Source organism: Dasypus novemcinctus, chromosome 3, assembly GCF_030445035.2.
Source record: "Dasypus novemcinctus isolate mDasNov1 chromosome 3, mDasNov1.1.hap2, whole genome shotgun sequence".
Taxonomy (NCBI): domain Eukaryota; kingdom Metazoa; phylum Chordata; class Mammalia; order Cingulata; family Dasypodidae; genus Dasypus; species Dasypus novemcinctus.
The window spans coordinates 102582623-102654711 of NC_080675.1; the positions used below are offsets into that span (position 1 = coordinate 102582623).

Sequence of the window (72089 nt, forward strand, 5' to 3'; positions counted from 1 at the left end):
AGATTCCAGTGCTGCTGACAACAGAAGCAGACAAAGAAGAACATGCAGCAAATAGACACAGAGAACAGACAACTGGGGGGAAAGGGGGAGAGAAATAAGATTAGAAAAATTAAAAAAAAGAATCCACCACCTACCACCAGACCTTGAAAATATTTGCCAATAATTTCTTCTAGAAGTTTTATTGTTCTTGCTTTTAGTTTTAGTTTTTTGATCCATTTTGAGGTAGATTTTGGAAAAGATGTGAGATAGGGGTCCTCTTTTCTTCTTTCAGCTATGGATGTCCAATTCTTTCAGTACCATTTGCAGAATGCATTGTTCTGTCCGAGCTGTGTGAGTTTGACAGGCTAGTCAAAAATCACTTAACCATACCTGTGAGGGTCTGTTTCTGAACCATAAATTGGGTTCCACTGGTCTATTGTGTCTGACTTTAGGCCAGTACCATGTTGTTTTTACCACTATAGGTAGATATGATTTAAAGTCTGGAGATGAGGGTTCACTTTTCCTTTTTATGATGTTTCTGGCTATTCGGGACTCCTTATAACCTTCCAATAAATTAAATGATAGTGTTTTCAATTTTTTCTTCAATGCTGGTGTTATTTTTATCAGGATTGCATTAAATCTGTATATTAATTTGAGTAGAATTGACATCTTAATAATATTTAGTCTTCCAATCCATGAGCATGGAATGTTCTTTTGGTTATTTAGGGGGTTAGGTGTTGTTGTTTTTTGATTTGTTTTAACACTGAGTTGCAGTTTTCTGAGCACAAGTGCTTTACATCATTGGTTAAGTTTATTCCTGACTATTTGAGTTTTATCTGTCATATTTTATTTTCACCACTCTTTTGACACATTTAGTTACTTTTATTGATATAATCTTAATTTCTAGACTCTCTTCCAGGCCCCTCTCTCCTGTCTTTTCTTTTCAGGCTGTAGCACACCTTTAGTGTTTCCAGAAAATCTGGTCTCTTCCTTTGAAATTCTCTCAGTTTCTTTTGATCTGTGAATATTCTAATTTCCCCTTCATTTTCGAAAGACAGTCTTGCTCGATATAAGATTCTTGGCTGGAAGTTTTTCTCTAGTAGTATCTTAAATATATCAGACCACTGTCTTATTGCCTCCATGGTTTCAGGTGAGAAATCAGCACTTAATCTTATTGGATATCCCTTATATGTTATGTATTGCTTTTCTCTGGCTGCTTTCAGAATTCTCTTTGTCTTTGGCCATTGACATTCTGATGAGTACATGGCCTCGAGTTGGTCTATTTGGATTTTTTCTAATGGGACTACATTATGCTTCTTGGACAGGGATATTTGTGTCCTTCTATAGGTTTGGCAAATTTTCTACCATTATTTTTTAAATATTCCTTCTGCCCTTTATCCTTCTCTTCTCCTTCTGGACACCCATGACATGTATGTTTGCACATCTTTTGCTGTCATTTAGTTCTCTGAGACCTTGTTCAATTTTTTCCATTCTTTTCTTCTGTTGTATGTTCACTTTCAGAGGCCATTTCTTCAAACTCACCAATCCTTTCTTCTGCCTCCTCAAATCTGCTATTATATGATTCTAATATTTTTAAATTTCATTGATTGCACCTTTCATTCCTGTAAGATCCGCTAATTTTCTATGTACGCTTTCAAATTCTTCTTTGTGCTCATCCAATGTCTTCTTATATCCTTAATCTCTTTAGCCATCTCATTGATTTTATTAAGTAGATTTGTTTGAACATCTATAATTAGTTGTCTCAACTCCTTTATGTTATCTGGAGGCTTATCTTATTCCTTTACCTGGGTCATAGCTTCCTGTTTCTTGGTGTGGGTTGTAATTTTCTGTTGGTGTCTTCGCATTCATATTACTAGAGTATTTATACTGTGTGCAGTTTTTCTCTTTGGTTTAGGGCTTCCTATCATTTCTCCCTTGCTGGTTTTACAGTAGGAGCCAAGCATGTAGTTGGTGCTGTAAGCTATAGAGGCTCAAACTGCTCTCATTGCACCAGGGACCAATGAAGCTTCTTCCAACTTTCTCCTGTGACAGAGTCACAGCTATGTGGAATAATCCATGTGCAGGCCTAAACTGTAGTTGCCCAGAGAGATTGATGAAGCTTCACATCCCTTTCTCCCCTACCTGGGCAGCGATGGAGCTGCAGGTGTGGGCAGCAACCTATGTAGTATGGGTCCTAAGATGACTGTAGTTGCCCTGGTAAACTTCTGATTTTCAATCTATGGCAGCCAAAGATCCCTGCAGTTACCTGTACAGGCTGGTGCAAGGGTCCTCAGCCTCCTCCCTACCAGAGGTGGGGTTGAAGCCTAGGCAGACTGCAGACTGACCTGCGTAGAAGAAACTGTCAGCCTGACTTGTGATCAGGCTAGGGGTAGAGTCAGAATGGTGGCTACTGGCCTTTTTCTGACTTGGGCTGGTTCTCACCCCAGCGGTTCCCAGGGTTATAGCTGAAATCGGCAGCCAACCGTCTCCTCCTCCCCTGTTTCTGGGAAATGGAACTTCCAATTCCCATCACAGAGCAGCACCTGGGGAAGCTTGTACCACCCAAGTAGGATAATCACCAGCTTCTGAGGCTTGGCTGGTAATTTCCTGGAGAAGCTGGAGCAGTTCCCCACAGCTTCCTCCCTGCTGGAGGTGGCATTGGGGCTTAGGCTAGAACTGCCATATGATCTGGAGGGGAAAAAGCCAGTCCCCACCAGCACTGGGATTTTCAGTCTGCCCCTCTTCCCCTCATGCCAGGTGCAGAGTTAAGATGGCAGCTCCCAGCCTCTTTCTGACCTGGACAGGCTCAAACCTTAGCTGTTCTCAGGATCATTCTGTAGCCCACAGAATTTCCTCATCATAGCTGCAATTGGTGCTAAAGCATCTTGTCCTCCCCCAATTTGGGGAAGTGGAGCTTTCAATTTCAGCTGTGGAACAACTCCCGAGGTGGCTGTGCCTCCAATAGAGAATGGGCACTGGCATCCATGGTGTGGAGCACTCTACTTATGAGTCTTCTCTGCAGGTGGGCAGTCTTCTCCTTCCACTCCCCCAAGGACATTGCAATGTGCTCTTCTGGCCTCCTGGAGACCCCAGACAGGGGTTTCAGCTAGCTCCTGAGAGCTCTGGGTGTTTGCTAACTGCCCTGTAGCAGGAGGTGACTCTAGGAGCTCCTTACTCTGCCGCCATGTTGCTTGTTTTCCGGGCACCAGATTTTTAAGGATTCTTAAAGGTTATCACCAAAATTTGACTGTTCAAGGAGCAAACAAGCTTGCCTTCAGCACCAAATCATCTTAATAGTAAGGATACTATTGTCCTGGGGAGGTGACACTATAAACCTAAGGACAAAAGGAAAATGAGTGTGTATTTAACATTAACATATAAATCCATTGTGCTTTCATGTTTCTCAATTACTGGCCATGGAAAATTCATAACTTCCCCTTCTTATTTTGGTCAAGTCTGTATATATAATAAATTACACAACTAAATATTCACATAGCCTCTCCTTTGCTTAGAGTTTATATTGCCAAGGGAGGAAGAACAGGTAGTCAGTAGGAATAGGAACTGTTTGTATCCTTAGCACTGAGCCCTGTATCTGGCATTCATACCCAAGTATGCATGTACACACACATACATTTTTAATAAATATAAAATAAATATTTGTGGAATGAATTAATGATCCTTATTATCTATTCCTTTCAGGATCTATGATTAGACCTGGTAAGAAATAATAAATATATATGGGTTCAATTTTTCAAAAAACAGATCATTATGCTTTCATATATTGTTTCTGCACCTTATTCTAGTCTTGCTTTTCTCTTCTACACACTGCACACTTCATACATTGTATATATTTTCTGTATTCTCTCACTGAGTATATTCTCCTTTCATAATCCACTACTTTTCTTTTCTAGGATCATAAAACTTGTTTGCGCAGATGGGTACAAATATGAGTTTGCTGCCAAAGTGGACTCATGACCATAGGCACCTTCTTCTTGCTGATCCTTTCCTATTTCTTCATTTTGGTCACTGTATGGAAACATTCTTCAGGAGACTTATTCAAGGCATTTGTCACATTGTCAGTTCACATCACTGTGGTTGTTCTTTACTTTACTCCATATGTGTTTCTCTATTTATGGCCTTTCCCCACATCATCACATGATAATACCAGTTTATTGTTGATTTTTCTATTACCCCTCTCTCGAATCCTGCCATGTATACATTAAAGAATAAAAAAGACTGAAGAAATAGGGATATTATGCTAAATTTTGCTGAATAAATCTCTCTTAAGAGTTCTAAAACTGCACATCCAGCTGCCTGTGGTTATCTTCAGTTAGACATCCTAAATTTAATAAGTCCAAAACTGAACATATCCTTTATCTCCTTAAACCTATTTTTACTACTTCTGTGAAGTACTACTTCATTATGTTTATTACCATGGGAAATGTGAATCCATTGTGCCAAGAGATGCTATGTTAGGAGTCAGCAGAAATATCTATTAAATATTGTTTTATGATTAAAATTTTGATATTTTGCCAATAATATAGGATAAAATGATATCCCTTCTGCCTCCCATAAGGTTTGAAAACAATTTGCAATCTTTTTTGGTGAATGTCAAGTATCATTACATAGTATGATAATATATGTTGGAACAAAGGCTCTTCTTAATTCCTTATTTGATTGCCCCTAAAACCCAAAAACAAAATTGGATTGAAGGTAGTTTCTGTGGAAACTGGTTACTGGAAGCTTGAATTAGGAGACAGGGAAATGAGACAGGAAAGGAAGGATGCTCATCTTCCTAAGCACAACAGGGATGCAAGCTTACTATGGTCCAAGGAGAGAGTCTATAGAGTCTGTGACATAGAATTTTCCCAACTGAAAGGGAGAAAGCTGGGATATTTCTTAATATTTAAATCCCTGGTCTGGAGCATTAACTCCTTGGCTCATTCAGCCTGTTCCACATGAAAGCTTGCCGTGTTAGAAAACTGGAGAAAAACCATGAGATAAACACTCAGATCCTGGCCCAGAGACTATGTCTTTTTTAGAAACAATAAATGCAGAGGCTTATGGGTGAGGTTACATGGGTAATAAGTGAAAGTTCTTCAAACTCTTTAAGCCACTTAGGCCCTGGTTAATTTCATTTCATGCTATCACATATTCTTTAAAGTAATGTCTGTTCACAATTTCAGTGAAGAAAGTCAGAAAAAAGAGGTCAAGGGAGAAAACCTACAGACACATGTTTTTACCTAATCCTGAACACGTAGTTGATACCACTCAGATACTTCAATACTACCCCTCATCATCAAACAACACATTCGCTTGTGCTATGTTTCATACTCATAGAGGCGTCCCAGTTTTTCAAACATGATCAGTAGAAGTCCCTGGTTAAAATGTTTATTCCAGTCTCTCATTGCCTTCCTTGTACTATATCTTCATTTATGGGTCCATTGTGAAGCACGAGGTTGGTTGAGTTGCAGTTATCAACAATCTACCCTTTCTGTTTCCTTTAATCACTCCATACCTAATTAGTGATTCTTTGTAATAAAATTTCATGATTTAAATAAATGGATTGATTTCTTTCCCTGGTTGAAACCTGTCTGACACCCCCCTCCCCCCCCCCCAAAAAAAGAAATAAAATTAAGACTTAAATGGATGTGGAAGGATAAGAACACTTATTCACTCTTGGTGGGACTGTAGACTGGTACAGCCAATGTGGAGGACTGTTTGGCAGCTCCTAAGGAAGTTGGAAAGAGACCTGCCATGTAATCCTGAGATACTACTACTGAGTATATACCCAGAAGAACTGAGAGCAGTGACATGAACAGACATCTGCACACTGATGTTCATAGTGGCATTATTCCTAATTGCCAAAGTTGGAAACCACCCAAGTGTCCATCAACTGATGAATGGACAAGCAAACTGTGGTGTATTCACATGATGGAATATTATGAAGCTATAAGAAGAAATGAAGTCATAAAGCATATGACAACATGGATGAACCTGGAGGTCATTATGTGAGTGAAGCAAGTCAGACACTAAAGGACAAACACTGTATGACTGCACTATTATGAACTAAATATAGTGTGTAACATATTGTATGATTCCTTTTATATAAAATGCAAATAGAAATCAATTTATAAAGGTGAAGTTTTTTAGATTAGCTGAGGAAGGCATGTTAATGGGCATGGAGTTTTTCCTTTTGGAGTAATGAAATAGTTTTAAATTTTTTAAATTGTATTGTGAAGATGAATGCACAACATTGTGATTATACTAAAAGCCATTGGTTATACACTTTGGATGGCTTGTTTAGTATGTGACTATATCTCAATAAAACTGCTTAGTAAATAAATAATTGTCCAACAATAGCCAGAAATAACTTCTATGTTCAGCAGAAGAAACATACAGAGATTGAGAGGTGAGAATTTTCTTGTTTGTCTATTTTTTATTATTATTATTGTCATAATGAAAATGCTTTAATAATGATTGAAGTGATGAAGGCAGATGTATGTGATTATACCAAATACCATGGATGAATTGTACGCTTTATTAACATGTATCAATAAAATTGATTTTTTTAAAATTAAGACTTAAATGGTACACTGGGGAGTTATTCCATACATTTCAAGGGGAAAGAAGTCTTAAATAAACTCATCTAGAATAGTAGAAAAAGAATGAAAAAGTTATAAAGCTGAGTTAAAATAAAGGATCTGATTGTCAAATCAAGCACAGAAGAAATAGAGTTCTTACTCAAATTCAAACTTTTCTAATTTAAAAGATAAAAGAAATTGCACATGACAAGTGAATGGCCGATTTAATTCCCCAGGAACTTCTTCATTGCATTAGGATGTGCTCTGATCTGGATATAAGATGTGAGGCTCTCTAATAATGCATGAAATGATTCAGTTCCACAAAAGGGTGCAGTTTGGGGTAGAAAATATCTCCATTTTATAGTCCAGGAATAAGGGAGGCAGACACTGGTATTTTTCAGATGGTGTCCATTAACCATAACCCTAGATTCATTTACTATAAACAAACTAAGAGGATCAAATAAACTTTATAATTAGCATTTCATAGATAAGGATACTACATTATAGATCTTCTAATAAATATAATGTGGAAGATGATCAGTGATGACAGTTTCATAGAGATTTAGCCAGGTAATTTTCAAGTTGTTCTTATTTATTTATCTCTCCCTTCTGCTACTTCTCTCTCTTTCTTTGTTTAATATAATGCAATTCTTTTTATTTTCTGCTATAACTTACATTTAACATTTATGATTTTCTGCCTTTGTGGCCCCCCAATTTGATTACAAAATTGGAATGTAACTGTTGATATTATTTCTAAGTTTCTGTAAAATGCATTCTGCTAGCCATATAGTATTTCTGATTTCTTTTTCCTTCAGCTTTGTGTATGTATAAAACATACCATAATGGAATTGTCTGTTGAATGCCAGCACATTCATTTGTACCTCTTAGTGATAAAATACATCCTCCAGTGTTTTTCCCCCATTGCCATCACCTAAGGCATCAAACAAAGGCTTGTAAGCTCTGTAATGGTACACTACTCTTCAAAGTCATATAGGGGTGGAAGATGGGCTCCCAAATGATCTTTGCTCAATTCAATGCCAAAGGAGTTAAGATTGATGATAAATGCAACATTATCAGCTTCAAACTCAAGAACGGGACACATAATTTCTGTTGTGACATCATCATGATTCTTGCAGAATTTATAGGATTTCTCAAGGTAAGATTTGTACAACTTATTGTTCATTACTTCAATATTCAGTGCATATAAATATTTTTAGACATGCTGTGTTGAAATAATGGAGCTAATGGTGTTTCAACCAGAATGGCATTAAAGAGATCTGAGGACATCTCTGCAATGTTGACTGCTTCCATTTCCGTGACATTGCCCAATGGGTGGTCCTTCACCAAAATTTCTTCCACAGATTTTTTTTTCTTTTTGCAATGCACCATTCATTAGTAGAATCACATTGTCATCATGTAACTACACATCATATAGGTGAAAACTCTCTCTCTAATCAGGAAAGAAAGATTGAGTTTCAGACCAGCTATTTATTAATTTCTTCAAATGACCAGAATACATTTGATGGAAAAAGATTCTAAAAATTAATAAAATAATATTGTAAGCCCATTTCCCTCTTGGATATATATTTTAAAAATCTAAAAAAGGATAACAAGCCAAGTCTTGTGATATATAAAGAAGATGATAGATCATGATAAGGTGATATTTTTGCCAGAAGGCAAGGTTTCTTAACATTTGAATATCAAGAATTTGAAGAAAATCTTATAAATATTTTGATATAGAAAAATAATTTGATAAATTTGAGCACCTATTCATCATACATTTCTTTGCAAGGTAGGCACATAAGGAAATTCAGTCTGGTAAAGAGTATTTACACAATACTTACATTTTTTAAATGTAAAAATTAGGTACACATTTTTACATTTTAATGAAGAGCCAAGTTAGTAAAGTAAGGCAAGAAAACTAAGTAAAAAGTATAAAGATAGGAATTAAGAAATATAACACATTCTTCCTAAACAAGGTAATCACAAGCAGTTAGTTTCTTTTGACACAAGTTCTGATAACACACTCTACCTTCTCATATTAGTACCTAGCATACAATATTACCTGTTTCATTTATGCTTGCCTTAAAACCTGGTAAAATAAGTGAGTACAGAGCTCTTGGGGAATAATGGTTGCCACAGAATTTATAAGCCTAAACCATTTGACTTGTCAAAGCAAAACCAAAAGTACAAGGACCAAGAAAAACCATACTATGAAGCTTGAAATAAACTGAAAACCTCTATGTACCAGGAAAGAATTATCCAACACATTTTTTAACACAAAGTTTTATGATTTTAAAAACAATAGGAAGTATAACAACTAAGACTTAAGATGGGGTTTTTCAACCCCAGCATTATTGTTATTTGGGGTTAAATAATCCTTTGCTATGGAGACTATCTTGCATATTGTAGAAATTTAAGCATCATCCTTGGTCTTACCCAATGGATGTGAGTAGCAGCAACCACCCCACAACACCTTATCCCTAGTTAGGAACAACCAAAAATATCTCCAGATGTTGCAAAATGTCTCCCATTTGGCAAAATAGCCAAATTGAGAACCACTGTTTGGGGTCTTTATGGATTGTCATTCAGTTTAAGAAATGTACCTCAGGTTACATTCTAATGTGCTGGTCTACCAAGTTTTCTAAAGCATAGGAATAAGTCAGAAATTGTTTCTTATAATAAGAAACTTTTTTTTTTCTATAGAAGATGTAATCCTAAAGTTTTACATTGTCATTCAGCTAAAGGAGTGTGACAAATTCTCCACAAAAATAAAGATGTTTGTCTCAGAAACTTCAAGTATCACAATTTACCCAAGATCCTGGTCTAGCAATTCTCTCAGCTAGATAGATTTGTGAATTTAAGGGGGATTTATTTCCTGCTATATATTATGAATGTGTCTTACAAACATGTCTACAGTTTTGCTACTTTCTACTTACCAGGTCCAAAGATTATTATATCATTAATATAATTAATCTGAAAATATGGAATGAATAACTAGAGTTTTGACAGACAACTCAAAATCCAAAGTATCTGGAGATTAAAAAATACACTTCTAAGTAAAACATGGGTCAAAGAAAAATCTCAATGAAAACTAAAAATATGTTTATATGAAAATTAAAATACAACTTATTAAAATTTGTGAAATGCATCATATGCAATCAGTGCTTAAAGGGAAATTTATAACATTGATTGTACATACTGGTAAAGAAGAAAAATCTAAAATCAATAATATAAGCTTCCAAAATAGGACATTAGAAAATAAAAGCAATTTAAATCCGAAACAAGCTGATAAAAAGAAATAATAAAAATTAGAATATAAGTAAATGAAATAGAAAACAAGAAAATTTATCAAAAAATAAATGAAATGAGTAGCTGTTCCTTGGGGAAAAAATAATAAAATTGATAAACCTTTGGCCAGGCTATGTATGGAAAAAAGAGAGAAAGTACAAATGATTAATACACAAAAGATAGAGGGGCCATCATTATAATCTCAAAAAGAATATTAGGAATAACTCTAAGCCCAAAATTTAGGTTACTTGGATTAAACAGATAAATTTCTTTAAAGATACAATCTATCAAAACTCACAAGAGGAAAAGTAAATATTTTAAAAATTGAATCAACAATTAATAACGTTCTAAAACAGAAATTTCCATGTCCACATTGTTTAATGGGCAAGTTAACCATAAACACTTAAAGAAGAAATGATGGTGACTTACTTAGGAAGGTTATGGAAAGACGGCAGATTAAGAAGCAGAAGGAGGCAGTCTTCCACTAGAACAACCATTAAACAGGCAGGAACTGACTGAAACGACTATTCTGAAACTATGGAGGCTAACAGAACACTTTAGAACATCCAGCTAAGAGTAGGAGGAAGAAGCTGAAAATTACTCTATAGACAGTAAATTGTTCTCTCCACATGGCAGTTACTAGAGTTTATCCCCCATGTTTGCTGCAGGCCACTACACAGTATGGCCCCTGGGTAGCTCAATGGTGACTGAAAGGGACATAAAAATCCAGCTCCCCCACACCAGGCCAATTGTTAATCACAGTTTTGCTTGTTGACTTTAGATGGCAGGGGCCCAGCTACAACGGGGGTGGGGGCTATTGTTCCAATCAACCTGGGAGAAAGGGAGCAACAGAAGAGATTAAAGATATTACACCTCCTCAAGAATGTAGGGGAAAAGTTCAAGGGTTGCCAATTGGGTAGGTCAATAAAGCTCAGATGTAGGGAGCTGTGGTAAAAACTCCAAGTGTCCTTCCTGATTGCCACCCAAGGGAAGTTTGGAACCTGTCTGCAATGCCTTCATTGGTCAGTAGCTTTGTTTCAGCTAGGAAAGACTGACTCTGGAAATTCCTGACTTGAATGAGCCCTCACTCACACAATTTGCCATCCGCCCAGAGAACAACATAAAAGGTTAAACAAGAAGGAAAATATACCTCATCATATATTGATCATACTATCAAATGTAAAGGACAGAGAGTTCTAGAAACTATAATAGAAAAGCAAGTTGTCATATACAAGAGAGTACCAGTTACACCAAGTGTCTATTTCTCATCAGAAACCAGGGGGCAAGAAGGCAGTGTGGGTTGCAATATTTACGGTGCTGAAAAAAAACACAGCCAAACAAAAATTTTACATCCAGAGAGACTTCCTTTCAAAAAATGAGGGAGAAATTGAGACATTCCAAGATAAATAAAAGCCGAGGCAGTTCATGACCGCTAGAGCTGTCCTACAAGCAATACTAAAGGGAGTTTTTCAGACTGAAAGCAAATGACAGCAGATGGTGGTTCAAAGCAGCATAAAGAAATAAGGATCTCCCATAAAGGTAACCATTTGGGTCATTATAAATGACAGTATTATTGTGTTGTATTGTTTGGTATAAAACTCCATTTCTCTCTTCCTATCAGTGCTAAAATGCAAAGGCATAAAAAGTAATGATAAATTTATGGTTTGAGACATATAATGTACAAAGACATGAGTAGTAACAAGTAAAAAATGGTGAGAGTGCAGAGGGGTATAGGTAAAGTATATCTGTATCAAAACCACTTGGTATCAAATCAAAGTTTACTGTTATATATTTATGATATTAAATTTTAATCCCATGGAAATCACAATGACAATAGATGAAAAATAGTTCTAGATAGAAAAGGCATTCAACATGGTACAATAAAAAAAATCAAATAAACATAAAAGTATGTAGTAACAGAAAAATTGAGGGCCATTAAAAAAAAAAAGATATACAAAGGCAAAATGGCTGAGAGGATCCCAGATTATCAGTAGTGATTTAAATGTAAATGAATTAAACTCTCTAGTCAAGAGGTAGAGATTAGCAGAATGGATAAAATAGTATCACCCAACTTCATGTTGGCTGTAAGAGACACAGCTTAAATTCAAAGCATAAATAGTTTGAAAGTGAAAGAATGGGGAAAAAATACACGATGCAAGCAGCTATTAAAAGAGCGCTGGAGTAGCTATATTAATATCAGATAAAATAAACTTTAAGTAAAAAAACAGTTATGAGAGAAAAAGATAGTCATTACATATTAATGAAAGGGTCAGTTCAACAAGAACATATAACAGTTATAAATATATATGCACCTAACATAAAGCCCCAAATTATATGAAGCAAATATTGGCAATTTTGAAGGGGAATTTGATTGTTTTACATTAATAGTAGGAGAATTTAATATACCAGTTTCAGTAATGGAGAGAATGTCTAATCAGATGGTCAGTAAGGAAATAAAGGATTTGAATGATATTCTAAACAAACTAGACCTGGCAGACATATATAGAACACTTCACCCAAGAATAAAAAGAATGCACATTCTTCTTGAGTACAAATAAATCATCTTTCAGGACAAACCATATCTTAGGTCACAAAACCAGTTTCAATAAATTGTAAGGCATTCGATTCATATAATGTATCTTCCCCAACCACAAAAGAATGAAACTAGAAATCAATAACAGTGGGAGAAATGGAAAATTCACATATGAGGAAATTAAACAACATATTCCTGAACAACCAATAAGTTAGAGGAAATCACAAGAGAAATTAGTCAACTTACCAGGCAGGGGAGATATCATGATTACGAAGGTTGTTGGCCCAGGGTGAAGTTTATCCATTGCACACCGGAGGTGCTGACCCCTGTGATTTCCCCCAATGGTGGAAACTCAACTGCACAATTTGTGGAAGTAGGGTACAGCGTTCGTGCTGTCCCCTAAAAACAAACAAACAAACAAACAAAAAAGCCACAAAAAAAATAGAGTAATTAGAAAATAACTTCTTGCAAATGGAAGTAAAGATACAACATACCAAAACTTGTGAGATGCAGCAAAGGCAGTGCCGAGAAGCAAATTTACAGCTCTAAATGCTTACATTAAAATAGATGACCTCAAATCAGAGACCTAACCTCAAAATTGGAAGAAATAGAAAAAGAAGAGCAAACTAAACCCAAAGAAAAAGGAATGAAGGAGATAGCAAAGATAAGAGTGGAGATAAATGAAATAGAAAACAAAAATAATAGAAGCAACAAAAACAAAAGTTACTACTGACCACAATAAAATAAAAAGGCCTATAATATAACAATAAATTGGACAGCCTAGATGAAGTGGACAAATTCCTAGAAGCACACGAACTACTTACACTGAATCTATAAGAAATAGAAGATTTCAAGAAACCAATTAGCAGTAAAGAAATTTATTAAAGCCATGGTAAACAAAACAGAATGGTAGTGGCACAAGGATAGACATAAGACCAATGTAATTGAGTTGAGAGATGTGCAACCAATCCCCACATTATGGTCAACTAATTTTGACAAGGTGACAAAGACCATCAATAGGGAAAGAATAGTCTTTTCAACAAATTGTGCTGGAATCATGGATCTCCATTTGAAAAATAAAGTAAAGGAGGACCCCTACCTGCACCTTATTCAAAAATCAACTCAAAATTATTCAAAGACTTAAATATTAGAGCCAGAATTATCAAACTCCTAGAATTAAATATAAGGAAGCGTCTTCAAGATCTTTTTGACCGTGAGGTGCAGAGATGCCCAGAGATGTACTTACCACATGCAATGAATGTTATCATGATGATGGGAGTGAGTGTTACTGGGCGGGGAGTGGTGGGGTGGGGGTGGTAGGGTTGAATGGGACCTCATATTGTTTTTTTAATGTAATATTTTTACAAAATCAATTTAAAAATAAATAAATAAATAAAAAAGATCTTTTGTTAGGCAATGGCTTCTTAGATTTTATACACAAAGCACAATCAATGACAGAAAAAAATAGATGAATGGCACCTTATTAAAATTAAAAACTTTTGAGCTTCAAAGGAGTATATCTTGGAAGTAAAATGACAACATTCACAATGGAAGAAAATATTTGGAAACTACATATCATAAAAAGTTTAATATCCAGAATATATATAGAAATTTTCAACTTAACAAAATATAAACAACCGATTAAAAAATGGGAATTGAATAGACATCTTTCCAACGAAGATATACAAATGGCCAGAGAGCACATTAAAAGATGTTTAAATCATTTGCCATCAGGGAAATGAAGATCAAAATCACAATGTGATATTAGAATGGTTGTTATTAACAAATCAGAAAATAACAAGTGTTAGAGAGGGTGCAGAGAAATAGGAACACTCCTTCATTGCTCATGGCAATGTACAAGTGTGCAGCCACTGTGGAAGACAGTTTGAAAGATTCTCAGAAAGCTAAGTACAAAACACATGACCTAGTGATCCCACTACAATGTATATATGCCAAATAATTGAAAGCAGAGACTAAAAGAAATATTTGCACATATTGTGCACATATCGTGAATACTGGCCTTATTCACAGTTAGCAAATGACAGAAGAAACCCAAGTGTCCATCAAACAATGAATGGATAAATAAAATGTGGCATTTACATACAATGGAATATTATTCAGCTGTAAAAAGGAATGAAGTCCTGATATATGAGACAACATGGATGAACATTGAAGTCATCAAGTTGCATGACATAAGCCAGACACAAAAGGATAAACATGGTATTATCGTTGTGATTTGAAAACAAATAGAATAAGCAAACTTTCTGAGTCAGAATCCAGAATATAGATTACTAGGAGATGGGGTAGAATAGGGAATGGGAAGTTATGGCTTAAAATGTAGAGTTCCTATATGGAGTGATAGAAAATGTTTTGTGAATGGATGTAGGTGCTAGTAGCACAACATTGTGACAATAATTAGCAGCATTAAAATGTATGTCTGAATGTGGTTAAAAGGGAAAATTTTAGGTTGTATTAATATATGCTAATAGAATAAATAGCTTTTTAAAAATCCATAAAAATGTGGTACACAAACTTATCTGTGGGTTATAGTTAATAACACAATTATAAAAATGTGCTTTCATCAATTGCAACAAATGTATCACACCAATGAGAAGTGTTAATAATAGGGTGGTATATGGGAATTCCATATTTTATGCATGATTTTTCTGTAATTCCACAACTTCTCTAATAAAATGAAAAAGAAGAAATGATATCAACTCTCTGCAATTCTACATAAAAGAGAAACAGAAGGAACACTTCCAAATTCAATGTATGAGGTCAGCATTTTAAAAATATAAAAACAAGACAAGTATATCTCTAGGAAGAAAAATTATAGACTAAAACTTTCATGAACATACGTGCAAGATTGGGGGAAAGGGAAAAAAAAAAACCTGACTTTGTTCACAGATGATAAGATTGCCTATGTAGAAAATCTCAAAGAATGGAGAAAAAAATTCCTGAGACTAGTAACTAATACTAAATATAACAAAACATGGACAAGAAGTATATGAGCAAAGTGTATGAAACTGACTAAAGAAATCAAAGATCTAAATATATGGAAAGATATTACGTGTTCTTGATTAGGAAAACTCAATATAATTAAAATATCAATTCTTCCCACTGAACCGTACATTCAATGAAATTCCAATGAAAATACCAACAAGTGATTTGTATATTTCAACAAACTCATTCTAAAGTTTATATGGAAAAGCAAAAGACTCAGAATAGCAACAAAATAGAAAAGAAGAATAAATTTGAAGGACTAACATTATCTGACTTCAAAACTTAAAGCTACAGTAATCAAAAGAGAATGATATTGGCCAAAAAAATGGCAAATGCTATTTGGACAAAATAGAGCACAGAAATAGACCGGCACAATTTGATCAAATGATCTTTGATAATGGCATAAAACAATTCAATGGAGAAAGGAAAGTCATTTCAATAAACAATGTTGAGACAATTGGATATTAACACACACTCACACCCACACAAATGATAATTAGACACGGACTTTAACCTCTCACAAAAATTAGCTATAATTGGATCACAGACCTTAAATGTAAAATGCAATACTATAAAACCACTGGAAAAACTAGAAGAAAATCTAGGTAATCTTCCATTTAGTGGTAAGTTTTTAGATACAACATTGACAGTATGAACCATGAATGAAGCAATTGATAATTCAGACTTCATTAAATTTAAAATCTTCTGCTCTGTGAAAGATATTGTTAAGAGAATGAAAACACAAACTACAGGCTGGGCAAAAACATTTGCAAAAATATATCTGAAAAAAATTGTAACTAAAATGCACAAAAAACTTAAAATTTAATAATAAGAAAACGACTCCATTTAAAAACAGGAAAAAGATTTGCATTAACCCCTCAACAACAACAAAAAAGACATACAGATGACAAATAAGCATACGAAAAGGTGCTCAATATCATATGTCATTGGGCAATTGTAAATTAAAACAGTGAGATACCACTGCACACCTGCTAGAATGGCTAAAATCCAAAACACTAATAATGCAACATTCTGGTGAGGATGTAGAGTTATAGGGACTCTCATGCATTGTGAGTGGGAATGTAAAATAGCACAGCCACTTTGGAAAGCAATTTGGCAATGTCTTACAAAGCTAAACATAATCTTATCATGTGATCCAGCAATCACACTCCTAGGTCTTTACCCAATTGAGTTGAAAACATATATTCACACAAAAACCTGCTTGCAAAAGTCGTTCATAATTGACAAAACTTAGAAGCAAACAAGATTTCTTCAATAGGTGAATGGGTAAATAAACTGTGGAACATTCACATAATGACATATTCAGCAATAAAAAGAAATAAGCTTCTGGTCATGGAAAGACATGGAGGAACCTTGTATGTATATGGTTAAGTATAAGAAGCCAGTCTGAAAAGACTACATACTATATGAAACTCTGGAAAAGACAAAACTACAGAGATTAAGAAAACATCAGTGGTTTCAAGTGGTTCAGGGAAAGGAAAGTAGGAATGAATAGGTGGAGAAAAGGACAATAGTAAGGCATTGAAACTATTCTGTAAGATATTATGAGAGTGAACAATGATATCATGCCTTTGTCAAGAACCCATAGAACTGTACAACACAAAGACTAAACCATAAAATAAACTATGGACTTTAATCAATAACAGGTACCAATATTAGTTAACCACATGTTATAAATGTACCATAATAATTCAAGATGTTAATAAGAGAAGAAACAATTAGTGGGCAAAATTGGGGTATACAGAAATGTCCTGTACACTGTGCACAATTTTTATTTAAAACTGAAAATACTCCTAAAAATATTCTAATTTTAAATGGCAGTGCAAAATGTCCTTTCTCAAGAGGATACAGCCTTCCCTACATTCAAAGGGACTTTTTGGTTTATAAACTGGATCAAGTGTGAGAATAGTTTGAGAGGCCACAACTTCTATTGTGGTGATTCAAGTCAAACTTCTTATCAGGCCTAAGGCTGTTCTGCTTGTATAAATCAATTAAACTTTAGTAATCAGCTCATCCATTTCAGGTTTAGGAACACACTGATCATCTAGCCCAAGCCAAAGATCTCAGTGTCTCAGACCATTCTGATTACTAGTTAATCTGTAAAGTCTATTAGAGGAAGCATGTCTGCCTTTCCTTCATAGTTAAGTATCACCCCTTGGACCTTGCCACCTTGAAATCCTATTTGATTCAAGGAGACCAGTGAAATTGCACTATTTCCCACTGTAATTTCTGGCAGTGTAAGAATTTTCACAGATGCCAGGGCTTTTCTCAATAATGAATTTCTCAATGTTCTGTTCTTAACCCTGCTTTTTCTTGAAAATGTCAGGGTATTTAGTCCGAGAAAAGTCTTGCCTCTCTTAGACTTTTATGATGATCTGTGTGGGAAAAGATTTCCACAAAGACTCCTGATCTTACCAATCCCCAGATTTTTTTAGTTCTAAGGTTCATTATTTTAGGCTCTGGATTTCTAACATAATAAAGAATGTATTTCTCAAAATTCTGGTGAAGGGAATGCTTTCTAGACTCTCCAACGGGGCATGGTAAAGTATTGGGTGAATAGGTGTTACATGGTAAATCCATTCTAACATTCCAATATTTGTAAGCCTTTCAATACTTTCCTTAAGAATAACAAGAAAGTTCTAAATTTCAGTTTAATTTCATGTAGTCTACTGTTGGATCCAGGTTTCTGTAAATCAGCCAAGTAAATCAAGTCAGTCAATCCCAGCTCTTTGAAACAAGGCATGGAATCTAGGACCTCTGTTAGTGAGTCCATGTGAAAATTTTTGTTTAATAGAACTTTGTATTCCTTCCATCCTGGTACCACATCTTTAGAATTCACGAGTCCTATGTAAACAATTTGCCATAAAGTTCCTGATTGAGTGCCTCAATATATGGTACCATATAAAAGGTTTAGTGTCCATTTTACAGATGACAAGTCAAACATTCAACAGTGGCAGTATTTAGCACTGCCTAGCTGATTGGGAGACCATGCACAGACTTTACCTTTGCTGTCAAAACTGCTTCATTCATGGGTCCATTGTGTGAGATGGGAGTGGCTGAGCCAGCTTACCATCTTTGCTATTTAACAGTATTCTTGGAGTACAGTAAGATATAAAATTTAAATCAGAAGTTTATGTCTTCCTTCCTACATTCTTCTTGTTAAAGGAGCAGTTGCATCACATCTCTAACTGGCCTACGTGTACTTAATCGTATTCCTTTAGATAAACAATCACACAGTTGCATACAAGTTATAAAGCTAACTGTCATATAGAAAATAGTTATGAAGACAACATCACTAAAGAGAGTGATCTGACAACTCCCAAAAAAGCACAACTCTCCGATTACCTTTTTATGGTTTACACATGGTCAGATATCCCAGTAAACTGAATGAGCAGCTGTGGCAAAAGATAAAATTCCTGATAAGGTCTGATGAAACTTCAAAATCATTGTAACTTTGCATTTGGCAAATATGCTTTGTATTCCTGTTGTAAACAATATTTGTGATGAAAATAAAAAATCTCTTTAGATTAACAGGCAAGTGTTAAATGTTGTTTGTTACTTTTGCTTTCCTCAAACACATAAAATAGAAAAGTTAATCTGTATGCTATACAGAAGAGAAAATAACTCAAATACCAGCTTCATAAACTAATCAATTAGCATTTAGGAAGGAGTTGAAGTAGGAAGCCTGTGCTTCTGAATGTAGACTAAAAGTACAATGACTAGAATAGTAAAGAAATTCCAGAAAGAAACGTACATTTTGCCTACGCGGTTTCTCAAAGCAGTAGTATAATAATCCCTACATTGTAATTAAATAATTAAGCATTTGAACAAACAAACAAAAAGTTGGATTCTTCAAACACACTAGTATAATATACATATATGTTCCAAATAAATTAAATTGAATCAAAATATTTTAGAATTGCACCCTAAAATAACTGTAAAATATATCAGATGAATTGTATTAAATCTTGGAACAAAGTATGATTTTTATGCACAGCAACAAAAGAAGAAATCATAAAAAAGAGAATGATTAACTTTAAATTTGTGAAAAACAAAAATAAAGGTGTGGCACATTGAGTTATGTACTTCAGAAAAAACATGTTTTTAATCTTAATCCCATTCCTGTGGAGGGAAGCCATTGTAAACAACGACCTTTGAAGAATTTATTTTTAAAGTGTAGCAGTTTGGTATTATTTATGGATTCCAAAAAGAGATATTGGATTATGTTTGTGAACCAATCTGTTCCTCTGGGCATATGAGATTGTATTAGATTCAGAGGTTTCACTTTTGCTTGATTAAATTATGATTAAGGCTTTGATTGGGCTATGCCAGAGAAAGTTACATGGTAGAGGAGTTAGTGGAAGAGTTTTTGAATGTTGGAACCCCAGGAAGTAAACACACAGGAGAACACAGAGGAATACAGATGGCTCCATAGACATGGCAGAAGTCCTGGGAAGAGAGAGCCTGGTAGTCTATGCTGACCTTGAGAGAACAGAGCCACTGAGCCCAGAGAAGAAGTCCTAGGAGAGAGATGAGAGTTATCCCAGCCTACAGCTGTTATTGGAAGAAGCTGGGACCATGGACCCTCAAGAGGAAGAGGGAGGCATCTGCCTTGCAGACATCAGCAGCCAACATGTGGCAACAGATTTTGGTGAGGGAAGTGACTTATACTTTACGATCTAATAATTGTAAGCTTCTACCCCAAATCATGAGCCAACAACTTCTGGTTGTATAATCCAATTTATTTTGTGGTGTGTGTAATAGGGTCCTGGAAACTAAGACAAGGGCAAATTGCAACATGGGAAAAATATTTGTACTTCATGTTAATCAAGGCATTGATACTCATTAAACGTGAAGACTATTATAAACATTTAAATCAATAAATAAAGCAGTTCAAACTGTCAGTTTGAAAAGATAAATAATGCAAGTGGCCAAAACACAAATTATGTCTGTAACTGGTAATTAAAATACTGGAAACTGAAACAAAATGCCACTTTTTGTTCTTTATTTCAAAAATTACTTAACAAGTCACATGTTGTAACATGTACATGTTGTAACAAGTACATGTTGGGGATGCAAAGATGAAAACAACAGACACAGTCCTTTTCTTTATTCAGTTTGCAGTGATTTAATTTGCAATCATTTGTTTTATATTATATAAATATTTTTGTTAGCAAGAAGTACATAAGAAGTCACTGAATGAAAATACTCAGATAACAAAAAATGCTTCAAGGTACAATTTTATAATATATATGTAAAAAGAAATAAATTATACACCAAAATGTTAATCTTATTTTTGGGGTTAGGGTTTCATAAGTGGGTTTTCTCTTGCTCTTTACTCATATGTGTATTTTTAAATTTTGATTGACATGACTTCATCAGGAATGAGGTAGTTATATGTAGAAAAGTAAATTGTGATATACTGTATTTTATTTTATTTTTTTAAAGATTAAGTAATCTTTTTGTTTTTTTTGTTTTTTGTGTGTTTTTTTTTGTCTTTTTTTTTTTAATGTTACATTAAAAAAAATATGAGATCCTCATATACCCCTCACCCCCCTCACCCCACTCCTCCCCCCCATAACAACCTCCTCCATCATCATGAGACATTCATTGCATTTGGTGAATACATTGCTGAGTACCGCTGCACCTCTTGGTCAATGTTCCACACCATAGCCCACACTCTCCCACAGTCCACCCAGTGGGCTATGGGAGGATATACAATGACCAGTAACTGTCCCTGCAGCACCACCCAGGACAACTCCAACCCCTGAAAATGCCCCCACATCACATCTCTTCCTCCCACTCCCTTCCCACCAGTAGCCACCTTGGCCACTTTCTCCACAACAGTGTCACATTTTCTTCGATTACTAATCACAATAGTTCATGAATAGAATATCAGTAAGTCCACTCTAATCCATACTCTATTCCTCCATCCTGTGGACCTTAGAATGGTTGTGTCCACTCCACAACTATATCAACAGGGGGCTTAGATTCCACATGGATGCTGGATGCAATCCTCCTGCTTTCAGTTGTAGGCACTCTTGGCTCCCTGGTGTGGTGGTTGACTTTCTTCACCTCCATGTTAGCTGAGTGGGGTAAGTCCAATAACCCAGAGTGTAGGAGTTGCAAGTCTCTTGAGGCTCAGGGCCTGGCTATCACATGGTCAGTCCAGAAATTCAGGTCCCCTGGGGTATACACTAAACATTAGCACCAACTACAGATCTGGTAAAAGTAACAGGAGAGGTTTGTGGACAAAGATCACATCTGCATCCAACTTCATCACACAGAAACACAAACTCCAAAGTAGGACCAATTGACATGGCACTGAACTTCATCTGCCATGACCATAGAACCTGTGGGTCTCTGTAGCCCTCAGAAGAACCAACACCTGGGGTTGTATCTACTTTATCTGTCTCTGGGACTCTGCTGAGGTGTGCATAAGGGTGACCCCTCTGATAACCTTCTGGCTCTTTTTGGAGACTCATAGCCATATAAACTCATTTGTCCTTTCCATTTCTCCCTTTTATTCAGGTCAAAAGGCATATTTATTTATTTATTTATTTTTAACTTTTAAATTTATTTATTTAAAACTTTTTAAAAGATGCTTAGATTACATAAATATTACATAAAAAGTGTAGGGGATTCCCATATGCCCCACTCCCTACCCTCCCACACTTTCCCACATCACCAACATCCTTCAAGAATGTGGTACATTTGTTAGAATTTTTTTTTATTGACTTTGTAATAATATTACATTAAAAATATATATATATGAGGTCCCATTCAACCCCACCATCCCCACCCCACCTCTCCCTCCCCCCAGCAACACTCATTCCCATCATCATGACACATCCATTGCATTTGGTAAGTACATCTTTGGGCACCTCTGCACCTCATGGTCAATGGTCCACATCATGGCCCATACTCTCCCCCATTCCATCCAGTGGGCCCTGTGAGGATTTACAGTGTCCGGTGATTGCCCCTGAAGCACCATCCAGGGCAGCTCCATGTCCCAAAGACGCCTCCACTTCTCATCTCTTCCTGCCTTTCCCCATACCCATCAGCCACCATGTCCACTTTTCCCAATCCAATGCCACCTTTTCTATGTGGACATTGGATTGGTTGTGTCCATTGCACCTCTATGTCAAGAGGAGGCTCAGATTCCACATGAATGCTGGATGCAATCCTCCCACTTTCAGTTGTAAGCACTCTAGGCTCCATGGTGTGGTGGTTGTCCTTCTTCAACTCCATCTTAGCTGAGTGTGGTGAGTCCAATAAATCAGATTGTAGGTGCTGGAGTCTGTTGAGGCTCAGGGCCTGGCTATCACATTGTCAGTCCAGAGATTCAAATCCCCTAAATATATATTAAACCCCAACACTAACTGCAACTCCAGCACATTAGCATGAAAGTCTTATGAAGAGAGATCCCATCTGAGTCCAGATTCATCACACATAAACACCAGTTCCAAAGAGGGGCCATCTGACCTGGTAGTTAACCCCATCTGCCATGACCATAACTCCCATGGGTCTCTTTAGCCCTCAAAGGAACCAATACCTGGGGGTTGTATCTGTTTAATCTGTCTCTTAGACTCTGCTCAGTTGTGCATAAGGGCAATCCTTCTGACAGCCTCCAGACTCTTTTTTAGAGACTCGTAGCCATCTAAACTCATTTCTCCTTTCCATTTCCCCCTTACATTAGGTCAAACAGCATTTTAAAGTCATGTTATTTTATGTAGACAGGGATATTCTGCTGATCCGCATTGAACCTTCCGTACAAGGTCATTTTCCAGTTGCATCATCAGTTGGTAGTTGATAGTGATCCCTCGGTGCCAGGGAGGCTCATCCCCGGGTGTCATGTCCCACGCTGGGGGGAAGGCATTGCATTTACATGCTGAGTTTGGCTTTGAGACTGGCCACATTTGAGTAACATGAAGGCTGACAGGAGGAAATTCCCAGGCACAATGCTGCTCTAGGCCTTGTTCTTATTTTAGGCTTATCAGCTCACAAGCATAGTCATTAGCGTCAGGGGCTCACTGTTGAACCCTCACTCCCTCCCGGTCCCCGCCGCTGCACCTGGGAGACTGTCGCTGCTCCCCTAGGGACCACGACAGAGCACCACTGGCCAGGAACCCAGTACCCCCCCTGCTGTGGTTTTTAATTGTTGCCACTATGAGTATATCCAAACATTACCATGCACCCTGGACATATGTTCTGTACAGCTCCCTGTCAGCCATATATCACCTGTCAATGGTATCCCATACCAGTATTCCTCCGTTGCCATTGTTGAACCACTCTGTGATCCAGAGAAAAGGCATTTTTAACTCATGGTATTATATGTAGACTGAGATATTCTGCTGGTCCGAATTGACCCTTTTATTCAAGGTCATTTTCTAGTTACTTCATTGTAGGGAGCCACCCGCTGTGAGACCTATTTACAGCCTCCCACAACATGGCGGATCTCACAACATGGCGGAGTTCACAAATCTGCCCTGTCATTTCCTTATTCTTCTTCCTCCCTGCTTCTTTGTTCTCCCCTTCCCGCCACAACTCTGGTGACCACTGCGATACGCATGCACAAGGCGCGAGACTCTGCAGACCCGGCACGAACTTTCAGCCAATCCCCTCCTTGGACGTCTGCCACCCGCAAAACCAGCCTATCACCTATGGACACGCTCCCTTCCCTCAGTATAAATTCCCATGTTCTACCCCCAATAAACGAGACATGATCAGAATCCTGTCTTGTCTCCATTCTTCTCTCCACTCCTGCCCCACCCTGCTTCTTCCCACAGGCCCCTGGACTCACCCCCGCTGGTCCAGAGCACTTCATCAGCTGGTACTTGGTAGTAATCCCTTGGTGCCAGGTAGGCTCATCCTGAGGAGTCATTTTAATTAATCTGTTTGATTTCTCTTTTCAATACCACCTATCACATTCTAAAATGTTGCATGATTTATTTTCTTACTGCTGTTACATATTATCTGCCTAGCCCTACTCCCCAAAATATAAGTTCCACAAAGGCAGAGATTTTGTTCATAGCACCAAGAAGAGTTCTTGGCACATAGATGATCTGTAAATAAGTGTTGAATGAGGAATGATGAATGAATGAATGATTCTTCCTCTCTGACTCTGTGTTTACTTAAACTGCTTCAAGCTGATTCTGTTTACTGTTTACCTTCTATTCAATTTATGAGTAATGGTGGTCTTTTTCTGGACTCCTGTCATCTAGGGTGCTTGTGGTAAGGGGAACAGTGAGATGTCCCCAGACCCTGCTGGACAGAAAAGAGGGAGGAGGCCACAAGATCCAGGGAAGGAGGGGACGAGAATCAAGGCATCAGCTTGCTGGTAGAGAGATGGGAGAACTCACTGGTCAAGCTCCTGGTACTGGATTTGAGCTTGGAGAAACTGAGACTGTCTCAACATATTCTCCATTCTATCAGAATTAAATACGTTTCAAGGAAAGAACAACTACACAAAGACATATTTTGTCATTTATTAAATTGAACCACATTTTCAGAGTTATATGATAACTTTCTAAAGTACTGTTAATAAATAAAATGAGTCAGATGGGAAGAATCAAGAACGCTTGTGGAAATATTCCTCTTACATAAAGTCTCTTGCTTGTTTCTGGAAAAAAGATTTCCATACAAGGCTCATTGACCCTGTACTCTGCTCTAAGAATGAAGGCATCTGAAGTCATTATGGATGACTTCTTATTCTCCCTCAACTCAGTAAATTTAAGTCAATGACCTCATAGTTCCTCTCCTAAATGTAACTTATTTCCCACCCTCCATCAAGTTATCTCTATCAATTTAGAGATATTCGCATACTTTTCTTCCTTCCTTGTGTCTCATCACCAAGTAACTCCTCTGATATTTTTCTCTTGGGAAAACAATATGACTCAGAGACTTTTTTCCTAGGAGAAATCAATAAAGGTCTGATTATTAGAGATCTCAGAAGCATCAATGTGTCACTAACATCTAGTACTAATAATTGTATTCTCATTGGGAAGACACTTAAATATTTTCATTTCGGAGGTGATTACACTACAAAGGAGAAATGGAAATTATCTAGGGTGCGCAGCACCCTAGAACAGAGCAGGTAGGTCAAGACAATGCTCCTAATGTTAAGCAACCCTGCAGCGATCTCTCTCTTCTGACCTTTCCCTTCCACTTTCTATCTTTCTCTTTTACTTGTTTACTTTCCTTCTATCTCCTGTTATTCCAGTACTTTGGATGCTATTCTTACCATTTTAATCACTAAATTATAGTAAGTCTGGAGAAGGAGATATTTCTAAAAGGATATAATATATGATGTTTCTCTTTGGTGAGCTGCAGTTTCAAGGATCTTGTCTTTCTCATGCCTTCCATCATCATTTGTATGATAAATTATGTTTACCATTATGGGAGAAAAATATGTCTATGTCTCACCCATTGCATTCTCACCCATGTTCCTAAAAGATTACACCAGGGGAAGTGACCATCCTCTCTCATATAAGGAATGATGAAGTCAGTTTCCTAGGCTTGGCGTCTTTTATGAAACATTTGATGACATTAGCCAATGTGTGGATCCAGAGTTATGGGAGAATGATTAAGAAGTACGTGGCTTGATGGAATTGCTGTCCATCATTCTGAAAAGGACATTTTTTACAAGGAAACTAAGGTGGTTATGAGTAGAAATAAAAAGAAAAATTAATGAATATGGTATATCTGTAAACAGGACTTGTGTGCAATTAGTTGGAATGGCTGAGCTTCTTTGTGTTTCATTCTTCAGATGTTTACAGTTGCTCTTGGCCCCTTAAGGGAGTGGAAATTTTCATTCACTGTGAAGTCAGGAAACAAAACTCATTTTCTGCGTTGTGTGTTTGAAAAGGTGAGTTCACATACTTAGAGTGTTAAAGCCAAAATATTCAGCAGGAACAGCAACCAAATCTTATGAGACTCAGCCTCAGGAGAATTTCTGATTTAATATTTTCTAAGAAAACAAAACTACTAAATTTCTTTTATTTTGTTTCAACCTGTTGAAAGAACCTCTTTTCTCACTGCTCTTAACATGAATTCGAAGATTTAGAATTAGCTAGGTAAGTGTTAGAACCAATTCCTGACATGTCATAAACAAAAGACGGGACCCTCATTAAACACGGTAATCACAACTTAGTAATATTTGGAGTTATAGTAAGCCAGATTTCACCACATATTTTTAGCTTTTCTCCTTAGATATATTGCTCCAGTCAAACTTATCTGACTAAATATGTTATAGACTTTTTTAAGCTTTCTCCTTATATGTAATAACGATATTCTCTATAAAAATTTATTGATAGCATTTCCTCACTGATAAATAACATTTTAGCAGCATTAAGACTCCAATATTTGAAAAACAATTTGTATGACCTTTATCTTGATGACCCTCAGGCTCTGCAGTTTTTACATGTTATCAGTGTATTATGATTAAATATTTTGTTTCAGAGAAAATGACTTCACTTCTTAGATTCCTGTTTGAATTATCAAAGTCACTAAGCCTAGAGCAGAACTCTTAAAAGCACCAAAATTCTAGCAAGGTGCTGAAATGCCTCTTTTTTGATACTTAATTTAAAGTGAATTTAATTATCCAACAAGTGACTGGTTGGAGCCATATATGTAAAGTATCAGAGAAGCAAGTCTTTGTATTTTATGTTACTTCCCCTTTTAGATTAGTTGTCCTTTCCCTCATTAGCTGGTCACTATTCTATGTGTGACTAATGCCTGAGATTACTTAGGAGTGAAGTAAAAAGAATGATCAGGCTATGTACTCTAAGAATATGTGCTAACTAATTTGAGTTTGAACATTCCAAATATAGCCAATTGTATATGACATGGGAAATATTTCATTGAATTATATACAGGCAAGACTGAAGAAGCCAGAGATACCATACAAAAAGCATGCAAAAATGCACACTGTCATGGGAATGTTATCCAATATAAGCCTCCTTACTTCCTAATTCCTCCTCCCTACCTGGTTATTCCAACATAATTTCTTTTCTTGCCTCTCTTATCTAACTTCAAATTATCTCATTTCTCCTCTTCCTCTCATCTTCCTTATCTGTGCTTTTTCTAACCTCACATTTTGGTGCTTGCAACATATTTTCCACAATCTTGTTGATGGTTAAAAAACACATCAACATTTAGTGCCCTTATTTCTAAATACTTCCTTACTTTTTGCCTTCAGGATACTTAAACTTTTTCACTACTGATTGAATCAATGGATGGAGTAAATGCCTCTGTGGTGTCTGAATTTGTATTGATTGGGCTTTCAAGCTCGTGGGGGATTCATCTTTTCCTCTTTTGGTTCTTCGCTGTGTTCTACGTGGGAATTATACTGGGAAACCTCTGCATTGTGCTCACAGTTATTATTGACTCTCATTTGCACTCCCCCATGTACTTTCTACTGGCCAACCTCTCTCTTCTTGATCTGGGTCTTTCCTCTACCACCATCCCTAAAATGATCTCTGATCTTTTCACTGAATGCAACATCATTTCTTTTCCAAAATGTATGATACAGATATTTTTTATTCATGTCATGGGGGGAGTTGAGATGGTGCTGCTCATTGCCATGGCATATGACAGGTACACTGCAATCTGTAAGCCTCTCCATAACTGACTATCATGAGACCCCAAATGTGTATTTCCTTTGTAGTGGCTTCCTGGATAGTAGGGATAATCCATGCTGTTTCTCAGTTTGTTTTTGTCATAAACTTGCCTTTCTGTGGCCCTAACAAAGTAGACAGTTTTTACTGTGATTTTCCATGGGTCATGAAACTTGCATGTGTAGACACTTACAAACTAGAGTTTGTAGTCATTGCTAACAGTGGGCTTATATCCATGGCCACCTTCTTCTCTTTAATTATATCTTATATCTTCATTTTGGTCACTGTCTGGAAACGTTCTTCGGGGGACTTATCCAAAGCATTTGTCACATTATCAGCTCACATCACTGTTGTGATTTTGTTTTTTATGCCATGCATGTTTCTCTATGTGTGGCCTTTCCCTACAACATCACTGGATAAATATTTATTCATCGTCGACTTTGCTATCACTCCTGTCTTGAATCCTGCCATATATACATTAAGGAACAAAGACATGAAAGCAGCCATGAGAAGACTGGGCAGACAGATTGTGGGTTCTAGTGTGATCTCATAATGAATGGTGCAGACCAAGAGTACAAGATGCTTCTGGCTCACCAAGAACATTGAGAGTCACATGACTGTCATCTGCTAAGAGCAACTAGTTGGGAAGATAGCATAACAAAGATACATTTGTCAGAGGTAACAAATTACCAACCACAGAAAATTGGTTGAGTTCACCTACTTGCACTGAGAAGAAAGATGAGAATAGAAAACTAAGCTGATTTCCTGGAATAAACCTGCTATTAAAATACCAGTTCCCAAGTGACATTTTCTGGGACTTGCTTACTGTAATTACCTTCAGTTGGTAATAGCTCATTAGATGGATAAATATTTCTCACAGTAAGCTATGGATCCAATGGATTAAATATGAGCTTAGATAAATCATGAAAAAATAAAGTGTATTTTTAAATTTCTGTTTTAATTTCCCTTTAAATTTGAAAAAGATGATAATCAAGTATATGTGACTTTGCTAAGATCTGAATTCAGATTTGCCTTTACCTTGAGCTTTGATCAGTTTATGATGCTATTTTAGTTTTGTGTTTAGATGATTTCAGGTAGAAAATAAATTTCTTTAATAATATTAATATTTTAGATAGATACAAACAAGAGTTTTTTGCACATTTCCATGCTTCCCTATTCTAAAACTGAAGACCTTCCAATATTCAATTAGTCCTTTCTTTTTCCTCAGAAAGGACTTAGGGAGAACAGTTCTTTCACAGGGAAATAATAACCTAAAGATGAGTGTTTAGAGGGCTGATTCCTTTGAATATGGTTTCCTGGTCAAGCAAAAGATCTCCCAGAACTTCTGCAGCTGTGTTTAATAGTCTTAGATAAGTGTAAAGCCAAAAATGGGGAGACAGATTCTATTTCATTGAGGATTTGTACATTTGGAATTAAAAGCTTTATTGAAGTTACACAAAACTCATTCATGCATTTGTTTCTACAGTTCTGTAAACAAAAACTTTTCAATAAAAGAAGCTAATGTCCTTGTTATTTTGTTCTACAATTCTCCAGGAACATTTCCAATAACATCTCTGGCTTCTGAGTAAATAAATCAACCCTGTTTCTTTCCGATGCCTTGCAATTCATCTGGACAGGAATTTCTTCTCTTAATCATTGCTAACTGTCCCCTCCCTCAGGTATTCTCCCAGCCTTCTGAAACACCACAGTTCCCTAGTTTTCCTCCTTCCTCTTGGATGATTCCTTCCCAGTGTCCTTTGTTGAGTAGCCCTCATTTGCCCAACTACCAGTACTAGTTTTGCTCAAAATTCCATCTTTAGCCTCTTTTCTATATTCTGCCCTGAGCTAATATCATTCATTTCCATGGCTTTTATCACCATCCACATGCTGGGGACTCTTGAACCATGTACTAATTTCTTGAGCTCTAGATACACATCTCCAACTGCATACCAACTTGGATTCCTCCCAGGTTCTTGCCACTTAACAAGTCTAAAAACTGAGCTCCTACTCAAATCAGTCTTCTTTTCAGGTTTCCAGTCACAATAAATGGCACCACCATTTACCCAATTGATCAAGCAAAATCCTGGGAGTCATACTATCTCCTCTCTCTCTCTTATCTTCAATATTCAATAAATCAGCAAGAACTATTAATTCTAACTTCTAATACCTCTTGAATCTGTCCTCTTATTTTCTTCTCCAAAGTCCCCAACCTTGCCTAAGGCTTCACATGTCATTTTTGGAATAGACAATTACATCACCTATGTGGTCATCCCTCTTCAAATCACAGTTGTCTTAATGCCTATTATCTATACTCAGTAAGAGAGATCTTATAAAATGTAAACCTGACCATGTGATTCTCTTGCTTAAGACCCTTTACAGGCTTCCCACTGCTGTTAAATTAAAATGCTAACTACTGATCAAACAATCTAAGACCTGGTTCCTATCCTCTTCTCCAGCCGCAGAGAACACATGCTCTTTTCCTGCAGTGCCTCAGCCAGTTTGGATTTCTTATTCTTTCCTGAAAGAAAATTTCAAACTCTTTCACTTCTGGTTCTTTGCACTTGCTAATCACTTTGTCTGAAACACTTGTCCTCCAGGACTTGCCAATTAACATGTATTCATTCTTCAGATCTCAGTTTCAACATCATTTTGTCAGAGAAGCTTTCTCTGAACCTGATTCTAGAAGAGCTGCTTCCATTGTATATTACATTAGGACTTCCTATTACCACTTTTATAACATTATTAACACTCAAATTTTCTTAGTCAATATTTGTCTTCACTATTACATTGTAAGTTCCATGAGTGCAGGGGGGGTTCTCTATCATGTTTGCTCCTATAACATCAGTATTAACAGTATAGAAAGTGCTCTATAAATATTTGTAAGTAAATAAACAAACCCAACTAAAAGTAAAAATTTACCACATGAATTATCCATTGACAGTGTCTGGACTTTCTTTTTGCATTTGACAAAGGGCATGTGTTTAAAGAGCTGCTTTTTTTCTTTTTTTCTTTTCTGTTATCTATTAATTTTCTCTGCCATTACCTTCTGAATTCCCTGAGCTAAATACATTGATGAATTGGCTTAGGCCAATTCAAATCTTGAGCCAATCTTATCTTCACCAGCCTATAAAATTTTGGTCAAATTCTTTCTGGTACTCTCAGATCTGGTGAACTCTCTGTTTACAATTTCTGCTCCCCTACTAGACCAGGAACATTCCCAGCTGTGAAGAAGACCCATGATCCACATCCCAAGAGATAGTCCTCAAATCATAGCACACATTGTGCCTGGCTGGACAACTCCTAAGGAATTTATTGTGACCCAGATACTCCTTCCTTCATCATGATATACTGTTCTGTTGGAACAAAAGTCTCTCACAGAGGAAAAAAGCACACACAGGATAGGAGCATGTTGGCATGATGTAATGACTTTAGGGGCTGTGAGTTGTTCACTGTATTGCAAAAATGCTCTCTCTGGGGCCAACATGAGAAATTTCTCCTAAGCAAATATGTTGTTTTACTTCATGATATGGACACTATGATTAATGCTCATTGACCATACATTCACATTTCTTTTTTTTTTTTCAATATTCTGCCTGCATTTATTCTGCATTATAAGAATTATTATTCTTATTTCTTATAAATTTTTAGAATGCCGCTATTTTAAAAAATTAATTTAGGATCAATCAACATTCTTCATGTTGCTGCTATTTATGAGTAAACAATTCCTCTTGTTTCTGAACAAGTAAAATTTAAATACAGCTCTAAGCAAAGAAAGCCATGATACTTTCAGGTCTTGATAATCTGGAGATCAGCTTTTCTCTATCTATCTATCAATAATAAAGCCAGGTCCCCCCAGAGAGATGCACCAGGCTTGTCTCAATGGTTTGACACAGTTCTTTCAAACGATTATCTCCTCAGGTAAACATGCTCCTGTTATAGAAAGCTCTAGATAACTCCTTACATGCTTTTCTTTTTCATTTGAATATGCAAATTTTTCTCAAATAAACTTTCTCAACATCTTGGAATAAATTGATACAATGAAATACAAGTTTCACTTGTACCCAGTCTACTCAGCAAGAATAAAACTCACAACACTTCAAAGGAGAGCTTTACAGCAGCACTCTAAATTGTGGGAGCACATGTAGAGATTTACAGGTAAACATTTGCTATAATTGATAACAAAAGAAAAATCAGCTTATTCTGATTTCACTTGACAATTATAGGCATTGTCCTTACATAGCAAGGTACTTGAATATATTTCTTCAAATTCCATTCCTGGCACCATCCATGAAGTTATGTCTGTCCACCCTGAATGTATTTTCACTCCCTCTCAACAATTCCAAGCCATTCATACCCCAAGCTCGCCCCTCTAAATGTGATTATTTTATACTGACAAATGTATTACTTCAAACTTTCCTCTTTCCCTATGCTTCATCACCAGTTATTTTTGTTGTTTGTTGTGGTGGTGACTTTTTTTTTTAAACACTTCTCTCTTAGGGAAACCAGTGTGACTCAAAGATCCGGCTCCCAAGAGAAACTGATAGTGGGTTGGGTATTTGTGCCTCAGCAACATCAGGGGCCAGTGGACAGTCTCCTGTGCAGTCAAATAGTTTCTTTCCCACTAGAAAGAAACTTATATGTAGCTTTGACTTGAGAGATGATGATAAGTTACAGAACAGAAGACTCTGAATTCCACCTTCTAAAAATATACATCTTCTGATTGAACATGCAGGTACTGCTCCTGCTTTCTCTCTATCCCTCTCATCTCCGTTCAAATTTCTACCAAAATATTTATATCAGATATTTCCTCCTTCCTGAAATATTGTTTTTTAGTCCACATCATCTCACTCCTATTCTAAGTTTCATTGAATTGTAATATGACTTATAGAATCAATATGACATACTTCTTTTTTTATATTTTCGATCACTCTGTATTTTGAAGATTTTTTCAAGGTTCGTTTGTTTCTGATCTTTATGTTCTCCAACTTGTTTTAAATTTCATTTTTCTTTGCACAAAGTAGATATCTGTCTATCATTCCCACAGTATGTGAGGACCTGATACTGTTTTAAACCAGAAGGGAATGTTCTGCTGTGGTTCTCTCTCCTTGGTTAATATTTTCCTTCACATTTGAAGTCTCCAGACAATGCCTACTCTGTGAGGTTGTGTTCAGATTTAAAAAGATCTTAATCATGAATCTGAACAAGAGGATGGCACAGATGAGCTGGTGGTTATAAATTCTGAAATGAAGCTGTGTGAAGACTGGCCAGGTTGTTCAAAGGAAAGGGGGGACTGAAGGAGCAATGTGCAATGAAAGAAAGTAAGGAGTGAAGGCAAATTTTATTTTAAAATAAATGACAACTTAGGCAATAGAGGGCACTTCCAATTAGGTTAAAATGATTCTATCTAGGTATAATATCTCTAGCTTTTTCCACAACATTTTCTATTAAGCAGGTGTAGCAGTTTGATATGGTTATGAATTCCAGAAATAGATATTGGATTACGTTTGTAATCTGATCTGTACCTGGGCCTGATTGAGTTATGATTAGGGCTTTAATTGGGCCACATCATTAGGCCCCAAAGGGTGGGGACTCACAGATAAAAGCATGGCAAAGAACATAGTTGAGAGCTTTTAATGTTGGAGTTTTAATTTTGGAGTTTGATGCTGAAGACTTAAACTGGAGCCTTGGGAAGTCAGAATGTAGCGGAAAGAGAAGCCAACCCCAGGAAGGAAGGAACCTTGAAGCCAGAGTAAAGGAAGCCCCAGGAATGTAGGAACCCATGAAGCCTGAACCCTCACAGACGTTTGCAGCCATCTTGCTCCAAATAGACTTTGGTGAGGGAAGTAATTTACGCTTTATGGCCTGGTATCTGTAAGCTCCTACCCCACGTAAATTTTTTAAATAAATTTTTTTAAATTTTATAAATTTTTATAAAAACCACCCAATTTCTGATATTTTGCATCAGCACACCTTTGGCTGACTAATACAGCAGGTATATAGTATTATAGAGAAAAAAAACATTGGGCTGGAAAAAAAGAGGTTTGACTTTTGGGTCTGTCTTTGTGAATGTGTTGCTGTGAACACACTAGCTAGTCATTTAACCACACATGATTATTTACCAGTAGAATGTAGTGATTGGATGAGTTCATCTCAGAATTCTTTCTCACTTCTAAACAAACCTGTAATTCTGATCTTAATACTTTGTTTTGTTTAAAATATGTGTCTACATTTCATATTTGCAGCTCTATCTTCCCCAGGTCCTAAATGACTGACAAATTTTAACTGTCCTCTAGGAAATGATGGGAAAATCTTCTGGGCAATTGGTTTCTGAAGAACTCTTGTAAGCTTTATGAAACCATCAGTGTTACCCAAGAAGACAGAGGAGCCAAACACATGGACTTTTTCTCCCAACAAGCTTTATCAGGTCTTCAGGATTTCTTCAATAATGATACACTCTAACTCCAAATGTTTGTAACAGAATGGGTGGGACTTTCTTCACTTATCTACATACTCACTTTTTATGTATACCTGAATTGTTACCAGGAAATACAAGCATGTGGAGAAGTATTATTAAATGCAATTTCTTTATGTATATGTAGAACATTATTTTGTTTCTTACATTAACAATTTAGTCCCCATCTCTAGAAAATCCATTCACCAAATACTTCTTAAACTCCTTCTACATGCCAGACAATACAAGAGGCAATACAACATTGAACAAGTCAGAAAGGGTCCCTACACTCAAGGACTTTAATTTTACATTTATGAATAAAAATTGGAATAAGGTAAGTAAAAATATTGCCTGGGGATGAGAGGTTTGATTTAGATCAGTTTTTCCTCATTTTGTTAGGCAGTGACTCACCTGTCAATTAGCTGAACCAGACTAGTGATCTCCAACTACCCACTCCATTGTGCCCTTACCTTACTGCCACATCACATGCTTGAACCCTTAACTCTTCTTCATTTTTGCAACTATTTTTCTTCCAGCTGTACTATTACTTTCCCATCCTTCCTGTCAAAATATATGTAAAACAGGGTATTAAAACCCAACCAAAGTTTGTACCCTTAGGTGTTCATAATGCAGCCATTTGTGTAGGTTTAAACTGTGGCAGGCAACCTGCAAAGATGTACAATTTTCCACCCATTACTCTTTTGGTCATCATTTTATTCTCTGTGTCTTTTTTGTTGTTTAGGAATCTCTTTTGTTCATTCTCCTGTCTCTCTCTTTTTCTCTTTTGTCCTCCTCTTCCTTTACAAATTGTATCTTGAATGTTTGGGTTAATAGTTCAGATTGTATGGGATTTTCCTCTTTAATAAACTTTATCACTTCACACTCTAGGGCAAACTTTTGGCAGCATTTAGCAAACTAAAATACATCACTTTGGCAAAACTAAGTTAATAATAAGAGGAATTTCCAAATCTGACAAAGTAATTGAGAATTTAACTGCATTTATACAACACCCATTTTCATGATGAGAGTCCTGGAATGCTTGATTTATATAGTTTGTCTTTGAGTAATAGGGTAAAAACATTTTTTCTTAAGCAATCAACACGATTCTTCAGTTTCAGCTTTATTTCTTCATAGACATTGAATTGGATGGTGATCTAAGGAAATCACTAAAATACCTTCAGCTCTGCAAAGTAGAGAATATTGCCATGAAACTTTCCCTACGTCATTCCCAAAATCCTTTATGCCTATGCTCCTGTGAAAAGAATGATTTGAATATAAGTGAGAAATTTGCCACTGGGAGTATGAATGTATTGAAAAGAGTAAAAAAGAAAAAAAAATAATGAAAATAAAGTGTCTAATTCACTGAGAAAATACTAGAAAGAATATTTAGGAGAAGTGAGTAGAAACAATATAGAAATCAGTTGAAAGACAACAAAAATAATTGCATATTGTGGAAAACGGAAAGAAATCAAGTGTGTTTGTTTCCAACCACTACATTCATCTTAAAGTATTATCTCTTCTTATCCCATTTCATCCTATTCTCTATTTCTTGGGCCATTAATTTCATCACTCTTAATACCTCCCACTGCAATATGACCAACTCTGAATTAGATGAGATCTCCAGATCATAATTCATAATTATCAGAATTCATTTCAAGTGGCCAATACTAGTCAAAGAGAGTCAAGGGAGACATTTTGTCAGTTGTCTGGATGGTATGCCTAAAGAAGTTTTAATTTCATTATAATTTATACAAAGCCTAAGAGGTTTGATCAAAACTCTCTACTTATTTAGCTATAATATTCCCATGATAATCTCATCTATGAATCATTTTCAGACAGTTTATGAAAATGGCTGATTGGATGACAGAAATATTAGAATCTTTTATTTCCTCAGTTGCTTTGAGGTCTAATAATTATAAGTCAATCTTGGTTTTCAAACATTCTTTTTAAAACATCCATTCCTTCCTTCCATGCAACTTGATTTTTACCAAATTTATGATATAAATATAAAAATATGTGAATTGAAAGATATTTAAGAATCTAGGGAGAATTTTAAAAAGCTGTAAGAAAATCAAAAGCAACCACTCTCCTTTAAAATTTTGGAAATAAGCAATTTGTTTCTTTTCATAGCAGTTAATATTATAATGGAAAAATTTCCTAATGCTATTGCAAACTCTTTCATAATGGTTTATTTTAATGATTATATTAAATTTCATCATGTACATATATTATGATACATTTAAACCTACTTCTTATATTTATTGTTTCAAATTTTGCCTCTATAAGTGAAGTGTGATGAACATCTTGTATTCTAAATTTCAGTATAAATAGAATTCCAGGAGTATTATCCTGTCAAAAGATATAGATTCATGATTCTTGATGAAAGATTTCATGTATTCTTTAATGTTTCAATCAGTTATATCTTCCTTCAATTTATGAAAGTGACTATTTCACAGCAACTGTGCCAGTTTTGATAAATTTTACACATTTTTCTAAGTTAATAGGAAAATAATAGCATCACATTTTATTTTGCTTCTTTGATTTCTAATGAAGTTACACAAATACACATGCATGTTTTGTTTACATGTCTAAATAATCTCATCACATCATTTGTCTGTTTATATGTTTGGTCCTGGATTTTTTTATTAGTTAGTTTGACTAGAGTATGATGGTATACTTTTTTATCTCTACATAGCACTTCAAATTAAAGCATGTTTTATGTGTTGGTTTGGTAGATAATTTTTAATTATATGTAAGACCTAGCCTTCAGAGATGTTTTAACTATTATTGAGTATTTCTGTTCTCACTTATAATTTTTTAAATTATATTTTTAAAATTTGCCTATCTTTTCATTTTTTAAAAACACCTTTTATTAATGTTTATGAAATCTTCCAATTTTCTATGATTCTATATTCATTTATTCTTTTTTATCTTTGTTCTTTTCTTTCACTTGAATACCTTGAATTTATTATGTGCATGTTTTTCTAATTTCTTAAGTTGCCTGATTAGTTCATATATTTGAACACTGAGAAAATTTAAAGCAATAACTTTGGTCATAGTACATTAATCTCTTTTTTTTTGAGATGCCATTATTTTGTAAATAGTCTACTAGCAGTTAAAATAGAGGTTTTGTTAATAAATTATTAACATCTGGCAACATTATTTTCAGTGTCTCTAAGCTGATTACTTCTTTCTTCTTTTTTTTTTTTTTTTTTTAGGTCATTTCAGAGTCTTCCCTTCTTTATGATTCAATGGGCCAAGTAAATGATTCTGTTGTAACTGACTTTGTATTACTAGGCCTTGCACAATCCTTGGGAATGCAATTTTTCCTTTTATTCTTCTTCTCTTTATTCTTCATGGGAGTTATTCTGGGAAACCTCTTTATTATGTTCACAGTAATTTTTGACCCTCACTTACATTTCCCCATGTATATTCTGCTGGCCAATCTATCTTTCATTGACGTGGGCCTTTCATCTACCACAGTTCCTAGGATGATCTCTGATCTTTTCAGTGAATGTAAAGTTATTTCTTTCCATAATTGCATGATGCAGATGTTCTTTATCCATGTCATGGGAGGAGTTGAGATGGTACTGCTCATAGCAATGGCATATGATAGGTACATAGCAATATGCAAGCCTCTCCATTATCTAACTATTATGAATCCCAAAATGTGCTGGTTTTTGGTAGCAGCTGCTTGGATCACTGGGGTGATTCATGCTGTGTTTCAGTTTGTTTTTGTTATAAACTTACCCTTCTGTGGCCCTAATAATGTGGGGAGCTTTTACTGTGATTTTCCTAGGGTTATGAAACTTGCATGCATGGACACTTACAGATTAAAATTTGTGATCACTGCCAACAGTGGCTTCATATCTATGGGCACCTTCTTTTTCTTAATTGTTTCATACATCTTTATTCTAGTCAATGTCCGACAATATTCTTCAAATGATTTATCCAAAGCATTCTTCACTTTGTCAGCTCATGTCACTGTAGTGGTTTTGTTTTATGCTCCATGTATTTTTCTCTATGTATGGCCTTTCCCTACTAAGTCATTGGATACATTTTTTGCTGTCGTGGATTTTATTGTCACCCCTGTCTTAAATCCTGCCATCTATACTTTAAGGAACAAAGATATGAAAGCAGCAATAAGAAGACTGAGTCGACAAGTCGTAAGTTCTAGAGACATGACATAATGAATTTCATTCATAAGAGCACAAGGTGAATTCCAAGGACAATCAAGAACACCATGGTCACCATGAACACTGGAATGCTTACATTTTCATTATTGCCTTTAAAAGGCTGAGAAGTCTGCAGAAATGGAAGCATTGAATCCAAGAATTTCATTTCTTATGGTGTTGCAAACAATTCTTGCTATCATAAAAATAAAGTATTATATATTTCTGTTTAATCTACATACCTAAATTGTAGTTCACCAGAAATGACTACATTAACTTCTCTGGAAATCAATACATATTTCTTCTGGAAATTATGTGAATCCAATGGATAAAGTTGCAGCAATAGCCCTTATATAAACCAGCAGATATTAAAATCAAGAAAACAACAATTCTCATCCTGACTGTTAGATAAACAGGAAAATCAGTACAATGTTACAAGCCTTAAGTATTATTTTCAGTACAATTTATTTTGTAAAATACTTTAGTAATAGACTCTCACTTCACATTTTACAAAATTTGACTATGTTCCACTTTTTTCAACAGTAAAATTTTGTTGCCTTTGTAGTCTTTCTCAAAGCATTTCTTGAAGCTTTTCTCAGTGAGGCATTAAGGAAATGACTAATTCAATCTAAACAAATCATGTATAATTCTAAAGCATTGGAAGGGACTTATTTCCTAGAGAAGGGTACCCCATTCAGATTTCAAAAGTTCATTTAATGTGTCTGAGCTTAATTAGAGTGCTTAAAACAAAGATGATTTATCTTTAATGTAAACTCTGGAAGTCTTACTGATCAAGGAGCACAATTTAGAAGTCCATTGGATCTATTTCTTTAATTGATTTAAGGAATATTAATTGCAGTGACTCATCTCAGTTTTAACTACTACATGATAATAAAAGCTGCTTAATGAAATGATAAATAAGAGCTCAGATTTTCTTATTGATCAAGATATTTTTTCCAATATTTTCTCCACAAGTTGGTCATCAATATGCAAAGCTTTTCATAAGATCTACATTATTTAATGCCTTGCTAAATCATCTGGAATTTAATTTTCAAATTTTATCTTATTTAATTATTTTAATATAATTCTTCAAAATTCACCTTTATGCTCAGTGAGGGAGTAAAAATATCTAAATGGACCAAGAAATTGCAGCAATAGCCCTTGACTCAAGACTTTGTGTTTCACCTATTGACCAAGCGAAAGCCTGTGAGACTATAAAAGTTAGGCTCACTACCCACAACTTTGACTGACTATTGCCAGATCTCTTCAGGGGTCTCCATTTTCCTGAAAGGCTGATAATTTCCAAGTGATTTACTAGTGAGGACAGTTCATATAAATTTCATTCTCTTGGAAAATTTATGCTTCAAGAGAGAGTAAATTAACAGGGACATCTGCATTCCTCTTTACTCTGAAAATTGCTGTAGCCTCTTCCAGTTATGAAAGAGGTAGGTGGAATGATGAAACAGAAATATACTACCAGAATGAATTAAATTGTAGCATTTTATGGACAATAGATGCTTCTATTATTAGGAATACATTTTGCAGAATTCATTTGCAGGTTTATCTTCAGTTAAAAATGGAAGGTGAAGGTTGTTTACTTAGCAGAGTATGAATAATGTTAGAAAAGATAACCCTCGTTATGCTTCACTGGCTACAATTGTCAAACCTTTCTCCTGAATCTTCTATGTTAACCTTTCGTTTCCATTTGTGAGGTCTTTTCCACATCTTCCCCCAAATTTAGTGTTATCTTGCCCAATCCCTTCCTTCAATTCTGAAACCTAGTTTTGAATATTTCTTTCACATGAAGATGCAAATCATAGAGATGGGGGGATTTTGAGAGTTTTGAGCCAATTAATTGATTTTAGAAACGGGAAAATTGAGGCCCAAAGATTTTGAATGACATGCCCAAAATCACACAATGCATTTGTAGGGCCAAAGAATAAGAGCAGGATAATGAGGAGAAAAGTATACTCTCCAAGTTCTACGGAATAACTGTGAGTAAAGTAGAGAAAAAAATAGTACTGTTCCTTCATGAAATTTGGGAAGTGTAGCCTTCTATCCCTTCATGTATCCTCAAGAACTTTATCCCATCAATTTCCACTTCTCACTTTTATATCTTATTTGCCCATTAACTCCTGCACCTTATCCTTTAAGTATTCTTGTGGCCATGCTTTCTGTTCAGGATACCATTCCATTTCTACTTCACCTCACTGCAAAACTTACTGAAAAAGTAGTCTTATTTTTTCTCCTCTATATATAACTGAAATAGCTCTTTCAACCCATGCCTAACAAGTACTTTTCAAGCTCCCACAAAGAACATAACAACTTACAAGGATGCCCCAAAATACTTGTATATGTCTAAACAACTCTCATCAGCCCCTACCTCCTTCCAAATACATTCCTGTTCTTAAAAGTGATTTGTGTATTACATATTGCTATACTAGTGTTTTTTATGATTATTAACAGAGGTAAAGCCATCACAATGCTCCTGATTACTCATCTCCTATAACCTGTTGACAATTTTCTTATGACTACCTTAATAACAGCTATTTTATTTTACCACTCTTCATGTGTTAGAAACTTTATATATGTGTTCATGTTTGATCCTCAAAAAGCTCCTCTGAAGTAGTGCTATTATTACTCTTTTTTCCAGATGTGGCAATAAGACTTAGAACAATTAGGTAACTTGCTCAAAGTCATCTAGTGTCATGGTAGATAAACCTGCAACTTGAACCCAGACCACCTAGCACACAAGCTCACATGTTAACCATGCTTGATGGGCTTTCACAAACCTCCCCTTGCCACTTTCTTTCCTCACACAAGCACAAACCAGTTTGTTTCCTCTTGTTAGGCTTAAAACAATAACTTAGCTTTGGTTCCAATCTCTCCCTATTCCAACTCACTCTGAGGCCAAAGTTAATTTATTAAAAATGTTCATAATTCTTCAATAGTTCCTCATTCACTTCATAATAAAACATTAATCCCATAGTAGGCTTTCCAGAATCCTTTCCAATTTTATCTGCAATTAACCCTTTCACACTTTTTTCTGTGAAACTTTATTGCATTTCCCTCACTGTTTGTCACTCCACCTCTGATTTCCCCTATTCCTTTATTTTCTTTCTCACTTATAAAATATTTATTTTCTGTTGCTTTCTTTCATGTTATTTCTAATTTTCATCTTTCATTTTATTTTGGCTTAATATTTTGCCCCTAATGCTTTAATATCACCAGGTAGTAATTATAAATCCCATCCTTTATATAAGGTATTCTATCTCCTAACTTCTCTTTTACTGTCCTCATATACTTCAAACTTCCCTAAGGTTTAATCTCTAGATCTGTCTTAGATTTTATGTTTCCATCAAAGCTTCTTAGAGAAAATTATTTTGGAGTTGTATCCCTCTACCACCACCCATGGAATATTAGAGCAGTAGAAATTATGAGAACTTTTGATCCAATGCATGCATTTTAAAGGCAGACAAATAGAGGAATACAGGAAACTCAAATTTAATCACATCATTTTGGTTATAATTTCCAGCATATAAGTAAAATGTTTAAATGATTATTGGGAAACCATGTTTCTCTATGAATCAGAAACTGCTAAATCTTACTACTAACACTTAGCTAAATCTCTTGAACACTTACTAAATATAAAACTCTATGTAAAACATTTTACATACAGTACCTCATTTAAAATTAATAAAAGCCTTAAGAAGTATATAAAATTATTATCCATATTGTACAAAATGGAAAATAAGGATGAAAGAGGTTAAATAAAGTATCCAAGTTTTACAGACTGCACAGAAAACTCATGCACTCAGGGAGTAAAACTGTAAATGAGTTTTTTAGTTTGATAGAGAAAAAGTTTCCAACAGCCATACACAAAATCATTGTGATTCTGCACTACTAAGAATATTTTTTTAAATGCATGTAATAAGAAGCTTTTATAAACAGGACATCTGGTACTTAAATACCTCTCAATTTGGTAGGAAAAGACTTGTAGAAGATAGTACATTTTTTGAACATTTAAGAGCTAATATAAGTACTATAGAATATAAAATGTTTTGGAGTTCAGAGAGAAAGGAGATGTATTTAGATTGATGACAAAGACTTAAACTACCAGACATGGTAGCATAAGCAAATGTATTTTTAAGAATAAGCCTAGTATAAGTAGAGACACCAAAGAGATGTGAATAAGAACTATAAGGCATAGGCAGGGTAATACTGTTGGATAAAATTGTAAGTTTAGATTGTGTGCATTTTGAGAGGTTTTGTGTAATAAACCATAGAAAATCATAGTAAGTGTGACACAAAATGAATTTAAGTCTAAAAATTCTGATTTACTTTTCATTCTCCTTTCCAAGGTAACTGCAGAAGCTACTTCATGGAATAAGTCAATAAGTGAAACAAATCACTCTATGGTGACCAAATTCATTTTTCTGGGACTTTCTGATTCTCAGGAACTCCAAATTTTCTTTTTTGTGTTCTTTTTTGTATTCTATGTAGGAATTGTATTTGGGAAACTTATTATAACTGTGATTTATGACTCCCATCTTCACTCCCCCATGTACTTCTTGCTTCCCAACTTCTCACTTAATGATCTGTGTCTATCTTCAGTCACAGCCCCCAAAAAAGATAGCTGGCTTTTGAGGAAGAACAAAGTCATCTCTTTCAAAGACTGCCTTGTTCAGATATTTCTCCTTCACCTTTTTGGTAGGGGTGAGTTGGTGATTCTCATAGCCATGGCCTTTGACAGATACATAGCAATGTAAACCGCTTTGCTACACCACAATTACACATGGCAGTATATGTGTTGGTATTGCAGCTGCTTCATGGGGAATTGGTTTCTTCCATTCAGCCAGCCAGTTGGCCTTTGCAAAGAACTTAACTTTCTGTGGCCCAAATGATGTGGACAGCTTTATTGTGACCTCCTTAGGGTCATCAAACTTGCCTGCACAGACACCTTCAGGTTGGATATCATGGTTGTAGCTAGCAGTGGAGTGCTTACTGTGTGTTCTTTTGTGCTCCTAATCATCTCCTACACTATCATCCTAGTGACCATCCAGCATCACCCTTCAGACACATCACCTAAGGCTCTGTCAACTTTGACTGCTCACATCACAGTAGTTCTTTTGTTCTTTGGACCATGTATCTTCATTTATGCCTTGCCATTCTCCAACAAGTCATTAGATAAATTTTGTGCTGTATTTTATTCTGTGGTCACCCTTCTCTTGAACCCAATTATATACACACTGTGGAACAAAGACATGAAAGCTGCAAAGAGATGGCTGAGAAAAAGGAATGTCAATTCTAGAGTAAAATTATAGATCTTCTCTAACTACAAGAATATTCTGAGATAAAGCATAATATATAGCAAAGTAGGTAAATCACTTAGTAAAACTCATAAAAATTGTACCTTTCATTTCCACGTCCTAGGAATTTTCAAGGAGTTTTCACATACACTCCTTCAATTTATCCTCAAAAACCCCATACTTCATATTTTTTGATACAAATGCAGAGTTAATATTATGCTTTCAAAATATTACCTCATCTAATTCTCAGCACAATGAAAGATATAAATACATTAGTTTTTGTGTACCCCTGCCTTCCTGGATGGGTGATCCTGAGGGAATTAGAAGGAAGGATATACCAGTCTGGCTTATAAAATTTTAAAATTTTTACATGGCTCATTTGGTCTAAAACCTTCAAGTAAGCAAGTCCTTTCTGTCTAGCTCAAAATTTTGCTTAGGGATAAGAATATACATGCTAACTCTTAGGAAATTAAAAAAAATAAAAATTCTTTCCATTGTAAAATTTTACTATAGTTCACCTCCTACCACTACATCAACCCATAATCCATGAACGCATTGTAAGAGTGACAGAAAAAAGGAGACTGCCAACATTAAACTTGCCTTGGGGGCACCTCATATCTTGTGATATACAGCAACTGATCATAAACAGTAAAAAGGTGTTTATTGGGATCTGCTGCCTGAATATGTTGGCCCAAACTGAATCATTTGAATCCATCCACATCATTTTCCATAGTTAGATTTTAAAGGCACAGTCTCTGAAGTCAGAAAGATTCAGGGTTCAATTCAACTTTTTCCTTATCATGACTTTGCACATTATTTAAACTTCTTAAGCTTCAGTTTCCACATCTTTAAAAGCGAGATAATAATACTTAGACACATATATGGTTGCTGTGGGAAAAGAGGTCATAGATATAAATCACAAAGTACATTTTGTGGCATACTTCTACCTCTTAAGAAATACTAGGTATACTGATGATGATATATAAATCAAATATATCAACAAAGTCAAAAGTTCTCTATTTTTCTTTTATATCCCAATGTGCTTGAGAAATATGATACATTCCTATCATTAACAGTTGCTCATTTGGGGTATTATACTTGAAAGTGGAAGTGTGTATATTTATGAGTAAGTGTGTATTTTTATAATCATTCTATACCCAATCCTAGGGAGGCATGCCAAAAATTCAGGATAGATGTCAATGGAAATATAAATTGAAAAACTATTTGACAAGTGATTTTTTTTAAAAAAGATTTATTTTATATATTTCTCTCCCGCACACTCCACCCCGGTTGTCTATTCTCTGTGTCCATTTGCTGTGTGTTCTTTGTCCCCGTCTGTTGTTGTCAGCAGCATGGGAATGTGTCTCTTTTTTGTTACCTCGTCTTGCTGCATCAGCTCTCCATGTGTGTGGCGCAATCCCTAGCAGGCTGAAATTTCTTTTGTGCTGGGCAGCTTTCCTTACGGGGGGCACTCCTTGCGCACGGGGCTCCACTACGCGGGAGGCACCCCTGTGTGCGGCACTCCTTGCGTGCATCAACACTGCATATGAGCCAGCTCCACACGGGTCAAGGGGGTCCGGGGTTTGAACTGCGGACCTCCCACGTGGTAGACGGATGCCCTAGTCACTGAGTCAAGTCCGCTTCCCAACAAGTGATTCTGATAAATATCTACTCACTCCAGTGAGAATCACTGAGCCTGGCTAAATGAAGATTAAATATTATAAGTAAAGAAAAAGTATGGTTTGAATTAATACATAAGATTGTCAGATGATAGAAGGGGTAAAAATAAACCAGAAAATAAGAAAATAAAAAGGTTAAAAACACATAAGTGAATTAGTATATAATAATTATAGCATCTCAAACCAACAGGAAAAGAAAGACTTTTTGTGATGGTGGAATAATTCTACAGTGATATGTGAAAAGATGTATTGGATCAATTTCCCACACAATGTGTCAAAATGATGTTTAAATGAGTTCAAGTTATAAATCTAAAAAAATCTTAAGACCAATCCTGTTCAAATCTTTCCAAAAAATTGAAGATGACCAAATACTTCTTAACTGATTCTATGAGGCCGGTATCTCTATACTACCAAGCAAGATAACAATATCACAAAAAGAGAAAATTACACAAATATTCCTCATGAATGTAGATGCAAAAGTCCTCAACAAAATACTTGCAAACTGAATCCAATTCCACATCCAAAGATCATATCCAATGATAAAATGGGACTTGTCCCATGAATGCAACAAAGGATTAACATAGAAAAACAATCTATATAATAATATATTAATAGAATAAAATGAAAAAATATGTTTATCTTAATGAACACTGAAAAGATATTTGAAAAATTCAGCACTATGTGCTGATAAAATCTCAAAAAAATAGGAATAGAAGGGAACTTTATGACAATGATTAAGTGTATATATGAAAGCCCCAAAGTGAATATACTCAACAGAGAAAAACTGAAAGCTTTTCCCCTATAATCAGGAACAAGACAATGATGTCCGTGGTCACCACTGCTATAAAACATTGTACTAAAGTGCTATCCTGAAGAATTAAGGAAGTAAAAGTAATGAAAAGCACACATGTTGGGAAGCTAGAACAAAAGGTATTTCAATTCATAGATGACATGGATGTCTATATAGAAAAACCCAAAGAATCCACAAAAAAGCTCTTAGAGCTAATACATTAATTCAGCAAAGTAGCAATTTAGAAGATCAATTCTCAAATATCAATGGTGTTTCTATACACCATGAATGAATACTCTGAAAAGGAAATCAAGCAAACCATTTCATTCACAAGAGCAACCAAAAGAATAAAATATCTAGGAATAAATTTAACCAAGGATATAAAGGACTTGTATGTAGAAAACTACAAAGCATTAATGAAAGTAATTAAAGAAAATCTAAATAAATGGAATGATATACCATGCTCATATATTAAAAGACTTATTTTCATTAAGATGTCAATATTTGGGAAGAAGATGTGGCTCAAGTGATAGGGCTTCCACCTATCATATGGGAGGACCCAGGTTTGATCCCCAGAGCCTCCTGATGAAAAAAAAAGAAAAGAAAGCGTGACTGTGTGGTGAACCAAGTGCTCATGTGAGTGCCCATGTGGTGAGCTGAGTGCTTGCATGGCAAGTGAAGTGCCCACATGGCAGGCTAAATGCCCATGCAAGTGCTCGCATGGTGAGCCAGTGCCCACACTGAGAGCCAAGTGCCCATACAGTGAGCCAGTGCCCACGCAAGTGAGTCATGCAGCTAAATGATGACACAACAGAAGAGAGAAGAAGGGTAGAGTCAAGGTGAAGTGCAGCAGAAACCAGGAGTTGTAGTGGTACAGCTGACAGAGAAATTCTCTCTACATCAGAGATCCCCAGGATTAAATCCTGGTGAATCCTAGAGGAGAGAAAATGAGAAGAGATTACAAAAAAGGAAATAGATGCAGAAGATCACACAGTGAATGGACACAGACAGCAAAAACAGCAGGGCAGGGGAAGGGGAGGGGGAAGGGGAGTGGGAAAGGGAGCAGAAAGGGGAAAAATAAATAAATAAATCTTTTTTTAAAATGTCAAAATTACCTAAAGCAATTATATGGGATAGAACTGAGAGCACAGAACTATGTCTAAACATCTATGGCAAACTAAATTTTGACAAAGATGCCAAGGCCACTCAATGGAGAAAGAAAACCCTCTTCAACAAATGGTGCAATGAATACTGGATATCCACATGCAAAAGAATGAAAATGGACCTTGTCCTCATGCCTATACAAAAATTAACTCAAAATGGATCAATGACCTAAATATAAGATCTACAAGTACAAATTTCTTAGAGGAAAGCATAGGGAAATATCTTCAAGACCTTATAATAAGCAATGGAATCAAAGATTATACAATAAGCATGAGCAACAAAACAAAAATGGATAAAGCGGACTTCATCAAAATTAAAAACTTGTGCATGAAAGGACATTATCAAGAAAGTGAAAAGATGACCACTGAAATGGGAAAAAAAAGTACTTGGAAACCATATATCTTACAAGGGTTTAATATCTAGAATATATTTTTTTAAAAACCTATATCTCAACAACAACACAAAAGACAAACAAACCAGTTTAATAAATGGGCAAAGGACTTAAATAGACATTACCCCAAAGAGGATATACAAATGCCAATAAACACGTGAAAAAATGCTCAAAATCAGTAGCCATTAGGGAAATGCAAATAAAAAACAGAATGAGGTACCATCTCTTACTCATTATAATGACAAGTATTTTTAAAAATGTAAGCAAACAGAAATAACATGTACTAGTGAGGATGCAGAGAAATAGGCACCTTAGTACATTGTTAGGTGGAATGTAAAACAGTTCAGTCACTGTGCAAAACAGTTGGGCAGTTCCTCAAAAACTTAAACCTGTGACCAGGCAATCCCAATTCTAGGTAAATACTCCAAAGAATTGAAACCAGGGATTCAGGCAAGCATCTGTCTGTATACCACTGTTCATAGCAGCATTATTCACAACAGCCAAAAGATGGAAGTCAGTCAAATGGCCATAAATGGATAAATAGTTAAAATGTCATTTATATATATCTTGGAATATGTTCAGTCATAAAAGGGATGAATTTCTGATGCATTGTTCAACATGACTGAACCTTGTAGACACCATATTTAGTGAAATAAGATAGACACAAAAAGGCAAATATTGTGTGACCTCATTTTTAGGAAATAACTAGAACCATAGTGATAGAAAATAGAGTAAAGTTTACCAAGGAGGAGTTAGAGCTGGGAAGGGGAGTTAATGTGTAATGGATACAGAGTTTCCATTGGGGTGATGTGAAGGTTCTGGTAATGGATGGTGATTAGGTTACTGTAACATTGTGAATGTGATTAATGCCACTGAATTATATGCTTGAGAGTGGTTGAGTTGACAGAATTTATGTTGTTTGTATATTTCTACCACTCAAAAAGAGAGACTAAAATGACAATGACAATTAAATGCAATCCATGATTTTTCAATAGAACTAGTAATGGAAAAGTGAAGATCTAAAGTGACATTATTGGGACATATAAAAACAACCCGGACATTGAATGTAAACTCATTTTGCTTGTTTGGTTTTTTGTATTCATTTTTTGTTGTTTTTGTTGTTGTATTGTTGAGCATTCTTTCAGGTTTTTATAGTTTTTATTAACATCTATTTAGTAAACAATTGACCTAATAGACAACTGAAAGTAAAGACTAGATCTCTTGAAGTGCAAGGGCCAAAAGAACTTACTGTAGTTACTTAATTTAAAAAGCAAACATACAGTATGACTAGGGTTACACTAGTTTAAAAATAGGCCAAATACTGATACTGCATTCCCTTCATGCTAGCATTGTTCATTTAAAATAGTGAATATCAAACTATGTGGGCTCTATATCTAACCCACAGAAAGTCCACTATGAATCAAAGATCTGTGTATCAAATATCCACCTCATGCATACTATAAAAGTTTTATTTATGCCCAATTATTCAATCAAAAGTAATGTAAATTTTCAAATTATAGTGCATATTTTCAGACAGATGAATGATGAATATCAATGTATCTAAATAGGAAATAAATGACAATCGTATCTACTATATCAGAAAAGAAAATAGAATGATCTTTCCAGATGTGTGTACTCATTACTATAAGAAGAGGTATGCAGGTTTTAAGGTTTCACAATCAGTTGCCAGAAAACAGCAGTTACTCCTGCAGTATTTTGTTAGCATCTGACTCAATTTTAGGTTACATGATTTAATAGACCTTATATAACCATTTGCTAGCTACTTTATAGTGGCTAAATACTCATAAAATTTCTAATTATTCTGAGATTCCAACATAAACCTTAGAATCATTATCAGAAAGAATAACAATGTGATAGAGAAGACCAGCTAATCAACATGACTGAAGATATGCTCACTTTTCAAAAAGTAACCTGGTCATTTGGAGAAATCATGGTTGTAATTTGGGGAACACTCTCACCTGGGCCACTGATGTGGCCAAGGCACATAATTTCTAATTAGGAACATTCAGATCAGGATGACGTTAAGCCAACTCTGAGGAGCAGCTTATAAATTTCCAAACTGACCTTCTTAGGCAGGCAGGCAGCATAACTGTTTCAATGAATTCTTCTCAAAACAGTTTCATATCTTACCAACATCAACCCAAAGTTTGAAGTTACCTCAAAACCCAAAAAAGCATACAGGAGCAGAAATGAGCAGATGTGTGGACTCTAGCACATTCTTATTGCTGTATTGAATCTGAAGATGAGCACGTCCTACCCACAACAGTGTTGTTCCAGGAGGCAACGTGGGTAGACTGGTAAATTAGAAAACAAACTATTAATTGCACAATTAATAAAAAAGTAAAAACATGTCTCAAAATCTATATTAAGCCCATATCCAAAAGAGTCTTACATGTCAGTGATGTGCTAGCCTTGGAATTCTGTGAAATAGCTGTGCATCAGACTTACTCTGGTATACCGGCATGGGTACAACCCACTTCCTGGTTGTGGAAAGGTAAATATGCTGCACGTGGCCATGATGGTTTCTACTGAGTGGCAAATTTCACAGAAGTTCCAGGACTTTCATGTCAGGATCATTCCTCATGCAAAGTTTGATATAGGGGAAGATAAAATGCTTTATTGGTCAATAACTGAATTTTTTTTTCAAGTAGTGGGTTTCTTGTATAGTTCTATTACAATTGGCCCGGGTTAATTTCATCCATCTCCATGAAATCAAAATACTTGGTGCTGGTAAATCTTTTCTTAGACTTGTAGTGTTTGAATTCAAAGAAGATAGCAGAATCTTTGGTTAATTTTTCAACATGCCCCTGGAGCTCAATATCCACATTAAAATGAACACATGTATCTTATTTTCTTGAAGCCACAGGAGTATCTTGCACAGAACTTTAATCTAAACCATTCAGATCCTTTACATTAAGAGTAACATAGGCATCAATGCATTGCCCAGCATCTTTCAGACCAATCTTCTCAATTCTGATTGTGAGTAATATCATTCCTGGTTTTGATGATAACCTTGGTAATAAAGTACTGGAACTCTTTCAGGAAAGGAATCAGGAGTCCCAGCTCCAACACCACCCTCCTTTTCATCTTCTTCAAATTCCAAATTCTCTCCCTTACCAGGTGTTAAAATTCTTTTTAATGGGACATTCTGAATGTCATATGGGAATTCTCTATTATAAGTAAGAAAATTCTTTAGGATTGGTTCTAGCTTTTTCAAATCCTCCAGTTTAATTTCTTCTTGGGACAGTGTGTACTATAAGGCTGCACTTCACAATTCCAAGCGTGCTACAATTTTGCCTATTATTTTCTTTAGTTCTTCTGTGAATTTGGAATTATTATGTTGAGTTTGGGCCTCTTTTTGAGGATGTCTTGCTACTATCTAATTCTTCTCTATCACCTCAACCAGCTGACCCTGTTTAGTGCCTCTCTAAAACTGGCACCCCAGTGCTACAGCAGACTCCGGGTCACTTCTGAAATGGCCCGTCATCACACTGTGCCCTTCCACCTCTACCCCAGCAAGGCCAGGATCTAGGATGCCATCCTTTCTGGGCATGGCCCTGACATTAACAGGGCCAGGAGGATCTGCCATGGTCACCACAGCCACCCACACAGGAACTACCCAAGTCATTTGCTGACACTGAATGTAAGCTTTTAATCAACGTTAAATTTTTGAACTTGACAACTGGACTTAAGGAATGTACATATATGAATATCTTTGTTCTCTTGAAATATCCATTGAAGTGTTAAATGTTCTAAGAGCACAATTTATACAACTTAATTTCAAATGTTTAGATAATAGATAAATTAGTTTAGATTAGATTAGAATGATATTGATATGTGGAAGGAAGGGAAGGAAGCAGGGAGGGATGAAGGGAGGGAGGGAGGGAAGGAAGGAGGGAGAGATTAATAAATTCTTATAGTTCTGAGGCTGTGAAAATGTCCAAATCAAGACAACATCTGAGATGCTGTCTCACCGAAGATTGGCTGTGGGTAATCAGGAACATGACAGGGGATAATGGTAGCTCTTTCCAAATCAAGGCATCAAGTAAAGCTCTCTCCTTTATCACAGCTATGGGCAATCAGGCATATGACTTGTCTCTCCCCTATCCTCCAGATCTCTCTTTCAGCCTCTCAGGTGCTTTATTCCATGCTCTGTGCTCCACTGATTCCAGCTTCCAGCCTCTGGGAACTTTCTCTTAGTCCCTCTGGGCTTCTCTGTCTCTATCCCTTTTGTTTCTGTATGTCACTGCTTTCATAAAGGACTCATGCAAGAGGAACAAGACCCACACTGGGTCATGCTTCACTGAAGCAATCCAACCAAAGCTCCCTCCCCAACTGAATCCAAAGCAATCAAAGTGTCCCACACACACAGGAATGGATTAGCTCCAAGAGTATGATATTTTCTGGAATCCACTGAAAGTTTCAAACTGCCACATACCACAACTGTGGTGAAATGTAAAAAATTTGTGGCTCTAAGGGTGTCTGGGTGGTGAGTATGTTGGAGTTCTCTGTATGGGTTTTGTATTATTTTTACAACTGTGTAGTAAGTTTGGAATTATTTCTAAATAAAGAGAAAAATATATTAAAACTTTGTGACATTTTCATTTGCCATTGTCCCACCCATTCCCCCACTTCAGTGGTGGTCTTAAAGACAGCAGTGTGTCCCCAGTGTGGACCCTAGTCTTGAGAACACATTATTCTCTAAGAATTATGTTGATCTGTTTTAACCAATCTGAGCACTCCCTAAGGACTGATACCAGACACCATTTTTCACATAAGTTGGAATTCACTCAGACTGAAGAAGCAGTGTATGTTCCTCAAATTCATTATAAGGTAAACATATAACCCACACATGCCTGGGGCAAAAAATTACAATTGAGACAAACTATTGAGAAAAGAAAGTCTGAAAGGAAAACTGGGAAGAAAGTTCTTTGGGAAATTAGGACATTCAAACATGTATACAGAGGAATTTAGAAAGCCACTACATGCCCAGGCCAGGATGCATGCTCAGAAAAGATCTGAGAAGATCCTAAGGAAGTAAAGACTAAGATGTATATGTAAATGGCCTGCTAAATATTAAAGTAGTGTCACAGCACAGAGAAAGTCTGAAAAGATTAAGAGAGTTCTTTATTTTATTTTATTTTTCTTATTTACTCTTACCCACTGTTTCTGTCTCTTTCTCTCTTCATTAATTGCAGGAAATCTCTGTCAAAATGGTAGCAGAAAACAAAGTAAATGGTTAAACATTTCAGAGACAATATATGCCAAAAAGTACAGAATTTAGAAAAATCCATAAATATCCATAGCTCACAGCAAGCAACAAAAGCAAACCATTAGAATGAGAAATAATTTAACTTCCTTGTTATTGGGTGATAATATTCAAAATGGCCAGCTTTGAAATCTAGATATTTAGGTTACTGGACAAAGACTTTAAATCAAATTTCTTTAGTAGGCTCCAGAACTAAAATGATGGACAAAGAATTAAGACCTGAAAACAGTTTTGGAAAATATTAATAGATAGAAATTACAAAAGGAACCAAACAGGAATTCTGGAGCTGAAAAATACAATAACTGAAATGAAAACCTCGCTAAAGAGTTTTCATAGTGGATTTGAGCAATCAGAAAAAAAGAATCAGTGAACTCAAATATAGGCCCTTTGAAATTATTTAGTTTGTGGAGCACAAAAGAATGAAGAAATATGAACAGAGTAGAGATAGAATATTTTCCAGGATAGACAGTATGTTCCACTATGTATTAGTCAGCAAAAAGGGTGCTGATGCAAAATACCAAAAACTGGTTGGTTTTTATAAAAGGTATTTATTTGGGGTTGGAGCTTACAGATACCAGGCCATAAAGCATAAGTTACTTCCCTCACCAAAGTCTATTTGGAGCAAGATGTCTGCTGATGTCTGTGAGGGTTCAGGCTTCCTGGGTTCCTATGTTCCTGGGGCTTGCTTTACTCTGACTTCAAAGATCCTTCTTCTGGAGCTGGCTTCTCTTCCCCCTGTGTGCTGACTTCCCTGGTCTTCAGCATCAAACTCTAACATCAGAAATCCCCAACTCTGTTCTTTGCCTTGTCTTTTATCTGTGAGTCCCTACCCACCAAGGGGTGGGGACTCAGCACCTTAATCATAACTCAATCATGCCCAGGTACAGATCCAATATTTCTTTTTGGAATTCATCAATTATATTAAACTGCTACACTCCACCTTCTGAATTCCAAAAAGACATTACAATATTAAATTTAAAAAAAACATTTAAATCTGTTACAATGCAAGTACTAAATCATATCACAATCAATTTAAAGAAATACAGTTTGTCCTGGGGCGAAGTCATATCTGCTGTAGACCTTTGAAATTACAAAACAATTTATCTGTTTCCAATACATAAATGGATAGAAAATGGATAAGCATTTTCATTACAATAAGGAGAAATTGGAAGAAAACATGAGTTACAGTTCTCTGCAGTTCAGTAGACCTGCAGGGCATCCTTTATTCAATTTCAAAATCTGAGAGTCATTCTTAAGATGATGGTTTCTTCTTCTTGGGGCCATATGGGGATCCACCCTTTCCACAGTCTTGCCAAATGGCCATTTTCTTGATTCCACCCTCACCAAGCATCTGGGTGTAGACCAAGCTCCAGACCTTTCCCTCCAAGAGTGTTGGGGTGATTGCCACACCTCACCCAAACTTTGGGTTAGAGTCTTAACCCCCTTAGTACAGTGATGTGAAGACAACATTCCCCCTAAATTCTGGCATACAGGCTCAACCCTCTCAAAGGAATGGGTTGACCACCTGGCCTTCCTTAACCTTTGGGGGACAGACCCACCACACTCAGCTGGTGGGGTGCTGACCTTAACCACCCTAATCTTTGGGGAATGTGCCCCCACACTCTCTGTACCCTGGGGCAGCAAAACTCCCAGAACATCAGGCAGGAACATTCACTCTCTTCAACTTCTGAGACCAACTCACCCTCTCTGTACACATGGGTGGGGTTCCTCTCTTGGTCCAAGGTGAAGTCTTAATTCCAGATCTCAGTTTTCATGGTTTTCCTCTTAAAGTTCTTTCTCCTTCAACCTCTCCTTTCCATGTCCTTTTAATTCCTGACTGGCAGTGATTTTGTTCATACAGCTCTTTCAAAAAGCTTACTGGTTTAGCAAGCAGGAAGCAGGGATCCAAGCCATCAGACAGTAAGACTTTCCACAAGTCTTTCCAACATAACTGCATTTTCCCTCCTGAGTTCCAAGTTCCAGTTTAGTTACATCCTCCAATTGGGCATGTTCACCTGGGAACCTGATTTCCAGAGGCTTGGAGTTTTCAGAATCAGTTTCTGTTTTCTTTGTGCCCAAAAATTCAGTTCTCAGCTTATCTCATTCCTCCAGCATTCTGCTGTAAGCTACAAGCAGAGGCCAAGCTGCATTCTCTGGATTTACATTGGAAATTTCCTCAGCTAAATTCAATGAGATACCATCTACACTCCTAGACTGGCGGTCATTAAAAAAATAGAAGACTACAAGTATTGGAGAGGATGCATAGCAATGGGAACCCTCATCCTCTGCAGGTGGCAATGTAGAATTGTCCAGCCAATGTGGAGGACAGTTTGGTGATTCCTCAAAAAGTAACTATAGATCTGCCTCATGACCCAGTAATTCCCTTGCTGAATATAAGCCCAGAATAATTGAAAGCAAGGACACAAACAGTATATGCACGCTAATATTCACAGCAGCATTATTCACTTTTGCAAAAGTTGGAATCAACCCTAATGCCCACCAACAGATGAATGGTATACAAAATGTGATATATACATACAATGGAATATTACTCAGCCGTAAGAAGGAATATAGTACTAACACACAGGGTAATATGGATGAATCTTGAAGACCTTATGTTGAGTGAAACAAGCCATGCATTGAAGGACAAATATTACATGACTTCTCTGATATGAATTAAACAAATTAAGCTGATTCAGAGAGCTAAAATCTGGAAGATTGGCTTACAGGAAATAGAAAGGGAGAAGGTTGTGAGCCAACATCCACATGGGTGAAATCTATAAGGTGGAAGTGAGCAGTTTTGCAGTGAAGGGATGTGAAAGGGATGTAGGGATACTATTGGGCTGGATGGTGCAAGCTTGTCAGGGGGCTAGGGGCCTAGGGTGGGGAGGATGTGTTGAATGCTCCATGGAACTCGGGAGAGGGTTGGGGTAGGGAGCAGGTGAACACTGGGGATTGGCATGTACATGGTTGAAACTGCAATGTTGAGAAAACTCTTTGGGCAGTATGACAAGGAAGGGCTACTGGTTTAGGGTGTTGGATAGAAGGACATTTGGGAAAGAGCTCACCTGGGGCAGTCTTCTAGAGAATGTGCAAGTGATCATTATGTCATAGGTAATTGTATCAGTGGGGGGAGATTCACATTATGAATGGGAAGGAGTTGGACTTCCATACTGGGGAGGCTCAATATGCTCTCAAAGGAAGGGGAGAGTGTCTCTCGATAGCATGGGCAGTTTCTAATAGAGGAGGACACAGTAGTGTGTCAAGCCCTCAGCATTGTTGCAGGTATTTATGAATCTTGTCCTTCAAGAAGTAAAGCCTGCTGGTCACTGTGGGCTCCAAGGGGAAAGTGAGAGAGGAATAGAATAGATGGAAAAGCAGGTAGTTGGGGGACAATGGAAGTGATCTGCATGATTTTGCAATATACATAGACCATGTTAAATTACATTATAATTTGTAAAAGTTTATAGTGTAAAATATAAACCATAATGTAAATTACTAACCACGCTTAGTGGTTATGTTTCAATATTTGCACATGAGTTATAACAAATGTACCAGCCACATGTAAAAAGGTCATTGATTGGGAAGGGGTAAAGAGAGAGGATCTTGGGTGTATGAGAGTCCCCTGTGTTCTGTATGTGAATTTGCTGTGACCTGGGACTTCTCTGAAGACATAATGAAAAAAAAATGCAAGACACTGAGGAAGAAATGGAAGAAAATGGCACCGTAGAAACAGGACATTTATTACAGTGATGAAAGGCAAAATATCAAAAAGAAATTTTTAAAATAGTTTTCCTTTTTTTAATACTCCAATTTTTTCTTTATTTTTGTTTAGTTTTCCTAAATTATTATATATTTTATTTAATATATTTAAACATATCATTACTATCTCATTTTCCTATTCATTGTATTTGGCAAAATTCTTGGCTTGAATTTTGAAGAGGTTTGGGATCACAGAGGGGTTACAACTATGGCAGGGGAGGGTCATTTGTATGGGGTGTCAGTGAAGGGAGATACATAGGAGGAAGTTCTGCAGGGCATACATATATGGATATAAATATGTTCAAATATTCATGGGGCATTGCCCAGTGGGTATAGATTCACACAACAACTGAAAAAATACTGGGGAGCCCTGCCACATTTTTTAATGGAATAACAAACTCCCAAATGCAGGGCAGTGACTGGCGGGGAAGGATGATCCATTGGTGGGCCCTTGGTATTTCAAGAGCCTTTTGCTCTTGAAATTGCAACTTAGCCTAGAGTTGTAGGGTGCCTAAGAGGTATCTCTTGAGAGGCTCCATGTTGCTCAATTGTGGCTACTCTGTAATGCAAACTCAATGTATAAATGCATTGCCTCCCCCACAGTGTGGTACATAACTCCCAGGGATGCACCTCCTGGTGCAGAGGGATTACTAAAAAGCATCAGGTGGTGATGTAACTGGAAAAATACCTTGAATGAGGGAGGGAAATGATAAAAACTAATGAGTTTATATGGCTAAGAGTCTTCAAAATGTGTGAGGAGGTCATTTGAGAAGTGACACGCATGTCTCAGCAGGATCTCATAGACAGCCAAAGTAGATACTACCCCAAATGGTGGGGCTCCTGGGGGCTCTGGGGACACCCAGGTCCTATGGTCTTGGCAGGTAGTTCCAGCATACGGTGCCCTGCCAGTGGGCACTACTTTATAGTTTGTGCTCCCAGGTGTGACAAATTTGGACTCAGATGTGACTTTTCTACACATACCTCTTCTTTCCCTTTTATTGATCCTATAGTTGGCATTGGAGTTTGTGGGTGTATGTCCAAGAGACTTGAATCTCTGGGCTGTCTGTGTGACAGCTGGACCCTGAGCATCAGCAGAGTTGCAAAACCTACTATCCAGTTCTATTCACTCACCCAAGACAGCTAACAGGAAGGTGAGGATAGACAACCACCACACCAAAGAACCAAGAGAGTCTACAACTGCAAGCAAGAGAGTCCCATCCATCAGCAATATGAAATTGAAGCCCCCTTCAATCAGAGGTGAAGTGGGCATCACCATCCCAGTGTCCTCAGGATTGCGGAATAAAATATAGACTGAAGTGAACTTACTGGTATTCTACTATGGACTTATAGTGATTCTAGCAATGGAAGAAATTATATCATTGTTGTGCAGACAGTGGCCACTGGAGTTGTTGAAGGCAGGGAGAGGGAAAAAGAGGTGTAATATGGAGGCTTTCTCAGGACTTGGAATTGTCCTGAATGACATTGCAAAGATGGGTACAGGAGGACATTATATATATTCTGCCATAATCTGTAGAATGGAGTGGGAGAGAATGTGAATTATAATGTGACCTATGGTCCATGCTGTGTGGCAATGCTCCGAGATGTGTTCATCAATTGCTATAAATGTGCTACACTACTGAGGGAGGTTGTTCTTGTGGGGAAAGGTGGGAGGTGTGGAGAGTGGGGCATGTGGGAAGCCCTTGTGTTTTTTGTGTATAGCATTTTATGTAGTTTGTGTATCTTTTTAAAATAATTTCTAAAAATATTTTTTAAAATAAAGAATTGAATGGAGATAGACAAAATAGAGAATAGAAAAATAGGAGAGATAATGGAAACAAAAGTTGATTCTTTGATAAGATCAATAAAATTTACAAACCTTTAGCTAGACAAAAAGAGTACTTACACATAAAAAGAAATTAAAGTGGAAGCCTTACTACAGACATTACAGAAATAAAAAAAGATTATAAAAGAATACTATAAAAAATTGTTTGCCAACAAATTAGATAACCTTATTGAAATGGATACATTACAAGAAATAGGCAAACTACCAGAAAAAAAATTATCATAAATAGAAAATCTTAAGAGACTATAATAAATAAAGAGATAGAATCAGCAATTAAAACCTAAAATTCCAGGACCAGATTCCTGCACTGGTAAATTCTATCATGCATTTAAAGAAGAATTATAAATAATCTTCCTTAAACGCATCCAGAAATTTAAGAGAATGGGGCACTCACCAACTTGTATTATGAGACCAATATTACCTTAATGCCAGAGCCAGAAAAAAGAAACCATGGAAAATAAAACTACAGATAAAAATACTTTATGAATATAGACGATAGATGCAAAATCCTCAGCAGGAGTTTCAGGAAGGTGGCAATGGATTAGGCAGTATATGGTATGACTTTGGTTGAAAGGGTGTCTAAGGTGATGTGTATTATTAGAATAATTTAAATAATATATTATAAATAATATAAATAATACTACTGTATAACATAGTGAAACCACATATAAAATACAAATATGGGTGATATTGCATATATAAGAGCATTTTTTACAAAATATAAATATAATACACTAGAAAGAAGGAAACAGAATCACAGCTATGTTCACAGGGGAAGCATAGACAGATTGAAAGGTGACGAGTTTTGTTTGTTTTTTTATTATTCTTATTATAATAATGAAAATGCTTTAAAAAGATTGAAGTGATGAAGGCACACCTATATGATTATACCAAATATCATTGATGGTACCATTTGGATGATATATGCTTTATCAATGAAATAGATATATGCAAATCAATGAAATTTATTTCTTAAAAAAATTCCCAGCAAAGTATTAGCAAACTGAATCCAATAGCATATTGTTTTAGGTTTCTAGAAGCAGCCAATATACAAGAAATGGGTTGACTTTTATATTGGGAGTTTCTTCACTTGCAAACTTATATTTCTGAGGCTGAAAAAATTGGCCCTTTCAAGGCACCATCAGGCAATGCTTTCACCTCAAAGACCAGCCGCTGGTGATCTTTGACTCCTGTGTCACACAACAAGACCCATGATGGCATTTGCCAGTCTCAGCCTTTTCCCCTGGGTTCCATTGCCCACATCTTTGAGTTTTCTCTGGCTTTCTCTGTTAGCTTCTGTGGGTTTATCTCTGCTTCTCTGTTCCATTGATATAAGCTTCTGGTTTCTGGGGTTTTCTCTCTCAGCTTCTTGGTGTTAGTTGCTTCTGTGGCTTTTCTCTCTGCTGCTCTCTCCATACTCGTTCTGTTTATAAAGGACTCCAGAAAGAGTATTAAGACCCATCCTGGTTCACATCTTACTGAAATAATCTAATCTTAACTGAAACTACCTAATCATAAGTCCCCACCCACAATAAGCTCACATCCATAGGAATGGATTAACTCTAAGGATATTATTTTTCCGAGGCCCAGAAAAACCTCAAAGTACCACATATCTTAAAAGTATTATACGCCATGATAAGGTAGAATTTATCCCAAGAAAGAAATGGAACAAGACAAGGATGTTGACTCTTGCAAGTGCTATTCAATATTATACTGGGAATTCTAAACAGAGAAATTAGACAAGAAACACAAATTTAAAACATCTGATAAAAAAGGAATATGTAAAACTATTTTTATTTGTAGATGACATGTTCCTATAAAAAGAAAATTCTATAGGTCCCTTGCAAAAACTACCAGTTAGTAAATGATTTCAGCAAAGTTGTTTTTCTATCCACCAGCAATGAATAATCCAAACAGAAATTTGGATTTCTGGATTGGGGAATAAAATATACAGGGTGGAAGATTTGTACATTGAAAACTACAAAGCATTGCTAAAAGAAATTAAAACTCTTAATAAATGGAAAGACATCCTGGGTTCAATGATCAGAAGAGTTAATCTTGTTATAATGGCAATACTGCCCAGGGCAATCTACAGATTCAATGGATTTCCAATCAAAATTCCATGACTATTTTTTACTTTTCATTTTTGCAAAAATTGATAAAGCTTTTCCCCAAATTCATAAGGAATTGAGAGTGGCCCAAAACATCCTTAACTATTCTCAAAAAGAAGAACAAATTAAATGAGGTACACATTTCAATTTCAAAACTTACTATGGAATTACAATAATCAAAGCCCTGTGGCAATCATAAGGATAGACATATATAACAATGGAATAGCATTGAAAGACCAGAAAAAACTTGTATACCTAAGGTTAATTTATTTTCATTAAGGACCCTGAGTCCATTCATAGGGAAAGAATAGCAAAATGGTGCTGAGAAACTGGATATCCTCATTCAAATTAATGGAGCTGGACTTCTATATCACATCATATACAAAAATGGATAAACTGCATGAGAACTAAAATGAAAAAAAAAAAAACCTGATTACTAGAAAACATAGGGGTAAATTTTCATTTTCTTGGGTTTGGCAATGGGTTCTTAGATATAAGACCAAAAGTATAAACAACAAAAGAAAAAAACAAATTGGACTTCATCAAACTTAAATGCTTCTGTGCATTAGATAACATTATCAAGAAAGTGAAAACCTACAGATTGAAAAAAAAATTGCAAATAATATATCTGAAAAGAGTCTGCTATTATCCAGAATATATAAAGAACTCTTAAAACTTAACATCAAGCGGCAGAATTGGCCCAGTGGTTAGGGCGTCTGTCTACCACATGGGAGGTCCGCAGTTCAAACTCCGGGCCTCCTTGACCCGTGTGGAGCTGGCCCATGCGCAGTGCTGATGCACGCAAGGAGTGCCCTGCCACGCAGGGGTGTCCCCTGCATAGGGGAGCCCCATGAGCAAGAAGTGCGCCCCGTAAGGAGAGCCGCCCAGCGCGAAAGAAAGTGCAGCCTGTCCAGGAATGGTACCACACATACGGAGAACTGACACAAGATAATGCAACAAAAAGAAACATAGATTCCTGTGCTGCTGAAAACAACAGAAGCAGACAAAGAAGATGCAGCAAATAGACACAGAGAACAGGAGAACAGACCGGGGGTGGGGGGGAATAAATAAATAAATAAATCTTTAAAAATAAAAACAAAAACTTAACATCAATAATACAAACAACCTAAACTTGTAAGTGGCGAAAGGACTCATATAGAGATTTCTCTAAGCGTGATAAACAGATGGCCAGCAACCACATGAAAAGATGCTTAATTAACATCATTAGTAATTAGGGCAATGCTAATCAAAACTGTAAGATAACACTTATACCTGCCAGGTTGGCTATAACAAAAAAATAATGATAAGTATTGACAAAGATATGGAGAAATTAGAATCCTAGTGCATTTTCTGGTGGGAAAGGTAAAGCGGCACAGCAACTGTACATAACAGTCTGACGGTTCCTCAAATAATTAAAAATACCATTGCCATATGACCCAGAACTTCCACTCCTAGGTAAATACCCAAAATAATCAAAACCAGGTATTCAAGCAATAAGAATATTCATAGAAGAACTATTGACAATAGCTAAATGGTAGAAACTACTCAAATGTCCATCAATGGATGAATGGAGAAATAAATTATCATGTATACAAACATTGTATTATTCTATCATGAAAAAGAATGACATACTGATATATGTTACACATTAATGAACCTTGAAAATTATGTTAAATAAAAGAAGTCAGACACAAACGGTCACATATTGTATGATTCCATTCATATGAAATATCCAGAATGGTAGAGAGAGCAGGTTGGTGGTTTCCAGGGGTTAAAGTATTGCTTAATAGACATAACTTCATTTTAGGTTGATGAAAATGATTTGGAATGAGACAGTGATGGCTGTGGGAAAACATTGTGAATGAATATACTAAATGCTATAGAATTGCTAACTATAAAATTGTTTATTTTATGTTTCTTGAATTTCACTTCAAAAAAATTGAAAATAATAGGCAAAAGGGACTGACAATTTCCAAAACAGAGTATAAAAACATATCTTAAACATATAAAAATGTTCAATCACAACCATAATAAGAGAATAGCAAATTGAAACCAACCACAGTGAGATATCATTTCTTACACATAAGATTGGCAAAAACATAAAAACTGACCATGTACTCTTTTGAGACTGTGGAGAGGCAGTGTCAGGACAAAAATCTATAAGCTATAAATTTTCTTTGTGTGGTTTTCCATATCATTTTTTATATAATGATAAAAATTTATAAATAAATAAAATAAAAATGAAAGTGTGGTCAACAAGTAGCAGTAAAAACCTCTACCTTATGAACACCTTTTTTGGAGGACTGCATTTAACTAACCATTGCAGATGGCTGTTTCCTATGGGAACTCTTATTTTTAATACTGAAACACAATGTACAAGGGAAATTTTGTACCTATGACCCAGCGCATATGGTAACAGCATCTTAAGGGAGTCAGACCAACTTAAAAAGTTTCTGTCTTTTGCATAATTCCTCCCCTGTGCAAAAAATTATACAAAATGCTGCCATAGTAAAGACAGTTAATTATCTACACTAATTAAACTTGGGTAATCACCAAGTGGAACTTCAGAGACCTAGTCTTGCCAGCCTGAATTCAGTCTGTTCTGGGAATTATTTCCTTGAATCGTGTTGGTTTCCCAGGGTAACTAAGGGGCATAGTAGTTAATAGAGATTACTTGGGGGTAATCTCTCCTGTAAATTACCATTTTTTTCCATACTAAGAATTTTCTTTTGTCATGTACCCAAAAAGACAGTCCTTGAACAAAGAATGCAATTTATAATATAAAAAAGATAAGAGGAAGCTTAAAACTGAATGGGCAATTTTAAGCTTTTAAAAAGAGTTCCATATTAGAAATATAAACTTTAGCCTAATCACAGACACATAATCAAATTGAAGCTAGCAATGTATTGCTTTGCCTGTCTTCCCTCTTATTAACTTCCCCATGACAAATGGGGAAAAAGCAATGGGATGAATTAAGGAAAGGTCACAAAAATCTAGGTGGCATAGCCAAGGAGAAATAGCTAAGATATGTCCATCTACAAAATTTTAAGCTGAAGTGATGCAAAGAGTAGACATTAGTGATTACTGGTGAGGTATTGGAAATGAGATATTGGAAATGTCAGTTTCTGTCTGAAGAGGATAACCCAAAGTCTCATTTTCTATAGTGAAAGCTTTAAAAGTAAACTTCTGATCCTTGAAAAGAAAAAAATAACCCAGTAGAAGAAAATGAATGAAAGTAAAAACATAAATTAAGAGTAGAAAATAGGGAAACGGACTTTGGCCCAGTGGTTAGGGCGTCCGTCTACCATATGGGAGGTCCGCGGTTCAAACCCCGGGCCTCCTTGACCTGTGTGGAGCTGGCCATGCACAGCGCTGATGCGCGCAAGGAGTGCCGTGCCACACAAGGGTGTCCCCCGCGTGGGGGAGCCCCACGCGCAAGGAGTGCTCCTGTGAGGAAAGCCGCCCAGCATGAAAAGAAATAGCAGCCTGCCCAGGAATGGCGCCGCCCACACTTCCGTGCTGCTGACGACAACAGAAGTGGACAAAGAAACAAGACGCAGCAAATAGACACCAAGAACAGACCCCCGGGGGAGGGGGGGGAATTAAATAAATAAATAAATCTTTTAAAAAAAAGAGTAGAAAATAAACATTTGGTACTCAAAAAGAACCAAAGAAAGGGAGAATTCTAGATAATTATATAAATCCATGCTCAAAAACAAATATAAAAAGCTGGCTAACAATTGAATGCTTCCTTTGAGCCAAATAACAGGTTAATGATTTGTTTTTCTTTTTTACTTAATACTTGCTCTAATTCTACAAGTTTGTAGAGCTTGCACTTAAACTTAGGAAATCTGATCTAGAATCTGCACATCTCATTATGATATATTTTTCCCTTTGCTTCGTGATATATTTAGTATATATAAATATACTAAAAAAATAGAAGGATATGTAAAGAGGATTTATGGAGTTTTGTGTTACTGCAAATACTTACATAATTATACTATTACAAAGATTTTTATTCCAAATCATCTATATCAAATAGAAAAATAAATATATGAGAATGGCATGCCCATCTGTAATATGTCCATCATAAGAGTACAGGCTCACATAAGTTCCTCAAAACCACCTGCAACATACAGTTTAGTTCAACAAGTATTTATTGAGTGACTACTGGGGAAAAAAAAACTGTGCTAAATGCTGAAAATACAAAGATGAATAACAAAATCCTCTGCCCTTAGAAAGCTTATAATTTAATAGGAGAGTTAGACATGCCTTTACTCCTACCCTCCAGTTCTTGGGGCTTGCCCCTGAAACCAACAAAATGATGATGATGAACAAGCTTCAAAACATGGTATATCTCCAACTGTAAGCAAAACAGTCCTTTCCATCTGCCTAAAATATCTAAGTCTGTTTTCAGCCTGAATCAGTCATAGCAAGAATGAGGAATGAACAAACATAAGCAGCAAGTGTAACCACAGACTAAAGTAGATATATTGTTATTGTAGTTATGATCTTGGGTTAACAGAGTAACTTGTAACATTGATATAAACATGTGGTTGCCAGAGGTTCAAATGAGAGGGTGAGGAATGAATAGGTGGAGAACAGGATATTTTTAAGGACAGTGAAACTGTTCTGTATGATACTGTTATGATAGATAAACAGCATTATACATTTGTCAAAGCCTAAAAAAATATACAGTACAAAGTGTAAACCATAATCTAAATAGATTTTGGTTAGTAGCAACACTTCAATATTGGTTCATCAATTGTAACTAATATACCACACAATTTGTAAGATGTTAATAATAGGGAAATTATGTGTGTGTTGGGGGAGAGGGTTATATAGGCTATCCCTATGCTTTTTATGTAATTTTTCTGTAAATCTAAAACTTCTCTATGAAGTTTTTTTGAAAACATATATTTAGCTTTAAAATATTAATAACAATGTGAATATCTATGTGACCAACATACAAAGTTTGAAATTAAATATTATCAGTATGTTAAAAGTCCCATAGGTGACTTTCACCTTTGTATTCTTTGTTTAGGGCTGGAAATGACCACTATCCTTTTTTAAAAGATTCCATATTTTAATATAGAGTTCAACTCAATAATGTATCCCCCAAAAATCCATTATTTAGATTTGCTTTCTTTGAGCCTTATACAAATGGAATCGTATTGTAAAAGTCTCAAAAAAAAAAAAAAAACTATGTTTTTGAACTAATCCATTCCTGTGGGTATGGGGTCTTTTTGATTGAACTATATCAGTTGGGTTTCTGCACTTTTATTAGAGATTTATATAAGCAGAGACACAGAAAGAGACACAGAGAGAAAGGAAACTGCCATTTTTGACCCTGCCTTGTGAGAGAGGACCTGAGGATAACTAGCATGCAATATTTAAGCATAAAGCTGTATTCCTAATAGCCCACATGTCATGTGGCAGGACACCAGGTTCGCCAGTATCTGACTTTGGTGAGAAATTATTTCTGATGGTTCTTTGATTTGGACATTTCGTGGCTTCAGAACTGTAAGATTTTCCTGTAAAAAAATTCCCATTATAAAAGCCAACCTATTTGTGGAACTTTGTGTTGGCAGCCCTGTGGCAAACTCAGACATATTATGAGACATTTTAATTTTTCCTAATCTGGTAAAATTTTATGATATTTTATTTGCATTTCCCTGATTAATAATGAGGTAGAAAATTTTTCATTTATTTAGTGGATATTGAGCTTATAAATGGGTAAAGAGCTTCAATTAATATATATCAATACACAAAAAACATACATACACAAACATATACATACACACACATATTCTGGATTCAAAGACTTCATCATTTAAAATATAACACATGTTCCTCAATTTGTGATTTGCCTTTTCACTTCCTTAGTGAGATTTTTTAATTAATAAAAGCTCTAAATTTTAATATATTTCAAATTTACCAATCTTTTCCTTTACTCTTGTTTCACATGTGTCTTCTCAGGGAAAAAAATCCTTGTCTAACCCAATGTAACTAAGATATCCTTTTTGTTGACATCTAGAAGCATTTATTTTATGCAAAAAACTTAAATATGATTATGTGTGCACAAAAAGTGCACACATTACCTATGCTGAACTATGCCAAGAAGCATAATATATTGATACAATGGTTGTGTTCTAAAATAAACATAAAAACCGAGCTCAGAATGGCAGGCAAAAGCAAAACAAACATATTTCCAAATAGCACAATGCTAAATATTGATGGAAATCCTAAACACTTCCAACTTTCCTTACAAAGCTGCCAAATTACAATTATTTTTAAAAATTATCTTTTTTTATACATCAGTGATAAAAATCTGGTGATAGAAATTATAAAACCAAATGATGGATAGTCTTTACTCCTTTAAAATTCCAAATATTCCAGCATAATCACAGGATAGAAACCATTTTAAAGTGATATGCTTTATAAAATGAACAACAATATATACATTTACTGCAAATTATATTAAACTAAAATGGATGGGAAATAAAAATTGAGGTGTTTACTACTTCAGATCTTTAATCTCAGAGTTAGTTTGGAGTAATGAATAAGCTAAGGTTCTAATTTTACTTTTTCTGTATGAGTAATCAGATGTCTCAAGATGTTTATTGAAAAGTCGATATTTATGTACTGTTCTTGAATGACAGTTATGGCAAAAATCAACTGTTCTGGTATGACTATTTTTGTGAACTTCCTATAATATTCCATTGCATTGTATATTTCACTGTGTCTGTGATAACACTGCAATGCCTGTATGGTAATTCTTGTTAAAAGAGCATGCCCTCCCAACTTGTTCTGCAAGAATGTCTTGGATTTTCTCAGCTACATGTACCTCTACTAATTTTAGCATCAGTTTTTTTGTTCCACCAATAAATTAAAAATAAACTCTTGAGACATTAATTAATTTAGCCACTAGTTAGGTAAAGACATTGAACTCAGATACATTTGAAGGGATTTGAAAATTTTAAAATACTGTTTTCCAATTCTTGAATATGCATATCTCTCTATTTGCTTAATTTAATGCATTTCTCCCAAGTTTTACAATTTTTGCATAATAGTTATTGTATTAAATTTACATCTATAAGTTTTAAATTTATAATGCCTGAGTATCTTCTTTAATTTCTGTTTGTTGCTGGTGCTTAAAATGTAGATGACTATTGAATATTGATTTTAAATACAAAGAGCTTGTTATTCATTCATTTAAAGCCGATCATTTATTGTAGATTATTATATATTTCTGCTATACACTATCATTTAACAAAACATTATCAGCTTTGTTTCTTCCTTTTCTATCTTTATATATTTTATATTGCTAAGACTTTAATCATGAATGGATGTTAACTTTATCCAACACTACTTTAGCATCTCCCAAGATAAATATTTAATTTTTATATACAACTTGCAAATATAGTGAATTACTTTAACAGTTAAAACACTCATGATTTCTTGTGGCAAACCAGTATTGCTGACTGATTACATTATATCCAAGAATGAGACTAACTCAGAAATTTTAAGTCCTACTCTGATCTATCATGTTTAGCGTTATGCTAAGCTCATTGAAGAATTCAGAACTTCCTTGTAAAGCCGTTTAACACTAAGTTTACATGTGGGGCAAGTTTTAGTAATATTTTAGAGGTGAGGCAGCAAGATGGCTTTGCTTTAAGTGTGCATTCACCATCTCTCTCTCACACACAAAAAAATGGCTGAGTGGGGACAAGATCCTGCCCTGAGATTTATGAGGAATCCACAGAGCAGGATGCCTCAGGGCATTTATCTGGAGAGAACTGGACAAAGAGATAAATTGCTGAAGGTAAAACCCTGAGTTTATTGCCCCTGCGCTTGCAGACATCTAAGCCCCACCTTCAAAGCAAAAAGCCACTGCAGCCCGGATCCCTGTCCACCACCCAGCAGGAGGGAGCATTCTCGGAGAGTGGGAGAGTTCTGGTGAAGGGTGGAGAGGGGTTTCTTTTCTGTGGGTTTGGTTGCCTAGACCCCTTTTAAGCTTCAAGGAGCATACCAGCTGGCTCAAGGTGGCACCAGGAAAAGGGGAGGGGTGAATCTGCTGAGGCAGCCTGATTTTCCTGATTTCCTTAACTGCCTGGGATAAAGAAACTTGGCCTGGGAGAGGACAGAGTCAGGCAATTGACTAGTCCAGTGCTTAAAACTATCAAAACTCACGTAAGGGAGGAGAACAGTAGGAAACACTTAATACCTTTCCAAGATCTTATTTAGAGTCCCATGGGAGGAGGGGGTGGTCTGGAAGAGGGTTGAGAGTCATTTTTCCACAGTGACTTCAGTCTCCAGGGTCCCATTTGAATTGCAAAAGGGAGCTCAACCTGACCAGGAAAGGTGAGAGGGGATCTGTTCACACAGGCTACTGCATCCTGCTGCCCTGGGAGAGAAAACAATAAGAATAAATAGGGGGCAGGAACAGACTCCTAATCAGCAGAAATCTACCCAACTGCAAAGAGTAAAACCTGTCTGAGGAAAACTACTGGGTAGCTTTCTGACCCAATGAGAAAGTTTAGCTCAGAGGAGGATATATATAAAGTCCCTAGTTCAATTCCCAGCTCCTCTTAGAATAGTGATCCCCTGGGATATCAAACATCTAGCTGATACTTTAGGACAGGGAAAATATAGACATTATTTTTGTATTAGTTTCACTTGGTTCTCTTATTTTTCTTTAAAAAATTACTTTTTAAAAAATTTAACATGGTTTGCTTGCTAAAACCCACTTCAAAAACTGCAGAGGGCAGGTTGCAGGGTAGTTGATTGATGAACACTGGCAGCCTGAGAAGCTGCATAGGGGCCTAAGATGGGAGGCTGTTTTACCTTAGTCTTTGTCTGAGTGCTTGCTTGTGTGTTTGTTTGTTTTCTTGTTTTATTTTCCTCCTTCTCTACCACCCTTTTTTTAAGATTTATTTTTTAATCTCTCTCTGCCCCTGTTGTCTGCTCTCTGTGTCTGTTCACTGTGCATTCTTCTGTGTCTGCTTGTCTTCTCTTTAGGTGGCACCAGGAAACAATCCTGGAACCTTATGGAGTGACAGAGAGGTACTCAATCTCTTGTGCCATCACAGCTCCTTGGTCTGCTGTGTCTCTTACTGTCTCTCCTCTGTGTCTCTTCATGTTGCATCATCTTGCTATGCCAGCTCTCCAGTCTGGCCAGCTTTCTGTGCATGCCAGCACTCTTGCATGGGCCAGCTCACCACACAAGCCAGCACTCTGCTCAGGCCAGCTCACTGCACAGGCCAGCACTCCATGTAGGCCAGCTCTCTGCTTCAGCCAGATCACTGTGTGGGCTAACTTGCCTTCAACAGGAGGCCCTGACAATTGAACCCTGGACCTCCCATATGGTAGACAGGAACACAAGCACTTGAGCCACATCCACTCCCCCTGCCCCCTTTTCTAATTATGTGCCACTGGCTGATTTCTTGTTGTGTGTTTCCTTTTCCTTGATTTCCTCTTTTCTATTTATACTGATTTTATCTACCAACACTACCTCTTTTCCTTCCTTCATCTTTCCATATTCAGCTTTCTGTTGTTCTTATATTCCACCTCTTTGATTAGTCCTCAATTTTTCTGGTTTTTATTTCAATCATGTCTATTCTGTTTTCTTTCTTTTATTGCCTTGTTTTTCTTTTTGCCCTTTCTTTCGTCTTTCCTTTTATCCTCATGATTCTGGCCTCTTAATTCATTCCAGATATTTTTCTCTATTTGGTTTCCCACTTCACTGCATGTACTCCATTTTTTTATTCTTATTACTCTATATTGCTTACTTGAGTTAAATATTCATTTTCCTGTGTCTTATATGGTTCCTATTCTAAATTTTACTATTAATATCACTATTATCCTTTTTCTTTTCTTACCTCTTTCATTTTCTCTGCCTCTAATCTTTTTCCTTCAAGGGAACATAGACAACAGCATAGAATAAGAGGAACAAAGTGCCAAAGAGAAAATTTAACAAACAAACAAAAACAGCAGCTAAATAAAACCCTAGAGTAGAGAGAGAAGCCAATCAACTGAATAAACCTATCAAGATAAAAAGACGGCCAGGCAGCAACAAAAAATTACAAACCATTACAAGAAACAGGAAGATATGCCCCAGTTTGTTATTGAAACAAACTAAAAATCAGGAAGAGATGCAGAACATCAAACAACTAATCAAAGCTGTCCAAACAAATATCATAGTCCACCTTAAAAAGGTGAAGTAAGAGATTAAGGATATTAAGAAGACACTGGGAGAATATACTGAAGAAATTGTAAAAATGCATAAAAAGATAATGGATATGATGGTGATGAATGGCACAATAAAAGAACTCAAAAGTACACTGGAAGTACATAATGGCAGATTTGAGCAGGTAGAGAAAAGAATTAGAGATGTGGAAGACAATACATCTGAAATCAGATAGTAGAACAGATAGATTAAAAAGAAAGAAAAACTTCAACAGGGATTTAGGGATCTGAATGACAACACAAAATGCATGAACATATGCATTATAGGCATCCAGAGGAAGAAGAGAAGGAAAAGGGGACAGAAGGGGTGTTGGTGGAAATAATGGTCAAAAACTCCCCAACCCTACTGTGGGAGATGGATGTACATGTCCAGGAAGTGCAGTGCACCCCAAAGAGTATAAAACAAAACAGGCCTATTCCAAGACATATACTTGTCAAATTATCCAATGCTCAAGACAAAGAGAAAATACTGAAGGCAGAAAGAGAAAAAAGAAGGAGGAGGGGCATGATGGCATCAGATTAAGTGCACCCACATCATCTCTCTTACAAAAAGAAATGTCTGAGTGGGGCCAAAGTACTGCCTGAGTAAGCTTTTCTGGGAACCCACAAAGCAGGAGGCTTCAGGGCTTTGATCTGGAGAGGGTGAAACAAAAAGAATGATTCCTCAAGGCAAAACTGTGAGTTTCTGGCACTTGAGGCTGGAGTTGTGAGAAGATAAGCCCCTCCCACAGGGCAGGAAGCTGCAGGACTCCCTACCCTTGCTGGTCAGTAGAGTGGAGGAGACAAACTCCTACAGTGGTAGAGTTCTGGTGAAGGGTGGAGAGGGGTTCCCCAAGTGCAGATTCAAATGT

General features: G+C 36.2%; 1 protein-coding gene, 1 non-coding gene and 4 pseudogenes across 2 annotated transcripts; 4 read left to right on the forward strand and 2 right to left on the reverse strand.

Moving 5' to 3' along the window:
- Positions 1-7282: 7282 nt before the first annotated feature.
- LOC101427120 (V-type proton ATPase subunit d 2 pseudogene) lies at positions 7283-12652 on the reverse strand (annotated as a pseudogene).
- LOC111759691 (U1 spliceosomal RNA) lies at positions 12626-12789 on the forward strand. The gene has a single exon (XR_002793592.1). It is a non-coding gene; the product is annotated as a U1 spliceosomal RNA (small nuclear RNA).
- Positions 12790-27643: 14854 nt separating this feature from the next.
- LOC101426690 (olfactory receptor 4F6-like) lies at positions 27644-28581 on the forward strand (annotated as a pseudogene).
- Positions 28582-37730: 9149 nt separating this feature from the next.
- Positions 37731-38669, forward strand: LOC101426240 (olfactory receptor 4F21-like). The gene has a single exon (XM_004475492.1). The coding sequence runs from the start codon at positions 37731-37733 to the stop codon at positions 38667-38669; it is 939 nt and encodes a 312-aa protein (XP_004475549.1).
- A 4397-nt stretch (positions 38670-43066) lies between these two features.
- On the forward strand, positions 43067-43975 carry LOC101425801 (olfactory receptor 4F5-like; annotated as a pseudogene).
- A 6603-nt stretch (positions 43976-50578) lies between these two features.
- Positions 50579-51479, reverse strand: LOC101425345 (axin interactor, dorsalization-associated protein pseudogene; annotated as a pseudogene).
- Between the last annotated feature and the right edge of the window lie 20610 nt (positions 51480-72089).

Excerpts from the sequence above, each read along its gene's own strand:
- LOC101426240 (XM_004475492.1), top strand. The coding sequence starts at position 37,731 with ATGGGCCAAGTAAATGATTCTGTTGTAACTGACTTTGTATTACTAGGC.